The following is a 72089-nucleotide window of genomic DNA, read 5'->3' on the forward strand; positions in this document are numbered from 1 at the left end:
CATGTGGTGAAGGTGTCACCTCGTCAACACCTGAGGTACGCAACCCTAGTGGTCAAGATCCTTGCCCTACACCCGACATGGATAATAACAATAGGCCAGAATTATTTCCTTTTCGTTTCTTGCAACACATGCATGTAAACGTGTATATTGATAGGAAGATATTCTACCAGCAAAAGATTGTTTTCTTATTCGGAGCCGAGATGCTTGATGAAATCCTGAGATCTCCACACCCCATCATCTTGCCCCTCCTGGATTACTACCACTCTTTTGATGTAAGCATCTTTATTATGTTCTAGCTTTGCGATTCTATCCTTATCTTGTTTTAATCTACCCACCCAACCCTGTAAAAAGCCGCTATGAGCCGCTACTGTCATTAAGAAAAAAAAAGGAAAAAAGTTTGTAATTTCCTGAGTTACTACCATAGCAAGTGTTTCTTTCCCCACGTTCAGTGGAAAGAAAGGAGAAGATCTCACCACCGACTTTTTGGATGATTTCGACATTGCTTGTGTGGTCTCCAACAAAGATGACGACGCTTCACGACTTTGAATTTTTTCTCTACTAATGAAAGTAGAGGCCAAGTCCTGGTAAAATGCATTGCCCGAGGCTACCAAGAATGCATGGGATGTGTTACAGACTGCCTTTGTTAAGAGGTTTGGTGGAGGCACAGCCTCGGAGAAGCTATGGCAGCTACTAACGGAATTGAAGCAGGGGAGTCTGCTAGAGTATGCCACCTATGAGTCCAAGTTTGTGGACTTATGGGAGAGATGGGTTGCCTCACTGGAGGAAGGTGAAGGAGCACCAAATTTCCTAAAGAAGGACCGTTTCATTGCTGGTCTGTGGTCACCACTTAGAGAGAAGGTGAAGGGAAGGTTTCCTGCAACATATGAGTTGGCAGAAGAAGTAGCCCGCCTTAAAGATAAGAAGCTGCACATGCAAGCAAGAGTAAACGAGTTAGAGGAAACAAGCTCGGCCCGACCAACCCCATTGACTGCAACAGCCAGTCATAGAGCCCAACCACAAGAGGCATCATACGAGCAGCAAGACCTGCTAAATTGCATCACTATCCAACTAGAGAGTTTATCCGTGCATCTGGTGCAGCAAGGGCATGCACCTGTCAAAAATCCAGAACAAGGAAGGGGACAACGAAGGCAGAACCAAGAGTATCACTGCTACAATTGCGGGGAAGACGGCCATGGTATGTACTACTGTCCACATCCAAGGAGGCAGAATTTCAATAGAGGGGGGAGACAGAATCAGATCTCTCCACCAAGGGTAAGACCACCACCACCCAGGCAACCAGGGCCGATCCCACCGGTCCAGATCCTTCGACCACCTGTACAACAACAACCACCATCACAACCTCTTATTCCACCACTACCCCCACCAGCTCTGCTGTAAACCAAGCGGTGAGTGTTATAAGCTTAGAGGCTAAAGGGAAGGAAAAGGTAGAAGAATCAGTTCAAGAGAAGCACAAAAGGAAAGCAAAGGTAGAAGAAGTGGATGCTATGTGAGTGAAGTGTGCTAGGCACAAGGAAGCCTCTCAAAGAGAAGAGAAAATGAAAGGGAAGGCCGAGTCTAGCAAGCAAGCAGCTAAGCCGCCACGGAAGATAGACATCGTGGATTTCTCACTAGGTGAGTATGCAAAACCCTATGACTTAGTTCAAGATGTTTTGATGCAGGGCCCGAAGATAAGTTGGCCCCAATTACTCCACCTTGCACCAAGAATGAGGAGGCAATGGACAAAAATGGTGAGTACCAAGAAATCAAGACCAAGGATAGTTGGGGCTATCTCTGGAAGGGATCTCAATGACATCCTACCAACTATGGATGCCCACATCAAGGGGCAACGAATCTCAAATGTCTACATAGATGGTGGCACGCAAATATGCATCATGAGTGAAAAAATGACGCACCATCTAGGTCTAGAGGTGAGTAGGCCAGTGAGCCAAAATGGCAAACAATGTAAGAGTGAAATGCGTGGGCATTGTGAATGCGGTCAAAGTAAAATCATTCAATACAGAAGTGGAGGTAGACATCTTTGTCATGCCACACAAAGGGGAGGGCTACCCTATAATTCTTGGGAGACCCTGGCTCATGGAAGCTAAGCAAGACTGGAGCACCAAAATGATTCAGATGAAGGACGCTAAAGGGAAGTCCATATTCTACGATATGAGGACTAGGAAGCAACGCAACATGATCTTGGAGGCCTCAAAAGATGAGTCCACCAGCGACTATTCGTCTACCTCAGGAGAAGAGACAACCAACACTGACGGGAATGACAGTATCATTGAAGTGATGGGGGTCATTCTTAAAGACCCAAAAAGATTGACAAAATCTGAAACACCCCCGACAAACCAAGAGGAACTATCAGGTATGCAGTCCTTAGAGGATGTAGGTAAATTACAAAGGATGCTCTCAAATGAGTTAACCGATGAAGAAAGGAAGGAGTACGTCTCCATGCTGGGTAATTTCACTACAATATTCATTGATGGCTATGACAAGATCACAGGAATCGCAGTAGTACAACACCACATTAAACTCAAGGAAGAAAGTAAACCCGTGGTGCAAAGGCTCAGAAGACTTGGAGTAATCCAACAAGAGGTGCTACTTAAAGAAGTGAGAAGTTTGCTACAGGCAGGTTTCATCTACCCTGTCGAAGACTCAGAATGGGTCTCCCCAGTAGTAGTCACACCAAAGAAGAATGGCAAGTGGAGAGTCTGTGTGGACTAAAACCTCTCAATGCAGCCACGAAGAGGGATCACTTCCCCCTCCCATTCTAGGATGAAATTCTTAATGAAGTGGCGGGTCATGAACGATACACAGTGTGTGATGGCTACTCAGGATACTTCCATATTAGCATTGCGTAAGAAGACCAGAAGAAGACAACCTTCATGACACCTTGGGGATGCTTTGCTTACAGAGTGATGCCTTTTGGCCTCACTAACGCTCCGGCCACATTTCAACGCTATGTGACCTTTGTTTTCAAACCCTACTTTGGAACATCAACACGGGTTTTCATAGATGATTTTTGCATCTATAGTTCACGAGCCCTCCATTTAATCAAAGTCTATGATGGATTAACCAGGCTGCAAACCTTGGGTGGCCAGCTCAACGTGGATAAGTGTCACATTGGTGAAAGCAAAGTCACTCTCCTTGGCCATGTAATTTTAAAAGGGATTGAGGCTGACCCTAGCAAGATTCAAGCCCTGGGGTCTTTGTCGTCACCCACCACTGCTAAGCAGTTGGTTTCTTTTCTTCAGAAGGTAAGATACTTAAGCAGGTTCATTCACTTGCTATCTCAAGTGGTCCTCCCTCTACAACAAATCACCCAGAGGGATGTATTCTCATGGAGTGAAGAAAATGAGCAGCAATTTATCGAGGTGAAGCAAATCCTAGCTAAGCTTCCCACCATTTCACCCCCTAAGTGGGACGAGCCATTTTATGTGAACCCTAGTGTAGGAAGTGATACACTCGGAGCCGTGCTAATGCAAAAGGACCCCCAAAATTCTTTCATGCGTCCTATTTACTTCTCTAGTTGTGTCATGACCTCGTCAGAAAAGGGATTTACTGAAGTAGAACACATGGTTCTTGCACTAATGTTTGCTACCACAAAGTTCCGCTCCTATCTTTTGCCTAGACCCTTTGTAATCCTGACAATGGAGAAGGTTTTCCCATATGTAATGCGACACATGGATGTCTCATCTAGGATCTCTAAATGGCTAGTGAGATTACAAGAGTTTGACTACACCATGCAAGTAGAAAACTCCACCAGGGCTAGTTTAGCGGGAATTCTTACTCATCACCATTATGAGAAGAAGCTGAAGGTCAACACAGAAGCAAAAGAAGAAACACCAATGGTAGAAAGTCCTAAGCTAGAAAGAGCTCACTCTCTATTCTTTGACGGAGCATACAAAAGAACAGTGGACCAGTCTGCAAGCTGGCATAGTCATTTTCAATGAGCAACAAGAAAGAGTATTCTCCATCGGGCAGTTATTACACTCCCACTCCAACAACGAAGCAGAATATGCAGCCCTAATTCTTGGGTTGGAACAATTTATTTCACAAGAAATTCAGCGCCTAAATGTGTTTGGCGATGCTTTGCTTTTGATAAGGCAGATAAACGGCACTTGGGTTTGTAAAAATTAAGTTTTACTTGGTCAACTACGCCAAGTTAAGGATCTTCTAAGGAAGTTTGAAGCAGTGAAACTATTTCATGTCCCCAGGGAAGGAAATCAGGAGGTAGATGCTCTAGCCAAAGAAAGAATACAGGACGTTCCCGTAGGAGCAATCAAACTGAAACTACCCCTCTTTCAAGGTAGTGATGCTATGCTTGATATCATTAACTTTCTAGATACAAGAGAATGTTCGGAAGGGTACACCAAAGGCCAGAAGCAATGGATGGTAAGGAAGGCTACCAGATACCGCCTTGTAAATGACCACTTGTATTGTAAGGGCAAGGATCAGATTCTCAGGCGAGTACCAACCTCTAGTGAGATCACAGAGGTAATTTCAAGTTGCCATGATGGCATCTGTGGCGGTCATTTTGATCTAGATATCACCAGTAGGAAAATTCTACAAGCAGGATACTCTTGGCCTAGCTTGAACAGGGATGTACACCATTGGTGTAAAACATGCAAGGCTTGTCAAGTGGCCAGTGATCGCACATTAACCTATGAGCCACAAACTCCTATCATTTCATATGGTCCATTTGAGAAATGGGGAATAGATGCAATCCGTCCTTTGCCAAGGGCCCGATTAGGTAAACTGTACATTATAGTGGGTGTAGACTACATGACTCGATGGGCACAAGCAACAACCACCACACGTATTATAGCCCAAGAGGTAGCAAAGTTCATTTTTGAGCACATCTGCTGCCGTTTTGGCACTCCTCTAGAGATAATATCATATAGGGGACCAGGTTTCAGAGGCGATCTGATGGGAGAACTGATGAAGAAGTTAGGCATCACACGCCGACATTCCACACCGTACTATCCATAGTGTAATGGCCTAGTAGAAAAGGTAAACGGAATGATTTGCAAAATCATCACAAAACAGGTGAACAATCACACAGGAGACTGGGATAAACATCTCATGGCAGCTCTGTGGGCCTATAGAACAACCTTCTGAACATCACTAGGTTTCACCCCTTTCCATCTAGTTTATGGGAAGGAGGCAATTCTACCCATTGGGGTACAGATAGCCAGCTTACGAGTCTGGGCTAGCTAGATACAATGCCCAATTATAAATCTTCGAAACCACATCCTGGATCTGGAGAGGCTCCAACTAGATAGGGAAGAAGCAATCAACCACTATGCAGCGCAGACAGAATGACGCCGGCTCACCTTCAATCAAGGGCTTAAAGAAAAGGGCCTAGAGAAGGGTATGTTAGTGCTGAGATACGACAACAGATTTGACACTAGGAAGGACAAGAAATTTCAACCCAGATGGGAAGGACCATTCATTGTCAAAAGGCGCTATGACAACGACAGTTATAAGCTGATGGAAGCAAATGGGAGAATTCACAAGACTAGAGTCAATGGATGGAGGCTGAAAATGTATTTTCTTAGGTTTGATCCAGAGTTCATGCTAGACATTCCAGAAGATGGAGAACCCTCTAACTCCACAACTAAAGATGCAGAGGAACGGCTAGAAGCATGAATGCCTCTAGCCAGATGGGAGGGCTAATGACGGTCGATTTTTGAAACCGTGACCGTGAGAACCACACCCTAAGGAAGGGAAGGCTTGTTACCAAAAGAGAGAGAGAAAAAAAAGGCTCTTTACCATTCACCATACACCCCCCCCCCCCTCTAAGGATAACCGCTAGCGGGGCGTCGCCAGTTAGGTCACACACCCTCCATCACCAAAAGACGAATCACTCTCTCTCCTACTGCTTGTCTCCGCCAAATATTCTCTCTCTCTCTCTCTCTCTCTCTCTCCATCTCTCTCTCTCCCTCTCCATCTCTCTACTCGTCCACACCCCAGTCCCGACGGGCCGCCTATCCCCAATTTCCAACCCCCCCTCCCCCTCCCGGTCCACATTCCACTGGCCTTATATCCCCCCCCTTGTTTCTTCTTAACCATGGCGGACCACCTCATATTCCACCCCTCCCCTACCTTCACCTAGCTCTAAGTTCCTCTCTCTCTCTCCCCTTTAGGAGCAGCCCCGCGGGCCTTAGGGGAAGCCACACTCTCCCTCCCTCTATCTCTCTCTCACTCTCTCTCTCTCTCTCTCTCTCTCTCTCTATTCTCTACCCTCCTCCCTCCCTTATCCCCTCACCACCTCACCCCTTGCTCTCCCTCTCTCTTACTTCCATGGTGGGACCCCCCCTATTCTCTCTTAACTCACCCCCTCCCTCTCTTTCTCTCGTTGACTATTCCCTCCGTTCCCGACACACAGGCCCCCCGCTCTCTGTCGCGCGCTCTCTCCCCGGCCCTTGCGGGCGCTATGAACACCACCCAACCCCTCCCCTATCCTCTCATACCCTATCCACCCAACCCCCTCCCCCCTCTCCAACACTCACCCCCTCTCTCCCTCACGCTCTGTGCGCACATGCCGCAGGCACGCCCTCCCGCTCTCTGTCGCGCTCACCCATCCGTAGCCTGAAGGCGCACACACACTACACCTACACACACACCCACACACACACACTCGAACGCACGCACCCCTCTCTCTCACCCCATTCACCTCACCCCCCCTCTGCCTCTGCGTCGCCACAGCATCGCCGAAAATAATTTTAAAAAATATATATATATACTATAACCACCCCTCCCGTTCCCATGCACGCATACGCACACACACATATACATATACAAATATACACACACACACTCACGCTTATGCACTCATACATATACACAGATGCCTGCCCACATGCACCCATACATACACATGCACCGGAAAAATACAAAAGAAGAAGAAGAAACGAAACGCCATCGACATCGACAAAAGAAAGGAGGACGATCCGGATCATGTGACACCAACAACGAAAAGAACAAAGGCATCGAAGGCATGCCACGGCCGACCCTGAAAAGACGTACACACTACACCGACTCAACGGCAAGCTGCCATTCACCGGCATCACGCAACCACGACACCATTTTCAATAAACCATAGGTTATCATCATCATTTTCCAGTTTTCACCCAAGCCTTGTAAAATTCCCAATTTATAAATTCTCTCTCTCTAGTGATGGTCACAAAGACCCACCTAGAGGTTTTCATTTTTTATAACTCCCAAGACAATCAAGGGTCAACCACACTGGGCCCACCGCCTTGCTTTGTCTCCCCGATTAGCTTACTCTAATCAAACCGGGATTACCCTAATCCAAGCAGCCAACACCTATAAAAGGGCACTGAGAGGTCACTATCGAGGAGGGGGGGGGGGGGGGGGGGGGGGGGGGGGCAATTCATGAGAGGTCAGCACTTGGTAGAGTTTTAGTGGGAGGAATTGACACTATTGGCATCATGGGGAGGGGACTTGTGTGATGGTTTGTTTTGGGAATTGCACCATGTGAAGGGAGCTACGTCTACCTCTCGACTCCAATGGTCGATGCACACACACCTACACATTCTTGGTAGCAAGTTTCACATCATCGAGTCGTCTTTAGAGAACGCACCAAGTAGATTCACCATCTCTTCTCCCTACCTCTCTATCACCACGGTGTGCCACCTCGCCGGAAGGAAGGTCATTGTAAATACTGCAAGCAATAATTCTCCCTCACACCCCCGAGGGTTTTCATCATTTGTCAATCTCTCTCCTTTCTGTGTGTGTGTGTGTGTGTGTGTGTGTGTGTGTGTGTGTGTGTGTGTGTGTGTGTGTGTAAGTTTGCGGTGTTCACATCACCGTGGTCTGCGTCCTAGCCGCTCAAAGCTAGGTGGTGCCCCCTGTTAGCTTTACCGTGACTGGCTCGAGGCGTGCCATCGGCTCCCGGCGTTTTAGAGGCCGTCGGGGTTCGTGTCTTGCTTTGCTCCCATCACTGCTTTTGTTGATTCATCTGCTCTATTTCCAAGGCTATGTGCCGGTCACCCACTTGTACAATTGCTTCTTCAAATTTAGCCCAATTATCTGCATACTTATCGATAAAATTCTGTATCTGATCACGCAATTTTGGAGCTACTAACCGATCAAACTCCTTGATCATATGCTTAGTTGGAATACCCATAAGCTCCATTTCTGACCTATAGTATGCAAGATATCCATCACTATCATAGCCATCAAAAATACCTCTTTTAGAAGAGACTTTATCCAATGCTTCTTCCACTGCTTCATCTCGTTGGGCTAATCCTCCTAAAAACTCTTCTCGATCCAAACCAAATTGTTCATAAGTAACCTGCTATTGCTGCTGCTGCAAGAAAGCATCAAATAGCTGCATCATTTGCTGCATCATTTCTACTTGAGACGTTGCCGTCATCCTCTCTGCCAAAATTTCCCAACCCGGCTCGCTTCACATCGGGTTCACCAAAGATGTCGGGGAAAAATATGTTCACAAGTTGAGCTGGGTCAGCACCGGGGCTGCTCTTTGTGGAAAACGGTGAGAGAAAGATGCATATCTCAAGCGAATATAGCACAAAAGAACACCTTGCACCCCTTGAATTGAATTACTTAATGAACTAACATTTGAATACAAAAAAATTAACTTGATCGCTATAGGAAACAAGTGCTCTTGAACCCGTCGAGACTGTGAGCGAAAGTGCGAATGACAAATCTGTATGGCCTCAATGCCCTTCCCTTGCTCTTCTCGACCACCTTCACATGCACTCACTTTGCCGTCACTTGCTTCGGTCTTCTTTGAAATCAAGCAGACCTCTAAAAACTGCTAAAAAGCTGTGTCTCCAACGTCATGACTTCGCCAAGGTATTCCCTTCTTCTCTTTTCGTTTAGAAAGATATCTCATAGAAATTTTAACACTGCTGAATCTCGTAGTATCTCGTAGAAGACCTTATGATGCTTCTTGTACTGTTTGCTTGTCGGCGGCCTCCAAACAATATGCCAACATTGTCTACTTTAACTCTTCATCAACTTTGCAACACTGCACGTCGTCAACTCAATAAGTGTCATCTCCTTCTCATGGTACTCCTTCTCTCGGCACTCTTTAGCTCGAAAATCCTCCTCACTCCACAACCGGCTATCTGTGCTTTCTTCTCCCACTATCACAACAAGTTTTAGATCTTTTCGCACCTGTGAAAAAGAGTGAGAAAATTGAGATTCACACCCACTGTGTGGGAAAACAACATTTTCATACGCACAAGCGAGAAAAAATTGAGCGTGAAAATTTGATTTTCTATTGAAAAAAAAAAATGTATCACTCTTGGAACAGTCACGGTGCCGTGACTGTTCCAAACGCGAGTGAAAAAGTCAACTTTCACTATACAAAACTTCATTTTTTTAATGGGAATTCTATATATTTAATCGTGAAACTTTTATACATCATCCAAAATTCTTTGATGAAGTGTAAAAAGGAGTGAAAAAAGGGGCCTTTTTCCCACCTAGTGAAAAGTTCTAAAACTTGTAGTGTATAATTGCTCGCTACCTTGAATGCACTCTCTGTTAGCCACCTCAAAGCTCGTAGCCTTGCCTTGACCGCTTCTCTTTGCCAAAAAAACACCCCTTCAAAAGATCTCTAATCCCTTTATACCTGCGCTGACAAACCTTGTTGTCTCCCGGCTCTGCTTGGCCCGGCATGGAGCCTATCTTCCTCTGCATCAAAAGCTCGTAATCAACCTCCCGTCCATGCTTCAAGCTCATACACCACAAATCTCTGTATCCTGAGGACGACTCCCTACTTGGCGAATTCCTCAGCAGAGTACGCCGTCCTCCTCAACAATGCCCGACTTCCTCTGCTCATCGACGACTCTGCTTTAAACTCTTTCCATGCGTGCCCTCGTCCGCCAAAAGCGACCCCGATGGTAACGCGCTCGTCAACTCCCTAGTTGCGGCCCTCTGTACATCGCGTGCTATTTTTTTACTGCCCCCTTCTGGTCATGCTGCTCGGTCTTTTATTTCTTGCATAATTCCTATTAAAAATGTGCTTTCCCTTGGTGGCCATTCACACTAAGTGGCCCTTAGGTAGCGTTATCAAGCTCGACAATGCAATCGACAATACAATCCAAGTGATAGCAGAAGTAATAACATCTTGGACATTAGCTCCTAAATGCGATCTCCAATGTGCACCACACTTAACTTATCGTTCAGGAGTGCTTCAACCGCTCTTGCATCGGCACGAGTGATACCATTAGTCGAGGTCAATGCCCATAGCATAATCTTCACTCCAAAAACTTATGACATTGACGACTTCAGATTCCAAGTTATGATATAAAAAATCGTCCCGATGCCACATGACGACCATTGCAAGCCTTCCATTGTGCGAAAATGCTAGGCTCCCAACCATATTCCGAGCACTCATAAAAAACAATGAGTATGTGACTCCTGCATGAAATTCTCCCTTAAGATGTACGACAACACGACATCACTAAATCATCCTGATGGTACAATCAAGCAAAGAGCACACAAGATATAAGATTTGCTCTTTGGAAGACAGCATCAGAAAGCCTCGACATTAGGAACCCTTGAGTAATTACTCAAGACCCAACTCTTGCACAGCATATTGGTTTGAACTGCATTGATCTTCAAAAGATGGTAGAGCCAACCAAAGCTATGCATAGACACGATTGTTCAACCCATGCACACAGTCATCCCGGAGTATGCAATCTAGGAGGGGTGGAAGGGCACTAAGTAATTAAGGGCAATGTTTGAAGAGGGAGGAAAAAGTTTGATGTTAACGTGTGATTTTTTGCAAAGTTACCTAATAATTCCCTTATAATTGATCAACGGGGAAATATTCACTGATAATATCTCCCCGATGAGTGTAAATAGTGTATATACTATCAGAAAATCATCAAAAAATAGTATTTTTTGGTTAATTTTCATCATTTTTCTTGATATTGAGACTTAAAAATGGAGAAATCCAATAAAAAACAAAAAATTTGTGTTTTTCAACAAATTTTCTTAATTATCCGATTTTCACTTTGCTTTTTTAGCGCATTTTGTTATTTTCTTTGATTTTTTAATAAATATGTCAAAAATTAATAATAAATAGCAAAGGAGCTCAGATGGAAAAATTGAAGACACGATGGTGATAAAAAAAACAAGGTGGAAAAGCACAAAAAAATCAATCAAATCGGCAAATGGAAGCGAGAAGCCTAAATTAGGCGGCCAGACCTACTTTTGCAGAATTCTTGCAGAATGAGCTACAGGAATCCGTTTGGAATTTTTTTTGAGTCTAACATATATTTCATGGCCTAGTAGAACTAATGGGGGAATTTGGAAAAAATGATTCGGTAAGTCCGGGTATAGATACCCAAGGTAGGCTAAAATCACCTCATTTCCACTTGTTGCATTTGGAGAGAGAGCTTTCGACTCTCTTCGCGTGTATATTTCGGAGTCCACAGTCACCTGTTTTCAGCACCGTCTCACATGAGACATGAGGGGTAAGTTCTATACTTATCAATGATCCATTTTGTACGGCCGGTTACTAGTCTAAACCCCTAGAAAAAACCCTAGAATTCGAGCAGTGTACGAAGACCTACGACCAAAAAACGACCATAGCGGCCTGTCAGCTCAACCAAATCGGATGAGACTTGAAATGTAGCATGCCCCAACATAATAGAACACTTCTATAACAACAGTTGACCATTCCGCAAGGGTCGAGGGGGTCCCAAGTAGAAAAGCTAGGTTTTTGACAAATGTGAGAATTGCATTCTGACTCCACAGACACCTTGCATACGAGGTCTATACACAATGTATATGATTGGTTTCATAAAATCAAACAAGCCAAGCCCTCAAAAAGCAAAAAACGGCTCGAATGCTACAAAGCGTCAAATTCGACATACGGGGTCAAATTGACTCCAAATGGGCCAAAATTTGATGAGTTGCTTCACGACTATGTTGCGGACAAGTCCACAGCCTCAAAAGTAACTAACCAACTCTACAGGCCATGTAGTCACAAAAATCAAAGATTTCAGAGTCGACAAAGCACGAAGTGATGCCGACAAGGCCAAATTTTACCAAATTCAATTTAGGACTTGTTTTAGGTGTATAGAATGTGTTTAGGTCAAAATTTCCAAGTTTTGCGAGAAAATGTTGATTGCTGTAAATAATCGTGATTATTTACTTTTGCACTATTTGGCTTTAAAGTTGTATCATCACCTCACCTATCACTTGTACACACCTATTACATGCCAAATTTCAAGTATGAGCCAAAATGATCAAACGCAACTTGGAAAATCGCCAAAAAACACAAAGAAGTCCTTGCAAGCCAAATTTTGAGTTATGAGCCACATTTTTTAATCCAAATCATCTCATATCACATACACAGGGTCTACATCATGCCTAGAACCAAGTTGTAACAAAAAATGTTCATTTTGATGAAAAAGTTAATGATCATGATTATTTACTTTTTGGTCAAGATGGGAAAATTTTGCAACTTTGCCATCATAGACCCAAAGTACATGATGCCGTAAGCCCACTAGCAAAGTTTGAACAAATTTTAACACTAGAATTGTAATGAGCCACAAAAGTGGCTGAAGCCACAAAAATGGCTCACATCAGGTTTCTAGTAAATGAAACATAACTTTTATATATGACGTCAAAATTTCATGAAACTTCTTAATTATATGTGCAAGATATAAAAAAGGTTTCTAAATAGACAATTTACATGAAAAGTTCAAAAGTAAAAAAAATTACTTCTCTAAAATTAGTAAATTTTACGTAAAATTACACTTCAACACATAACTTGGAGAGGTAAAAAATATCGACAGTCGTTGTATAAGGGTTCAAAAAGCTTGGTAGTACATCTATCACATATATATTAAGGGATTTTTCAAAGAAGTTTGGGCCTGCTTAACAATGATTTGATTTACTTTAAAAATATATATATAAAAAATTTATCCATTCGCACAAATTAGTTGTAGAAGATGGCAATGGAAAAACACCCTCAAACCTTCATTTAGCTATGTACTATTTTTTATCAACTCATATTGAGCGTTGGTTATAATCCCCTGAAACCATTTTCTATTTAGATAACTAACATAGTGTTGAGAAATTTTTTACAAAAGTCTCAAAAAGCCACAAAAGTGGCTGATTTTTTACAGGACTAGTGTTAAAGCTCAAAATGTCAAAATTTCCTTACATCTATTGTTTCAGAGACCTAAAGTTTAAATCTGGCACCATTTTCACCCTGTGCATCCAAATGAGCCCATATTTCACTCAGAGTATCTATTTGGTATATACAATGTCAAATTTACAAAAAGTTAAAAAATTACTCAGCTGTAAATAATCGCGATTATTTACTTTTGTTGCAATTTTTTGTTTGGACTTCATTATTTTTCTCTTTACATGTTTTTATGCATCTATGTATGTTCAAAAATTGATTTGAAGCAAATTGGACTCAATTTGTCAGCATTTCAGACTGAAGGACATTTCAGAGAAAAATCTACCAAATTTGCTAACTTTGATACTCTATTCACTTAACAAGAGCCACGTAAGTTGTAGAGAAAGCCAAGAAAAAGATCTCGCAAAAGGAGAAACTGCAAGAGCTACCACCATACCAACTGGACCCCGGTTCAGTCAAAACTGCCAAAGCGACCTATCTTTCAAGAGAACAGTTGAAAGAGAACAACACCACAATGTTCACAGGTAGATTTAAAAGCGAAGATGGACATCAGGTAGAACTACAAATTCTACCAAAAGAAGTATATGATGTCGCCACAAAGCCCGAGACCAAAGAAGCCAACCGAAGGCTGGGACTTAGAGATTTTTACAAACAAGAGCCATGTGGAGTGGATTTCCAAAAAGCTTATGAGCTCTTGTCCACGATCAAAGAAGATGGAAGCACCCAAATCTCTGACCAACAAGGGAACAAAGTCAAAGTGGTGATTACAAAAGAGATAGTGGCAGAAGCTCTCAAACTGCCAACAGAAGGAATGACCATGAGGGCAAGAGATAGAAAGACGGCAGGAACCTCCACCAAGGAAACCACCGCCATGACATTTGCCGACCTCATCCAGAAACGGGTGGAAGAGCCTGCAAGATTGTATCATCAGCACTTCCACTTCCTCGCCAAGAGACCACCAAAGTATACGACACCGAATCATGCGGTTGCCACAACATTTACACAAGTTCTCAAATCAACAACCATGCAACCAATTGACCATGCACATTATGTGTTGTCCACACTGAAAGGGGCAAAGAAAGAGGGAAAAATAACATATCTAGGAGCACCAGAGGTTCTAACCAGAATTGCCTACCATTCTATCGGCATGGCCGACAACTTACCGCCCATCTATATGTTTCCAGGCTACGCAATCTGCAGGAATCCGTAGCACACCATCCGAAGATTTATTCTCCTCATGCCATGATGCTAGGGCGGTCATGGACTTACATTCGAAGAAATGCTTGATTCGAGAAAACAAAGGAAAATGTCACAAAACCTTTCGCAGAATTTTTGTTCCGTGGAGATCTACTCGATATCTCTCGGAATCACATTTCGGACACTTCTCCATGTCTATGTATTCCCCTTTGAAAAGAATGCAGTATAGGACAAGCGTGGATCGAATTGTAATCCATTCCCAAGTTTCGCAAAATCTTTCTTGCTTCCTCTCAAGAATCTGGCATCACATTATCAGCTGGTAGTATGTGCTCTTTGAGCAATCTACACAACATAAAAATACGGTACAATTGTGTAAAAATCTATCAGATCATTATACATTTAGAATTTTATTAAAGTAAACTAATTGTAATAGATCACGTGAAAAGCGTTGTGATGCTAGTGTCACTCCATCCAAACTTTGCCTCCATGTTGAGAAAAACCAGGAGCGCTTTCAATCTAGATACACGCGCTCCATTATACAATGACGTATCGGCTTCACTTTTCATATCATCATAGATAAGCTTTTTGAATCCATGATCGTCTCGATCATTTCATCAATATCGGGCTCAAACATTGCCTCGTTGGAAATGTGGTATGCATGATCATCCCTCGAGCTGTCAGAGGCTACATCTTGTGGCCTCACATATGCTGCTTGACCAAAGCGCATGCGAACACGTTTATTGGGTTGCAAGATTGCTGCCTGTTGGCCAGCGTCAGAGTCCGACGAGTTATAATTGGCAACAAATCGATCTATAATAGATGGATCGAACTCGCCAAATTCGCGAACGTGCTGCAAAGAAACGCGTCTTGTCCGTCGCACAGCATGCTTGCATTGATTACAAGGACATAAGATCCTCCTTGAGAGATAGGTGTTTCGGTTGGACGGCCCCACATCTCGTCACTACTCATAATGAGGGTAAAAATTTTATAACCTGGACAACAAATTTAATCTTCTATTGGCATTCTTCGTCTTTTATCTCTCTCTCTCTCTCTCTCTCTCTCTCTCTTTCTCTCTCTCTCTCTCTCTCTTTGTTCACACTGTAAACTACCTCACATTCTCTAGTCATGTCCAATCCCCACACACCTTGGTCTAGAGGTGCATGGAGATCAAAACCATTGGATTATAATCTAGTCTTTATTGGTCAATGCCTATATTTGTGGGTACAAGAAATCTACACACCCACGTCTACATGATAGTGCATGTAGTGAACAAAACCCCTTTGCCTCTTCTCTAGCTGTAGCATTTCACAGCATCTTAACATCTTTCCACAGTAGATCTTTTCACCGTTCGTCTAACTCTAATTTTTTTACCGTAATCTCGAAGGTAGACTCTAATATAAAAACTCAATCCAAAATATTTCTTAAATCTAATCTAATTGAACATGTGGTGATTTGCTCCATTGAAGGGTAAAAGACATACCAATGGGGCTACTAGCTGTGCAGATGTGAATGGGCCTCACATATACAAATACTTCAATGCAAGAGTTTAATACTCTCACCTCTCCACCCCGTCGATCCATGACACAGGTGATGGGACAAAATCCTCCTCGAAGCTCGCCCAGCCGCCACTCCCCAGGTGATGGGATAATCCCATCTTTTGCAAACTCTTGTTGTGTCACTATGCTGCCACCCCTTGTATGGATTGGTCGTCCTCTCCTCCCTGATACCCCTCCACTTCTCTCTTTCACGCCAGTCAGGTCTAGCATCTGTGCATCTGACCTCTGATGCTTCATGTAGTCGCACATGCGTCTCCTCATCCAAGCATCGTCTCTGGTATCAGGGAGGAGAGGACGACCGATCCAGACAGGTGGTGGCAGCAAAGTGACGCAGCAAGAGTTTGCATCAAGACGGGATTATCCCCGATGCAACGTTGCAATAAGATAATCCTTAGAGGCTTTATCCTGATTCCTCCAAGAGACCATGACAGACTACAGTGTGTCAGAAAACCTGTTCACACAATTGTTGTATGCAGCCCATCACTTGCTTCCCCTCAGGGGTCATAATGGTCTCATCGGACATACGATTGATGAGGTAGGCGTATCACTTTGGCATGTCCCTCCCGTGAACTATAGCAACCCTGTCCGATGAATGCTCATCATCCAGGCCTCTAGGTGACCCCGACGCAGTGTTCGGGTCACTCCTAAGCATCTCCGACGCAGTGGCCGGGACACCACTCTCAAACGCGTAGGCAGTATAATCCTTCGGTGTACTCAAAATAGACATAAATCTAATCTAATATAACTTAAATAAACCTAAATCTAATCTAACGTAAATCTAAATCTAACTTTATTTTAAACGATAAAAAGAGGAAAATGGTATAACCTTTCTATCACCGAAGTGTGGTAGATTGGTTATGCCATTTCTCTCTTCAATAACAGTTAAATAACGTAAATAAACTTAAACCTAATCTAATATAACGTAAATCTAAATCTAACGTAAATAAACCTAAATAAACTTAAATATAATTTAATATAACGTAAATTTAAATCTAACGTAAATAAACCTAAATCTAATCAAACGTAAATCTAACTAAAAATAAACCTAAATCTAATCTAATTTAACTTAAATAAACCTAAATCTAATCTAACGTAAATCTACATCTAACCTAATCTTTAACGTCTTTTGTGATAGTTTTCTACGACGTTAAAACTCTCTTTTTCTCGTGTGTGTGTGTGTGTGTGTGTGTGTGTGTGCGCGCCAATAAAAAGAGAAAACTGGTATAACCTTTCTATCACCCAAGTGTGGTAGAGTGGTTATGCCATTTCCCTCTTGAGTAACAGGTCTTGATTTCAACTCCTCATCGGCTAGATCTTTAAGGTCTCTTGAATTAGTTGCTTACGACGTTAAATTAAACTCTCTTCTTATGTGTGTGTGGGTGTGTGTGCACACCAATAAAAGGAGAAAAATGGTATAACTTTTCTATCACCCAAGTGTGATAGATTGGTTATGCCATTTCCCTCATGAATAACAGGTCTTGAGTTCAACTCCTCGTCGACTAGATCTTTCAAGTCTCTTGGGATAGTTTCCTACGATGTTAAGACTCTCTTCTTCTTCTTCTTCTCTCTCTCTCTCTCTCTCTCTCTCTCTGTGTGTGTCTCTCTCTTTGTTTTATATCTTTCTCTTTCTCTCTCTCTCTCTCTCTCTCTCTCTCTCTCTCTCTCTCAATGTGTGTGTGCATTCTTTGTTTATGCATGTGTGTGTGCGTTTTTTGTTTATGCATGTGCTCTCTCTCTCTCTCTCTCTCTCAATAAAAAACACAATGTGTGCGTGTGTGAGTGTGTGTGTGTGTGTGTGTGTGTGTGTGTGAGAGAGAGAGAGAGAGAGAGAGAGAGAGAGAGAGAAAGAGAAAGAGGGAAAGGGAACATGAGAGTGAGGAGAGGGAAGGAGCATACCTGGCTCTCCTTCCTCTCCTCGTGTGTGTGTGTGTGTGTGTGTGTGTGTGTGTGTGTGTGTGTGTGTGTGAAGAAGAAAGAGAGAGAGAGAGAGGAAGAGCGCGCATTACCTTTGCTTGCTTGAGCGCGCGTCAAAAACTCAAATCTGAGTTTTCGGACGCTCTCGGTTATTTTTTTAACCCCTGACGGCGTTGCTATAGGCGTCGCTAAGTTACTTATAACTTAGCGACCCTCATAGTGACGTCGTGGTTTTTCACGTTTGAGCGTCGCACAGCGAGCGTCGTTAATATTAAGTACCTCTTGTAGTGGTGATTTGAACCCGCAACCAACGGTCGGGATCGCATGCCAATCGAGCTGACCACGAAGAACATCGTCTTGTGTTGTCCATAATATGACGCCTGCTTTCCTTAAGTTTTGGGGTGGGCTGCTCACACTATTGTAACCCATCCCATAAATGGCCCCTTCACCCTATACGTGTTAGATAGTGTTGAGGGTAATGGAAGTGCCAACTCAGGCCAAGAGCACTCCATGGCACTAAGTGACACACAACTTTTACGGGGGGGTTGAGCGCGGGGGGGGGGGGGGGGGGGGGGGGGGGGGGGGGGTTAAGAGGATCGACGGCCCGGAAGTGGGTGTAGGAAGGTCGAGACGGATTAAACCCGAACGTGCGAGAATCGAGGCAAAATGACGGCACGTCAACATAAAAAAATGGGCTCGTCATCGACTCGATTTGAACCCATGGCCTCGCTTCCTAGATTGAGACGCATGGGCTAACCATCTCATCTGTGCACACATAATGTTACCTTGGGCCGTTTGTATGGATTTTACTATTAAAACATAGGGGTTGCCAGGATTTAATTTGTGGTCGGGTTTAGTTTTTAAATTATATCTACAACTGTAACCTCCCTGATTTCTATGTGAGAACTTCTCTTTTTTTTTTCTTTTTTTTGACCTGCCCAAAGGGCAAAGGCTACAGAGATGCCTTCTCTTTTTGTTGACTAAAATTGAAAAAAAGTTGAGTTGTATTTTCAAGCATTTTTCCATAGGCAAAAAATGCTTGTTGGCTGCAATAAGATAGTGGGCACTCATTTAAACGAAGAGAGTGTAAATTTAATGATGGACATGTCTTTAGACAAGCTAGAGATGATACTAGATAATCACCCAGAGAAATGAGATGCTCTAAAAGCTTTGATTGAAAAATTGATCATGAATAAATTAAGATATTGAAACTTGTTTTTGAAAAAAAAGAAAAGCTCCTTTCGAGATGGTGAGTTTCTTGGAAGGCTTCTAGTCATCATGAATAGAGGTTGCAGATTGACTCTTTGCAAATTTTTTGCTGGTTCTCTCAGAGTCTATCTTTGGAGCCCAAGACAGAAGTCATTGCTACGATTGCTCTCTCTCTCTCTCTCATTGGGCACCATGGGTACCAAATATTGTCAGACTGCGAAGCTGAGTGTCATTCTGAACCACGTTCTTTTCTGCACCATGGAATTCATCACCAGGCTCTGCATCCTCGCCCATGGGATTCGTCATCAAGGAAAATTGCCGCAGGGATTCCTTGGAACATGGAAGAAGAGGCGCGAGATAGGGCTGTTTCCGAGGCAAGGGTAGGGGGTCGCACATGAGGAGGAGTTCAGGAGTAGATGGGGGAGACCTACGAGGTGCCAAGTTGTCACAAGAGAGGAAACGAGCACGAGACAAAGCCGAGAGGGGCAGTAGATGAAGCGCGGCTCATGGTGAATGTCGTCTCTCTCTCTCTCTCTCTCTCTCTCTCTCTCTCTCTCTCTCTCTCTCTCTCTCTCTCTCTCTCTCTCTCTCTCTCTCTCTCTCCGCCCCCCCGGCCGAGAAGCAGAATCGCCTCTCTCTGGCTTATTTCTTTCTTATTGCTGCAGTTGCACCTCACGCACATAGTCTGAGAGAGGGAGTATGGGCTTGCAAAGGGATATTGTTGTCTATGTCTATTTGTTTTGCTATCATGCGGGCCTACTGTTACTCACAGGCGCAGCGGCAGATACGACACGAGAGGAGGGTGGCAGGACCTGCGTGAGAGATGAGGGGTGAGAGGGGACATTGTTTTTTTTTTTGTGTGGGTTCGCCAATCTGAGGAGCAGCCATTTGCACTAGCTTGGCTCACAGAGAATACCCCATTGGGGTCGACCTCAACCGTTGCTCAAGTGACTGGATATATCGTTTGGAATTGCAGTAGATTCCATGTAATGTAATGAAAGAGGACCGAGTAGCATTCTGTGTGCTGTAGACCTGTTCAATGCAGGGTGTGTGCAACCTGAAGTGTGCGCCATAGCCAGGGCGGAAACCGGGCTGGTCCTCGAGAAATGAAATGAAATGAAATGTTATATTAATGTCTTCAAAAGGCCATAGTGACCTATGAGACCAGAAAGTTACAAGGTGGTGAATGTGATACAAAGTCAGAGTAACAAAATAACCTAATCAACAGTACAAACCAAAGATATATATATTATGGGATTCTAGATACGTCGATGCGAGCTAAGCCGAAAAACTAAGCAAAAATGGGCGGCTAGTTGGGATAGCTGAATCACAAAAGATCAGCATCGGTCGTTGGCGAATCTCATCAATTTCCTCCATGGTTAGTAGTCTGACCGGGCATCGTGCATGCCTAGCCAGCATGCTCTGAATCTTTTGACGTAGCCTCCGTCGATGCTGTGTAGTCCTGCACAGTCGTGGGCGCCTGGATTTCCCCAGTTCAATCGCTCGGTCAATCAATGTGCCTCTGGTGTGAGACGGGGGGAGCTCTGCTGTGGGAGTGGCTCTTGCGGCTGTCCTGTGTCTGCTCTGAAGAAGTCTGTAATCCGTTTTTGAGACCGGGTAGCCTCGCCATTCATCAGGCTCTCTCGATGTCTGCGCAGCTCGAGCAAGAACGAACCCAGGCATCTTTGATCTTCGTATTCCATTACTCTTGAGAGTGGTCCAAAACCCTCTTTGAACAAGCAATGGAAGCGGCCTCGTATCTCGTAGTAGACGGGGCAGCGGCATGTATAATGCAGCTCTGTCTCAGGTTCCATGTCGCACAAGGGGCATGTCTTGGCCTTTGTTGGTACTCCACTATATCTCCCGGTTTCAATCCGCAGCTGGTGAGACGATGTGCGTAACTGGCCAATAGGACACCGTATCCCATGAGACAAGTGGGTATCCATGTATCTGGGTCTCATCACAAAACCATCTTCCGTAAGCTGGAGAAGGTGGTCTCTGTAGAAAGCCATCTTCGTGCCCAGTTCTTGTGCTGGTTGTATCCATGTCCTCCTGGTGTCTAGCTGGGTCAGGTCTTGGCGGATGAGCTTGGTGATCTCCGACTGTGTAAGAATGAGAGATGGTGCATCCAATGAGTACTGGAATGGTGGCAGCTTGTCTATGCTGAACCCATGCGCTTGAAACCATGATGTCATCTCCCCATACCAGCATGTTGTATCTCCTTGTATGGCTAGCTGTTGGGAGAACTCAAGTGCTATGTGAGCATATCTATCTCTGGGAAGTTCCCATGTGTGGTTTATGAAGGAGACTGATCTGGTGAGCGCCTCTACCACTAGTGGGGGGGCCGCCAGCTCCGCTCGGATAATGGGCCGTGGTACCGATGCCTTGGCTCTAATGAGCCGCGAGATCATAGAGACGAGAGGCTTCTCCATGTTCCCCCATCCGTCTGTGCGACCCGGCCTCCCGTGGTGATCCAATGAAGGTCCCCATATCTCAACCCCATAGAGCAATGCTGAGGCCACCAAGGTGTCAAAGAGCCAGAGCTTCGTCCAGGGTTCCTGAAACTGAACCTGCGAACACATCCTCTCCAATCTACCCAATGCTGCGTGGGCTCTAGTCAGTCTGGTCTCTGCTGCTCTTCTGAGTGAGAATGTGGGTCCAATAAAAACCACTCCAAGGTAAGTGCAAGTGACTGTGTACTCCACAGTCTCCTGGTCGTATGTGAATGTAGGTGCTGATCTCCTGATCCACTGTGGGGTGGTATTAAACACCATAACCTTGGTTTTACCACGGTTGACAGACAAACCACTTTCGTGGGCAAACGTATGCAAAGCATCCAATTGGCGTTGCATTCCCTCTGGGGATTCGGAGATCAACACAATATTGTCCGCATATAACAAAAGTGGAATCCATGTCCCTGCCAACTGTGCACCTTTATCCCCATCCGTGTCAATGTAGTCAGAAACCTCATCCACATACATACCGAAAAGAGTAGGAGAGAGCGGGCAACCCTGCTTCACCCCAATAGTGGAGTGAACCGGTATTGAGAGTCCCTCCGGGGTGCGTACATGCCCTACTACTGATCTGTATAATGCCATGATCTCCCAAATGAGCTCTGTGGGTACTCCCATTTCTTGTAATCTGCACGTCAGTCTAGCTCTGGGTACCGTGTCAAAAGCTTTGCGGAAGTCCACAAAGCTACAATAGATCCGTTTCCCATGAGATCTGCCTTCCTCGATGATGGCCCTGAGTGTTAGGATATGGTCAAGAGTAGAGAAGCCTCTCCTGAATCTTGCCTGCCCAGTTGCACGCATTGTTCCCTCTCTGCCCATCTACTCAGCTGTTGCTCAAGAATGGATGCATACAACCGTGCCAGTGTGTGCCCGATCATAATAGTGCGATAATTCCCAGGCTCCATGGGGTCTCCTTATTTGAAGATAGGTACGATCGTAGATAGGCTCCAAGTGTCCGGTATGCCCTCACACATGGCACGGATAAACATAACTGCTAGAGAGAGAGAGAGAGAGAGAGAGAGAGGGAGGGTTGTCTGTGCGCTCACCTGGTGTGTGTGTGTGTGTGTGAGAGAACTTTGCCAAGAAGTACCGGCTGCCGTACACGCTGCTGAGCGACGCTCTGCTGCAAGGTTGGATTCTTTAATGGAGGTTCTATCTAGGGGTTCTGTGGGTCCTGACATGCAAGAAGCAATGGCAATACCAGTGCAGTCAAAGAAAGAGAAGCTGAACCATTAATTACAGAGTTGTTGACCCTGTCTGCATCACAGGAAAATATGGAAATGTTCAGCAAGAAGCAACAGATGTAGCCACACATAAGCAGGATAACCGGAAGTCTGAATTTGAATTTGAAAAGTCTAAGGAGCTCAAATGGATAATATCACTCGGATAGCTTGGCAGTCCCACCCTCGCCTGTGCGCAGGCAAGGTGGAAACACATGAACTGAGAGCGTCCTCTGTTTGTCATGTGCATGCAAAATCCCTCAGGGGTGACGAGCAGATTAGAGAGAAGGAGGACCTGAGAAGAGCCGACAAGCGGCATAAGAGATACAGAGCGAGCGTTGATGAGCAAGCAGTGTTGGTTATTGAGCTGCAGAAGCAACCACTCGCACTGGCTTGGCTCACAGCGAATACCCCATTGGGGTCGACCTCAACCGTTGCTCAAGTGATTTATCATTGGATAAATCGCTTGGAATCAAAGAACCTGAAGTGTGTGCGCACGTTGCAGTGCCTGACAGAAAACGGCAGGCGGAGACAGGAACAGTGGTAGTGTGTGTGTGAGAAGAATGAGGATAGAGAGGGGAAGGTGGAGACATAGGGGGAGTATATGTGGTTGTATGTTGCTCGAGATGGACAAGGGGAGCGAGTAACTTGACGAGGCCAAGGTAGGCATCGAGGGCAATGGACACGGAAAGGGTTCTTGTGAAGTACGATGCTGCTGACAGGCCCCAAGGTGGGTGTGAAGCAAGGCATAGCATGATAGGAAGGAGACGACGACTGGTGCACAAGAGTGCTACTCGGAGGAGCATGCAAAGGGAGATGGAGATGAGTGTGCACGACAATATTGCTATTGGGAGATAAATGTGGAGAGGAATCTGAAGATTCCTCCTAATGAAAGCAAAAGCGAGTGATGGGCTTCAGACAGTCTCTCTCTCTCTCTCTCTCTCTCTCTCTCTCTCTCTCTCTCTCGTAGGTGAATTGGGCAGTTCGTGGATGTATGATGCTAGGCAGGTAGTGATTGAGTGAAGGCAGGCATGCAAGGAGCAGGGACAACGAGGCCAGTGGGAGCACCCTGCAGTTGAAGGGGGATGGGGTTCTGTGAGGGCTTGTCTGCATCTTGCATCAGAAAAAACAAGGCATGCGATGAGGTCTTCTTTCCATTGCGTGCGGTCAAAGCAAAGGAGGGTGCAACCATGATGCGGTGTTGTTTTGTGTGTAACTGTGACGAGGGGGTTGGGAGCACCCTGCAGGTGAAGGGGATGTACTGCAGGCGGAGCCTTGAGGAGGTGGTGTGAGTGTGAGGTGGTGTGAGTGTGACGAGGGCTGTTGGAACATCTGCAGACTTAAGCGTTGAGGCTTGCCAAAGGGATGGAATATGATCACAAGCTCCCTTCAAAGCAATGTAGGACATATCTTCATGTTGATGTTAGCTGTGCCACTATTCTCTACTCTACTAATCAAACTCTCTAAACTCTGATGCTAACCATGTCTATCCACTTCTCCTCTCTATTCACTCCTACCTCCCTTTGTCTCCTCCAGTGGAGACAACGCATTTGTATTGACGTCCACCTTCAACGCGGCACGGTCACACACACCACTACCTCCCCACCGAAGCCTGCGTGTATGCTCGTTATGCTTTCGGCTCTCATGCCCAATGCTATCACCTCTTTGCCTTCTCTTTTCCAGCACTTTCCTGTGTGAATTTGAGTGCACACTCTCTACAAATGCAGGACTTGCAGCTGGCCTAATTTCATCGCAAAGCCTTCCCGACTTGTACCGCACTCCATATGAATTCACGCATTGCATAGCATCTTTGGCCCCATCGGTCCCGCCCTCCATTGTGGCGTCTTCTGTGTAGCACAATGAAGACGCTTCCTTACTGGGGTAGCATCCTCCACCTTGGTTTTCTTAGGCTTGGGGTTGAAGTGTTTGGTAGGAGGACTCTTTGCCTTACTGAAGGAGGAGTTTTTCACTTTCATGGCAGAATTCTTCATTCTCTGATTGCTATGTATGCGAACAAAGTCTTCATCTTCGACATCGCCGTCATCATCGAAGTCGTAGTATGTGTTGTACATATTGGACTCAGATGTATTCCAGAATAAAACAGCAGTGCGGCAGCGTTTGCTACGCCCACGACCAGGAACAGGGGACATGTCAGGGCTGAAGCTGAAGGATGCGCAATGCTTTCCTCTTGAGAAAGTGTTGCTTTCTAGCACACAAACAGGGCTTGTGGTTCGAAAAGACTTGTCACTGCTCCAGCGGCGGTGTTCGCCCTTGTCATCACCACCTAAGCTGCCATGAGTGCCCCAGCCAAGGCAGGCAGGAGCATCACAGAGGAGGACTCCTCTATAAAAAGAATTCAAGCTCTGCCACATCATCACACTGGACAAAAACCAATAGGAGGCAGCCAAGTTAGTATTGCCCAAATATTGCAAACTGAATTTCCAAGGACAATCAAACCATAAGCTTAAAAATCATTGCCAGAATTTCCATTAAGTTTTTATTAAGAAAACCTTCTTTTCAGCTTTTGTAATTAGTGCAAATTAAATGGTGATTGTCAGAAAAACTTTGTTAGAGAAGGGAGTATACAGGCACACAGAGTGAGTCAGAGTCGAAACCGCACGGTTGCGGCAGCTTTCTATCAACGGCAGATAAGAGAAGTGGCTCAATCTTAAGCTCACAGGAGGTGGCATTTCTAAGGCAGGGCTCAATGGAGCCACCTATGTCCTCATTTGAAAAATCCAAGAGGTCGTTGATCGCCAAGAAATCGGAGTGCTCGATATCTGCTGCTATTTGCGCCGCATTGGACTTGCTGGTGGGCTTAGCAAGTGGGGGCGCATAACCACCATGAGCGGGTGGCAGAGGACAATGTCCATTTCCAGGCCAAACCAGGAAGAGGAAGGATGAGAGAGGGGGCTATGGAAGAGATGGTGTGATTGATAGCCTTCGTGTGTGTGTGTGTGTGTGTGTGTGAGAGAGAGAGAGAGAGAGAGAGAGAGAGAGAGAGAGAGAGAGAGAGAGAGAGAGAGAGAGAGAGAGAGAGAGAGAGAAAAGCTATTGGCACACGAATTCAGCACAAAGAATGGCTTCTATTGACTCCTATCAATGGGGAAGTTGCTTATTGATGAATTGGATGGAGAGAGAGAGAGAGAGAGAGAGAGAGAGAGAGAGAGAGAGAGAGAGAGAGAGAGAGAGAGAGAGAGAGAGAGAGAGAGAGAGAGAGAGAGAGAGAGAGAGAGAGAGAGAGAGAGACATGTTTGTGTGACGTGGGGTGTGTGTGAGAGAGAGAGAGAGAGAAATGAAATGAAATGAAATGTTATATTAACGTCTTCAAAAGGCCATAATGACCTATGAGACCCGAAAGTTACAAAGTGGTGGATCTGATACAAAGTCAGAGAAACAAAATAACCTAACAACAGTACAAAACAAAGATATATACTATGGGGTCCTAAGTTGATCCATGTGAACCAAGCAAAAGACTAAGCAAAAAATGGGCGGCTTGTTGGGATAGCTGAATCACAAGAGATCTAGCATCGGTCGTTGGCGAATCACATCAACTTCCTCCATGGTTAGTAGTCTGACTGGGCATCGTGCATGCCTGGCCAGCGTGCTCCGAATTTTCTGTCGTAGTCTCCGTCGATGCTGTGTAGTTCTTCGCAGTCGCGGGCGCCTGGATTTCCCCAGTTCAATCACTCGGTCAATCAGTGTGCCTCTGGTGTGAGACGAGGGGGAGCTCTGCTGTGGGAGTGGCTCTTGCGGCTGTCCCGTGTCTGCTCTCAAGAAGTGTGTGATCCGTCTTTGAGACTGGTTAGCCTCGCCATTCATCAGGCTATCTCTGTGTCTGCGCAGCTCGAGCAAGAACAAACCCAGACATCTCTGGTCTTCGTATCCCATGACTCTTGAGAGTGGTCCAAAAGCTTCTCTGAACAAGCAATGGAAGCGGCCTCGTATCTCGTAGTAGACGGGGCAGCGACATGTATAGTGTAGCTCTGTCTCAGGTTCCATGTTACACAAGGGGCATGTCTTGTCCTTTGCTGGTACTCCACTGTATCTCCCAGTCTCAATCCGCAACTGGTGAGAAGATGTGCGTAACTGGCCAATAGCACATCGTATCCCATGAGACAAGTGGGTATCCATGTATCTGGGTCTCGCCACAAAACCATCTTCCGTAAGGTGGAGAAGGTGGTCTTTGTAAAAAGCCATCTTCGTGCCCAATTCCTGTGCTGGTTGTATCCATGTCCTTCTGGTGTCTAGCTGGGTCAGGTCTTGGCATATGAGCTTGGTGATCTCTGACTGTGTAAGGGTGAGAGATGGTGCATCCAATGAGTAATGGAATGGTGGCAGCCGGTCTATGCTGAACCCATGTGCCTGAAACCATGATGTCATCTCCCCATACCAGCATGTTGTATCTCCTTGTATGGCTAACTGTCGAGAGGATTCAAGTGCTATGCGAGCATATCTGTCTCTAGGAAGTGCCCATGTGCGGTTTATGAAGGAGACTGATCTGGTGAGCGCCTCCACCACAAGTGGGGGGGCCGCTAGCTCTGCTTGGATAATGGCCCGTGGTACTGATGCCTTGGCTCTAATGAGCCGCGAGATCATAGAGACGAGAGGCTTCTCCATGTTCCCCCATCCGTCTGAGCGACCCGTCCTCCCGTGGTGATCCAGTGAAGGTCCCCATATCTCGGTTCCATAGAGCAATGCTGAAGCCACCAAGGTGTCAAAGAGCCAGAGCTTCGTCCGGGGCTCCTGAAACTGAACCTGCGAACACATCCTCTCCAATCTACCCAATGCTGCGTGGGCTCTAGTAAGTCTGGTTTCTGCTGCTCTGTGAGTGTAGGTGCTGACCTCCTGATCCACTGTGGGGTGGTATTAAACACCATAACCTTGGTTTTACCCAGGTTGACAGACAAACCACTTTCGCGGGCAAACGTATGCAGAGCATCCAATTGACGTTGCATTCCCTCTGGGGATTCGGAGATCAACACTATGTCATCAGCATATAACAAAAGTGGAATCCATGTCCCTGCCAACTGAGCATCTTTATCCCCATCACTGTCAATGTAGTCAGAAATCTCATCCACATACATACCGAAAAGAGTGGGAGAGAGCGGGCAGCCCTGCTTCACCCCAATAGTGGAGTGAACCGGTGTAGAAAGTCCCTCCGGGGTGCGTACATGCCCTACTACTGATCTGTACAATGCCATGATCCCCCAAATGAGTTCTGTGGGTAGTCCCATTTCCTGTAATCTGCGCATCAGTCTAGCTCTGGGTACCGTGTCGAAAGCTTTGCGGAAGTCCACAAAGCTACAATAGATCCGTCTCCCATGAGATCTGCCTTCCTCGATGATGGCCCAGAGTGTTAGGATATGGTCAAGAGTAGAGAAGCCTCTCCTGAATCCTGCCTGCCCAGTTGCACGTATTCCTTCCCTCTCTGCCCATCTACTCAGCTGTTGCTCAAGAATGGATGCATACAACCGTGCCAGTGTGTGCCCAATCATAATAGTGCGATAATTCCCAGGCTCCATGGGGTCTCCTGATTTGAAGATAGGTACGATTGTAGATAGGTTCCAAGTGTCTGGTAGGCCCTCACACATGGCACTGTTAAACATAACTTCTACTACCTTTGAGCTCCTTAATGGGACCAGATACTGTCCAAACATGTGCTCTTTGCAAAGTGATTTTTGGGTCTTTGGCATGCATGAAATGCTCAGCTACTAGGCCCTTATGATCATATGCTCTCCCAGTCTTCATCCTGTCAATGGCTTTCTTCACCATCTCAGCAGTGAAAAAGACACATGTATGTGGGCATGGGTCGGGGGGGTTGGGGAGGGGCGGCTGTCCAGGTACTGTGTACAAAGATGATGCGTACTGACCCCAGGTCTCTGTGGAGGAAATAGCAGGGGGGGGGGGGGACTGCTCATGAAAGAGCCGCCACGCCTCACGCGAGTCTTGACTCAAGAATAGCTGATATAGATCCTGCTCGAGTCTAGCCAAAAAAGCCGTCTTCTTCCGCCGCACCAGGCGTCGGAAGTCCATCTGTGACTGTCTGTGTGAGTGACGTCCCCCAACAGCACCTCCCTCTGAAGTCTGGCTCTAGTCTGGCGGCACTCCTCATCGTACCAGCTGTTCTGAGGAACGCTCCCAAATCGGCGGCTCTGCTCAGGCTGGGTGTGTGGGTATGCTTCACCTGTTGCCTCATGTAATGTCTGTGTCAGTATATTAGTTAGCTCCTCCAGAGGTCGCCCCGGGTCCTCAGTGCATAGGCGTCTGTAGATTCCGTCCATGTATACAGAGTCCGTCTCCCTTGTGAATGTGTAGCGAGTAGGGGCTGCTACTCGTGGCCTGTGTGCTACACTGAAATGGAAGGAGATGGTCATTGACACTAGAGCATGATCCACCGCCACCCCGACCGGTCTGGGCCCAACAGTGAGATCCTCGATACTAGAGATGAGATTCGGTTGTGCCATGACATAGTCCACCGTGTTGGCTCCATGTCTGTGTGGGAAGCATGTAAAGCCTCCCGTAGCAGCACGAAATCTCTGTAGGCCGTTCAAGATGGCCAATCCATGTGCAGTGCCCATGTCTATCAGGTGTCGCCCATACTTAGTATATTCCATATCGTGTGATAGTCTGGAAAGGCCTGTCTCTGCCACCTCTATCTCGCTTAGCATCTCCTCTGAAGTATCATAAAACACTGCCTGGTGATGTGCAGTCCTAGCATTGAAGTCCCCGAGGATGATAATGTCACCGTCCCTAGAGAGCTCCCATATGTCATCATCCAAAATAGAGAAAGGGGACTGTCCTCTGGGTGGTGCATAAACTGATGTACTCGGGAGAAAGTAACAAATAGCTAGATAGAGGTATCTGCCTGTCTCTGCTTTCAGTCTCACCCACATGTACCTAGCCTGCTCGTCCCTGCGGGCTATATGTATCAGTGGTTGCAGATCCTCTCTAAATAACACTGCCACTCCTCCCGAGCCCCGCCCTCTGTGCTCTGAGCGTGTCTCCTGTTTGTAGGCTGTCTCCCACCTATATCCACTGATGTGAGGCATGGATTGCCCAGCGGCCTGGTGTGTCTCAGAGTAAAAGATGATGTCTCTTCCAGTAAAGCTATCCTCAAAAGCACCCACATCAAGACACATAGATCCATTGCAGTTCCAGGCAGCTACTTTGAGTGTGGTCCCATAAGTCTCGCACCGTCATGTGGAGCGTCGCTCCATTATTACCACTTTTCTGTCTCGGTAAAAAGCGATCTTGCCTTTTCCCCTTGCCGCTCTAATCTCTGGCATTACCTCCTGCATATGAGCGATCTGCGAGAGGGTGAGATCGTCCCCAAGAAAGATGCCAGTCTCTTTAAGAGTTGGTCTTTTCTTCAAGAATGACTTCTTTGCTTCCATGGAGGGAAAACGGAGGATGAGTGCTCTTTCTATTGAGGTTTCTCCACTGCCTCCATTTTTCTTTATGTTGCCCACTCTCCATGCCCTTGTGTGTGTCGGCTCATGAATCCCCATCAAGGCTGTGAGTTCTTATACTTCTTCGTCCACATTGCCTTTGTCTTTAAAACCGCAAATTCTTACATGTAAGGCGCGCACCCTTCTCCTCTGCTCCTCCTCTAGTGTCTCGTTAATGATGTTGTTGGGTGTGGACGTGGGCGTTATCTCCTTGTCTTTTCCTTTCTTGGCCACCTTGATCCATTTCTCGGCTTCGTCCGCCTTCTGTTGGGTTTTGGTAAGAACATCCACCCAAGAAGTCGTCATTTCTTTGTGTTGTTCTTCTCCCTCTTTGATGGCCCGTACTTGTTCCTTGATCGTGTTGATTTCTTTAATTACAAAGGGTTGCAGTTCGCCCTCTTCCAGTGTGTTTCTTGATCGGGCTTCGGCGAGTTCTTTCTTGAGTGACGTGATCTCTTCCTCTTGGGTCGTCACTCGGTCTTCCAACGTGCTTATCTTGCTCTCTTGGATCAGCACACGTCCTTCGAGAATGTTTATTGTGCCCCAGAGATTGCAGTACATCTTGGTGATGATCTCCATCATTTCCTCTTTGCATTTTCGAATGGCATCCTCTAGGGGGTCGGCTTTTTCGTTCGTCTTCCTCATGTTTGATCGCTGTCCGCAAGGGGGAGAGAGAGAGAGAGAGTAGACACGGTGCAACATGGATATATTTAAATTAAGATTGTATATTTAAATATAAATATCTCAAGCTTAGAAAGTAGTTAATGGATTAACTAAGTACTTCAAAAATCACGAAAAGAGACATGCTCTGTCATAAACATGGATATAAGTATGAACTTGGTGATTGTCCTGTCTAGTTTAATAATAATGCTTCTTATTTACATAGAAGTTTAAATATAGTGTTTGTATCTTAGATAATTTGAAGAAATTATGACGACATGGTTTTTTATTATTAAATACACTTTTTCTTTCTATTAAATCTACTTGAAAGCGCAGGCCTTGTGATTTTATCACTTGTTTATATACCATACACGCGAGTGAATTTTATATTAAAGGAAAGCAAAAAGATACAACAAAACCTGCCAGGATTACTGCTGGCTCTGAGACATACCCTCTAATCATCCAGTACATAATTACAAAGGCTTTCATTGAAGCTTATCAATTTCAGTTTGGAGACATATGAAAAAACAGTGCTGAGAATAAGCGAGACCCATCCTCTTGTGCGCGGGGGGTTCGTTGCTTTCGCAGTGGCTCCACCTTTTTCATTTTGGGTTACCAAAAGTGTGGGCAAGTCTTTTTCACTAAACAGACGGATTCTCTTCTCCTAAAGATGCTAATTGAAGTGCTAAATTTGCTGGAATTAAAAAGTTTTTCCTTTTTTCTTTTCCTTCCAGCACCGCTAATCTTATCTGGATTGCCCATTGGCATGCTAGCCAAACCTTTCCTGCCGACTGTTGGGATTCCCTGTTTGTTGAATACTCAATGCACTTCCAAATGTACTACTTTTGAAGCTGCCCTCTTTAAATTTGCATGCTTGGTTTATTCTCTATAAATACTAATTGGCTACCTTCATGATCAGATAACTCTCTTTGCATTTGTAGTGTACTCTCTTGCTTCTTCCCTTTTGGTTTCGAGGGTTTAAATGTCACCTTGTTTTAGCCTTCAGAAGTTTACAGAGCTCATGGGAGGAGGCAATCCGTTTGAGCAATTCTGTAGAGTCGAGGATTGGGTGCGGGAAAATGCTGGCAGCATCATAAGCCCTTCAGCACCAGCAGCATCCAACAACCGAGGATTGGGTGCAGGAAAATGCTGGCAGCATCATAAGCCCTTCAGCACCAGCAGCATCCAACAACCGAGCAAACAATCTTCCGGTCTCCCATGATGCAATGGAGCAGCAGACTCAAAGGAATGACCATATGGACCGGATGCAGTATGTTCAAGTGAACCCAAATATAACTGAAGATCCCTCACCCTCCAGTCCAGCATCTCTTCAAGGCAGAGATAATGCTGTTTCTGACCCTGCTAACGAAGTGTTCACAGCCAACCTCCAACATGACAAGACATCGAACTTGGCAAGACAGTCTGAACAGAGTAATCCCACTCTTGCCTCCATGTTTCGTTCCTCCAGTCACTATCATCACTATCACTCTCTCCCTTTCCACCACAGTAATTTACCGAATGACCGACCGGTTGCATTCCAGCTAATGGACATGATTTCTGACCAGCAGGACCTTAGCTTTGTTGAAAAACTGCAAGTCTTAGAGGCTGAGATTCTAAAGCTATGCAATACACTAGCTCCAGCTTCTGCAAAAGGCAAGGATAATGTCATTGCAAGCATTGATTTTGATGCTATGAACTCTCAAGCAGCTAGTGTCATTGGTTTCTATGGGGATAAGGTCATCCTTACAAGGATATTCAAAGAGAAAAATCTAGCACCATCATCTTTAATACTTAAAATGCAGTCAAACTGCTGGCCTGTATGCATGTCTTGATGCAGATAGTAAGCTCTGCCTATTCTATTGGGATGGAAGAGACCAATTTGTAGAGGCCAGCAGAAAAGATGTGTCCTGCAACTTCGTGAGATACTTGATGGAGCTCTGTGAAACGGTCTTTGTGTGTGGATGGAAAGGCCATGGAGGAGGTCTCAATGAATGGAGTAAACATCCTCTCTATTCAATAACATCGGACACAGCGACTTCAAGTTTCCATGCGTAATGAGGAAAATGACTTGAAGCTGCACAAAGGCTTCAATATTAAGCTTGATGCAAACCTATCTCATAACCATCAATTGGTGGGGATTCCTCAAGGTCTGCACAGGTGTCTGTTCTTGACTGCTGCTCTCAATGTGCCAAAGCTAGTCTCAAGAAGAAACTCCAAAACAGACACACCTGCCAATCTTCACGCTTGGATTTCCTCTCAAGCTATTAACTTCTCCCTCGATTGTCATCAGCTTGACGACAAAGATTTCTTGCTACTCCTGAAAGTTCTTGACAAGCAAGAATATCTCCAGAACTACAGCCAAACAGAAAAATTGTGGAAGAGCAAGCTATCTGAAGTTGACAAGAAGCTACAGCAGTTGGATAGCATCATGAAGGACAAGAAAATGAAATTGCTCTCAGAATTCCACAGTGCTATGGAACGCATGCTACTTACGAAGTATCCGTGGGAAGAAAGTCTATTTTCAAATGCTGATAGAAGCCAAACAACGTCTCAGCCAATACTAGAGGGGACAAGTGGTGATGCGTCATCACAGCCAAGCCGCGATTCTCATCTTAAGCATGAGGCCAAGCTATGTTGTTTGTGGAGTGACCAAAATGATCCAGAACAGAGGTTTTTATATCCTGGTTCCCTAGTGGAGATGGCTCATGTGGAAAAGGATGGTGGAATAGAATCAGGTCTGGTCTTCTCTATTGAAGTGCTTCATACTCAGCATAAAACAGTAGGTGGGCCTCTTTACACAGATAAGTCTTTTACACCAACCGGCAAGGATACCTCCGAGTCTCACAAAATGGGTGGTGGCCCTATTTGCTTTGGGCAGCATTTTGTGTTGACTGTCAAGGATTCGGAGTCTCATGCAGGTTCCATGCAACAATGCATAGCTTACTTTTCCCATCTAGATGGGGTGGCCTTGTCTAATCATGAGCCAGTGATCTTGAATGGAGATACAAAGCTCATATTGAACCTATCAATAACAAATGAAAGTGAGCTTGTTGTAGTCAGGCATGCTGGTGGTGGTGATACAGGTCTCCTAACATGGCTGACAGCATTTTGCAATGAATCTATGTCCCTGTACCGGAATGCAGCTGCAATAAGTCATGTTATAAGCAATACTGACAGCAAGGCACTGAATGATAAAGTACTTGAAAAATGCTTGAAGGAGCCCCTGAGAAAATGGCCTGAGATGAAGTGTTTACCCTCAGAAGCAGGTTCAATCATGTTGGAATTTTTGTCAGAAAAACAAGATGAAAAGATTTCTATTTAAAACCGCATAGCTAAAATTTGTACATGTATTTACAATGATGCACGCCAGAAATCTTTATTGGCTGCCGACACTTTTGTCAGAAATGAAATTTTCCCTGCTCTTCGTGAGCAGCTGAAGAAGCAACTACATCAACAAAGGGAAACCATGAGAAAAGCCCATGACACAGAAGCAAAGTCTCTATTATCAAACATGAAAGCCCAATTGTTTATTCCAATTGAGGATTCCTCCAAGAATTCTGAGCAAAAGAGAAAACTTTGCCTATTGAGATTACAGCAGCAGTCTAACCGTCCAACGACATCCTTTCAATATGTGCTCCATTATGTTTTTGATTGTGCAGACAGACTGACAATTTCTTATCAATGCGAGGAGCTAGAGATAGAGACTCTTACTTGGCATGCCATTGAAATGGTACCTGAAAAAGGTGACCTGGACGAGCTCATGAGCGACCCATTCTCTGGCAAGGTTGTGGTCCCTGTTTGTGGCAGACCAACAGAGTTGATCACTTTGAACCCTGAATTAGATAGGTTGTCAGCTGTGGTGATGGTCAAAGCAGGCCACGTTCTAGTTTTTGTTGAGCCTGTGGATAAATCTCGCTTGGACCTTTACTGTTACCCTCGGCTGCTAGGGTCTCATATAGGTGCAAATCCAAGTAAGAGTTTCAAAAGGGGTTTTGATCTCTGGGCATTTGATGAGGTATCAAGGTTCTTGGTATTATATGATAGGAAGTTTGGCTCTCTAAGGGCTTACAGATTCGACGAGGCTTATCAGCATATGGAATGGGCAGGTAGCGACATCCAACTCTCTAAATATTCTGGCAGCACTAACATTGTGTGGATGGAGCTAGTGCCAGGTAAGCGGGAAATCTTACTAGTTGATAATGAAAACAGACTGCGTGTCTATGAACTTTCTTCTTCTATGATGAGGGCCAGGCATATTACTCTACCAGGTCCAATCAGGAAAGCCTGCGTAACTCCTGATGCTTCTTGCTTGATAGTATTCTACACGGGCACAAATGCACAGAGCAGAAATATGGATGGAAATGAGGACGCATCCAATGCTCATGTTCACCCTGATTTCTCCCAGCTCTCAGCCTATGCTTACCTGCTAGATGATACACTAACACTTTTGAAATGCCTGCCAATAGATGCTTTTAGTGGACAAGATATAGAAGAGTTGCATGCTGTGTGCAAATACTTCGGAACTCAGATGCAGCTTGTTCTCCTTTCCCCAAGGAGCCATGGGAATGCTCTGACATAGAGGTTTCTTCTGCTCATCAGAGCTTCCAGCTCCAAAAGGTTGGTAATCAGCCGAGTGCATCTCAGAAAACTGACAATAATGAGCAGAAACCTCAATCCTGTAGTCCAGCTCTTGATTACCTCTTCCACGTGTTTGACAAATATGCAGTCAGTCCTCCACTTCTCTCCACAGAGAGGGATCTTGGTTTCTGTGTCTTAATGGACCCCCCTTCCCTAAGCTGGGACGATCACAGAGCCAAGAAGAACTGTGAAGACCTTATTGCGCTCTCTCTCCGAAAGCTTAAAAAGAAGGGCAAAGTGTTTAATTTGCTGAAAATGCAAGTGTCAATTGCAACAATTCAGAATAGCTTCTATCTTGAGCAGTTTCTGGCAGTAGGGAATCCCAGAGAAAGAGGTTTGGGCGGATGGATGCAAAAGCTTCTATGTCTGGTGCCACTACAGATTGCACGAGCAGAAAACAACACATTAAAGCCAATGGTGAATGGCCTTCAGATTCCATCAAATGCAACCTTCTCAGATGCTGTCTCATTGGCATCCCTGTTGCGCTTCGGACCCTATGATATTATTTTGGCTGGATGGAAGAGAGCGGTCAAAGTAATTTCCTCAATGGTTAAACAGAGCAGTGGCAAGTCATACCTTCTTAACCATCTTTCCGGTAGCCTGTTGGATGTAGCTGGAGACAGATGCACAGATGGTGTGTGGATGACTGTGAGATGTGAATCTGATTGTCTTTATGTGCTTCTTGACTTTGAGGGGCTGGGGAGTTTTGAGCGAAGCGAGCAAGAAGACATGTTCCTGTCAATTCTCAATGCTGCAATTAGTAACATCACCATATTCAACAAAAAGGTAAATTGATGACCTTTCTCTCCACATTGCAATTAAGAGAAAATGCTATGGTTTGCAGAGATGTTGGTGACATGACGTTTGTGCCAATAATACTGTCTGAAGGGTTCAAGCCTAAACTAAATTTTTCTGGGTAATGACTTGCAAACAGGATTTTCACATGGACAAAGAAACTGAAGCTACCTTCCAGTGGTTTCAAGATGGTGTCAGCCTCGTAAAGGCTGATGAGAAGCTATTCAAAGGCCTCTTTTACCTGGCCATAAAAGATGTGGATGCTGCTGATGTGGAAGATCTGAAATCGGAGTTCTTTGCCAAAATCGGCTATATCTGTAACAAGTCCAAAGAAAATTTCTTGGTGACCATGTATAATGGGCAGGCCTGTGTTGCAGCATTGCCTCCATTTCAGCGACCCGATTTTCAGGAAAGTATTAGTGAAATTGGGTTCACTATACAGGAGATTAATGCGACCTACAACAGTGGGCGGTGTTTCATCGAAGACTTCAAGCTGGTGCTAGCGCAGATCAGTGCTAGAGATTGGTCTTCAGAGGATTCAAAGCAAGTGGCAATGAGACTGTCTGTGCTTCGAAATCATTTAGAGTCAGCTATTAGATTGGGTGAGTGCTCTGATGGTCAATGTCTTCTGGACTTTAACAAGATGAGAATATAACAGATGGGCCAATTTTTGTGGCCGGGCAAGTTGCTAGCGTAGTTCAAGATGCAGGATTAGAGCTGGCAGGAATACAGAATGATAGCAGTAGTGCAGAAGTTATCCTGCCCTTAAAACAAAAGTTTGAGGCCATTGCTTAGCATCATGATGGAAATGACCAGAACTGGCATGGTTTGTACCAGACCTTTCTCAACTCCTTGATGGAACGACGACAATCTCGTGTCCTTAAATGGCTAGAGGTATACACTCTGGAATTTAAAGAAGATAGTGATATGCAGAAGCTGGTGCTTGAAGCATCAACCAAGCTAACCGACATGAAACATAGAGTACAACTGTGTACTTGTAAATGCAAAAAATGCTTCCTCTTATGCCTCCTTCCAAAAGGACACTATTCTGACCACTCTTGTCTAGGAAGTCATTCTTGTATGCAGGAATGTTCATACTGCTTTGAAGAAGCAGGATTTTCTAGGCATATGGTTTTGGAATGCAATGACCTGGCAGGCCACAATGGGCCCCATGACTGTAAGAAGAAAGCTCATACTTGCGAGAAACCCTGCGTCTTCTCAGATCGTGCCTCCAACTGCAATCAGACGTGCTCTTTGCGGGTAAACCACCTTGGGGAACATCGCTGCAACTCTGTCCAACATATGTGCAAGGAGAAATGTGCCCTTCATGGCTGTCACAATGCTTGCATTGTGCCTTTTGAGTTGGGTCAACATGACCGCCATGGATTCATGAGAAGATCTGCCCCATACAATGTTCGATGCCAGGTTGCACGCGCACATGTGTGACACAAGATCACTTCCACGATCTGGAAGCAGGTGCACAACACTTTTGTGCCCATGAGCATTATTGCCCTTTGAAGTGTGAAGCACCTGGAGTGTGTTACGTTCACACTGAGCTTCTAAGGCAGACTAGATCCTTTCATGGCAAAAGAAGTGATTTTGAGTATGATTATGTGTCAGAGCAATCTGAGGACCGCAAAGGATGCTGCTTGATGGTTCCTCCTTTCATGTGCAGTCACAAAGGATCCCACACGCATTCCACTAATATAAATGTGCTGCATTACTGTGATGTGAGATGTCCAGCATGTGATTATTATTGCCAACTTCCATTTGGCCATGCAGGCTTGCACAAAACTGTGCATGGAAATATGAGGAAAATGAGGTTTGTGGCTGAAGTGGAGGACATTGATGTGCAGGATAGAAAATATGTCCGAGGACAATCGGGAGAGGCAGAAATGTGTATGATGCACTGTAAGGCTCGGGGAAGAGGGCACGCGCATTTGGCACCTTGCCCTGAGAAAGCAGGAAGTGGATGTTGCACAGGAAAGCTTTATGATGGGGCTAGGCACTTGGTACACACCAAATGTGAAGGCCTGGATGTGGAAAAACAGCTGGATGAAATGACTCATCAAACCTATTGGGAGTACATAAGATTTGTGGACCCATGTGAGGAAGCTGAAAAGGAATCCTTTGCTTTATGCAATCACCTTTGTCGTTCTGATGAGCACAACACAGAGAATTCCAACTCAGGTAAATCTTATTACACAGAGAAGCTTTGGCATGCACCTGTGCCTCAAGCAGGAGGATATTTTGGAATGGTTGCAGGTAAAATGATGGCCATCTTCAGTTACATATCCTCCAGCCCCACCGCATAACGTTATCTTTGTGATGGACAAATCTGGCTCCATGGCATTAGACGACATTACACCGACAATGGCACCAGAGTGGGCATAAGAACAGGTTGGGGTGCATCTATGAGGCTTTTCTGCGATTCATTAAGACACGAATGCAATCAACTGTGGCAAGTGGTCTACAGATAGAGGACTCTATATCAGTTGTTTTATTTGACGATACTGGTTATGTGTCTGCTAAGTTGGCACGGATTTCTAAGGACATAATCAATCAGATTCTGCATCACAGTGCCAATGGAGGAACTACATACTCTTCTGGTTTGCAGATGGCTGAACAAATTCTTTCCGAGTCTAGCTGCCAACCTGATATGGATAAGAAAAGCCCAATGATTATCTTTCTGAGTGATGGGGGGAATTACGGTGGTACAGACCCTGTTTATATGGTGCAAAAGTTGAAACAGCAAGAGCCTCGCCTGGTTTTGCACACCATAATGTTTGGCAAGGACCCCAATGCCAGTATTTTGCAAGATATGGCCAGGGTTGGTGATGGTACATATCAGCTTAGCTTGGATGAAGTTCAGCTGGCTAGAAGCCTCCAGCCCAAACTAGCTGCTCTTTGTAGCACCTCCTGATAACATGTGTGCGAGCTTTCAGTATGAATACTCGATGACTGGTTTTACTTGTGGCAAAGCAGGTAAGTTTTGGCTTCTTTTTGCAACTTTTTGTTTGCAAGTACTTATGGGTCCGGGATTTTTTTGTAAACCATCACCTCGCAGCACAAGCCTCTAGGTCCTAACCTTTGTAAGCTCTGCCTAGTAAACTGTTGGAACATCCTTTATCTACGCTCTAATTAGACGTATTGTTTGATCTCAGCTACGAGGCATTGTTTCTTGACTTGTTACACACACTCAGATATATGTATGGGTGGAAACTTTTTGTAAGGCCTAAAATTGTCTTCCATCTACTCTCATGTATCTATTGATTACAACAATGCGGACCGTATGATGCTTTCTCATTAATAGTAATGTGTATCATCTCTCTCTCTCTCTCTCGTATCTCGTCTCAATCCCGAATCAGCTTCAGATTTATTTCCTTCCTCAGTGTTCTAGTGTTTAGTTCGTTTAGTTTCGTACTCAGACATGATATCAGATTCACCAGTTGTAACTTTTTGGTCTCATAGGTCATTTTGGCCTTTTGAAGACGTTAATATAACATTTCATTTCATATATCTCTCTCTCTCTCTCTCTCTCTCTCTCTCTCTCTCTCTTTTCGATAATAGCTGAGTGTTTTTCATAATTCTAGCCAGATACTCTTGTTGTTCACGGTGAGTATAAAATGCAGAGTGTATGCTGGTGCTGCAGTTTGTAGTAGGCATGCATCTAGGGGGTTCTAGCAAAAATATATTAGCTGACCTTAGCTCCTTATCTCAAAGTACAGATAGGAGAAAAAATGCATAGACTCACCACATAGCACCACAAGCCAGCCATAAATCAGAGGGCAGGGATGAGGGCCTGACATGGTGGAAGGTAGATGTGCAAAATTGGCTGAGTCGACTTGTGCTTTCCCTGCTCTTGCACTAGGTACATGAGGCTCAATCAGCTGGCCAACAACTGTTGCGCAGGGCAGTGGACTGAGGTGGCAGCTACTTTTTGGGGCCGTGTGCAAGCTGCTTAACCATCAGTAGATTAATCGGTGATTTTCATGTGCCTAAAAGCTCCTTGGCTTCAGCCAAAAAACAGCCTTCAGCTTCTCCTCCCGATCCAGTGGCCCCGCGCCGCATATGCTAATGGTATCTATCCAATTCAATTGCTCTTATGCAAGAGAAGGACGCAGAGACGGACAACACGACATTTCATGACATGCCAGACAACATCCAGATTCCAGAGCACTCAACGAACAGACCTGTGCGTCTGATGGTAAATTTAAACCTAGGCAGTTGTGCATTTGATCACGCAGTGTTGGTCTTTGACGAACATCAAAGAAGAAAACACTCAGTTGCAGGACACCCATGTCCGTACCGCTGTTCTAGATCACCGCAATAATGAAGCTCTCCAGACTGCGAGCAAACGCATATATCTATTAACATCTACTTCTACAAACATGATATCTACTAATCTACTAACATTAATTCCCCCACTTGCCTTGCAAGCCAAACCAAAATTCCCAAAACCAAAAGCTTTGGAGCCACATATTCAATAGTCTATTCTCGAGAATCCAACCACCACAACTAAAAAGAAACGCAATCAAAAGACATGGACTGAAGAGGATATGGCTAAAGCCCTCAAGGCACAAGAGGACGGTCTATCATTGGAGAAATGTGCGATGCAATTTGGCATGAGCAAAACAGCAATTGCAAATTGGGAAGAGGGAAAGACTCTTAAAAAGAAAAAGGGGCCAATGACAGTACTAACTGAAGAGGAGGAGGCTTTATTACAATGGATCTTTTTGAAATGTGATTTTGGGCATGGCGTATGGGTACTAGATGTGAAGCTAAAAGTTGCTGAAATCTGCCAGATCAGACACACACTCTTTTCAAATGGCATTCCCGGCAAAAGTTGGTGGGATGCATTTCGTAAAAGACACCCAAAATTGGTATTCAGAGTTTCAGAGAGTTTGGATCAATCTAGGGCAACCCGATTCAGGCCGGAGATAGTGAGATCTTTGCATGATAACCTCGACAAGTTATATCAAGCACACAAATATCCTTCCTCCAACATTTGGAATGCTGATGAGACGGGCTTTCAAGGTTCAAGAGACAAAGGTATGAAGGTGTTGGCAAGAAAAGGAGCGAAGGCAATTTATGACATCACATGCGACTCTCGTGAGTGGATGACGGTTTTGTGTTGCGTTAATGCCGCGGGACATACAATTCCTTCATCCTACATATTTAAAGGCAATAGAATCACTAGCAACTACATTCAAAACTGTGAAGAAGGTGCAGCCATGGCTGTGCAGAGAAAGGCATGGATGACGGGCGAACTCTTTCATGCTTGGTTGACCACTTTGACAAAGCAATAACTGCACACTATGGAAAGGAGACTCGGCATCTTCTCATTCTAGACGGTCATGGCAGCCACGTCTCTCTAGATGTGGTGGCAAAGGCAGATGCATCAGGTATTGATATCATTACCCTGCCAGCTCACACATCACACAAACTTCAACCACTAGATGTATTAGTGTTTAAACCTTTGAAAGCTCAATTTAGAAAAGAAAGAGACATCTGGCACTTAAGGACTTCTTCAAGGCAAGCTAGCAAGATCGAGCAGCTACTATTGTTGCCAAAGCCATACACTCATCTTTCACAAAAACAATATCAAAGCTGGATTTAAGGCCACGGGGATTTGGCTTCTTGATCCTTGTGCTGTGAAATTCGAAAATATGTCGTGTAATCACATGAACATAGTGGAAGAGGAAGAAACCACTGCTACAAAGGAGATTGATTCTCAGGTCCCAGCCACACCATTTGCAGTAATTGAAGAAGATGAAGCTATTTTGGCGCTTAGATCTATGGCGACTCCAGTAGATCAAGACTTCTTCACAACATGTGGAGGAGTAGAAATGCACGGAATCAACTACTCTCAACTTCGAGAAGAGGAAGATTTCTCAGATTATTGTCACATTCAAAGGGAGCATACAGTGAGAGCTTCCAACAATAAGGTATTTCAAGTCATACTTCAATAAAGACTAACATAAATAATGTTATTATTTGTACTAAACTATCAGCTATGTAGAACATGGAAAATCAGCATGTAGTAACCGTTGCACAGAGTAAGTCATCACCTCAAATTCTGGTTGAAAACATTGACGGGCATAATTCTCCTTCACCTATCTCTAATGAAGTGGACCCTGAGAAGATTCAACTTTCCAACGAGCAAGAATCATGATAAAGCATCACACACGGCTGGTCCTAGTCAAATCTTCAAGGAAGCATAAAGCATATAAGTGGCTACAAGAATACATTTGCCATCGAGGTGGAAGCATAGATCGCAGAGGTGCGGATAAGCGGCGACAATGAAAGTCCAAGAGGTGCGAGTGACTATTTAGGGTGGTGGTTCAACACTGTGATGGTGGTGATAGGGTGACTATTGCAATCCATGGTGATCACACCGGGCACATACCTAGCTTACATGTTGATCTTTACCACTTGCCAGTGCATTCAACTGTAATTGCATGTTGTATGGATGATTTGTTTGGTGTTGAGATGTGCCGCCATGTCGCCAAAATGTCGATCTCCAAGGAAAGGTTTCACATGGCAAATGCATCTGAGTTGGATCGTGCGATTTTTTATGATACCAAAAGAGGTGCAAATGCTATTTCATCAAATGCACAATCGTGGTACTTAACTTGCCATTGGAATTTCTGAAAAGCCTTTTCTCTGCTGAGTTTTTTATAGCATTTGATCCAACATTTCTTTTGACTGTACGTAACTTTGTAGGTAGTGAAGGGGGTGCAATGCTTGCAGAGGCTCTACGTTTGCAAGAATTGAAGAAGGTAATCCTACATTCTCAACTTCTTAAGCTGAATGGGTGAGCATGTATCCTTAAGTATACTTCTTGTATGGACAGGTAATCTTTGTGTAGTCTTACAGTCCCCAAAACCTTGATGAGAACAAGCGGCCATTCATCCTCCTCATTCAAGATGAGTGGATGCTACAAGTCGCTTTTTGTTTCTCTCGTCAGAACTCATGGGCCGTGGATAGCACTTTCAAGACAAACATTTATGGTCTACCGCTTTATGGTGCAGTCTTCCCAAACCAAAACGGCACAGGGATTCCAATATGGCTGATGTTATGCAGCAATGATGTGGGTACCATCCAGGAAAAGGTGGCCCTAGAGCTCACGTAAACTAGGCCGCTTTTGGGCAAAAAATCCACCTTGAAGTGAACTAGGACCATGCAAGCAAACATGCCACAACAAAGTGAACTAGGACCTCCGCATTCAGTCAACCAAATGAAACCACAAGTTAGCCCATTCATGCATACATTGCATGCATAACAACAACGAGGATTGAGCTCAGTGATAGCCTCCATTGAACCCAACATGTTTAGATGAATGTAGCCAAAAAAAACAGTCTGTAAGAAACCAACAATTTTACATAAAATGATTTCAATCAAGACGCCGAGAATTAGCTTAAAATTTCTCCAAAAGCCATCGGTAAACTAGGACAACTACCAACAAACAATGCACTGTCTTGTAAACTAGGACCAATAAAGCAAACATGCCTCAACCACAAGTAATTAATCATAAGCAAGGATTGTCTTCGTTGACAATGCATTGCCTTATAAACTACGACCAAGAAAGCAAACATGTCTCAACACAAGTAATCATAAGCAAACATGCCTCAACACAAGTGATCATAGTCTTTGTTGTGCCTAAATCATCCATTCAAACGAGAGCTAGTGCAATGTAAATCTAAACTGTCCTCAGTAAACTAGGCCGCTTTTGGGCAAAAAATTCACCTTGAAGTGAACTTGGACCATGCAAGCAAACATGCCACAACAAATGTAGTAATAAGCCATGCTGCAATAATATGTAAACTTGGTAGAGTTGCCATGAATTTTTCAGTAAACTAGAACAACTTCTAGCAAACAATGCACCTTAAGATAAGCTGGGACTAGGCAAGCAAACATGCCTCAACTCATCAATGGTAAATGGTTTACAAGGATAATCCTCCAAGGTCATTATGCCTAAATCAGCCATTGAACGGGAGAAATCTCAATGTGGACCTAAACCCATCTCAATAAACTAGGACCGTATTCGTGCAAACAATCCACCTTCAAGTAACTAGGACTGACAAAGCAAACATGTCACAACAAATGTAATAATAAAGCATGATGCAATAATATGTAAACTCGATGTAGTGGCCATGGTACTTACATTCTTTTCATAGCCTTCATCGATTTGCTGTTGGATGTGATCCATGCGCTCTTTTGATGATGCGAGGTAGGTTGCCATGCGCTCTTTGACAATCTTCTCATAAACTCTACCTTTGAGACTCTTCTAAACTCAGGCCTGAGCTTATCCCACTTCTCAGTTGCTCGAAGACGATGAATGTGATCTGTTTTTTCAGATTTAATGTAAACTTTCTATCTCTATTCTCGAAGCGCATCTTCGCTTTCTTGCGTCACTGTGCACTGTCTGTTGCATTTGGCGGTTTTGCTCTTGAGCCCAATTCAGCATTGGAATGCCTACCTCCGTTTAACAGCAAGCTAACTCATATAACATTTTTCGGAGCTTTTATTGTAAAAACATTTATTATTTTGATGAATTGGGAATGTTGTAACTCTTACTTCCAGATAAACATTGTAATTGATGAGCCAGGGCTACAAGCTTCCAGATTGTATCAACCTATCTTTAGTTAGAGCTCCAAGATTATTAGTTTTGACCATAGACATCTTGGCTAAGGTATATAAGGCAATTTTTGTAAGTATTTTAGAAGTTTTTTGGATAATAGAACACAATGTGAGCTAACAGCCCTCACCTCTCTCCTTCTCGCAGTTCCTACTCCCTTCTCGGTTGTCACATTGCAGTGCCGTTTGTTGCGTTGCAACCGCAGGTAAAAGCTTTACGCATTGATGTAAGCATTTCATGGTAATCCGTAGCTTTTGGCATCGCCTACCCACGGTTTAATTTCATCATAAATAGGAATTTAAGCTTAAAAACCATAAAATAAGTGTAGGTAGGATATTGGGGCATCATTGCTAAGCATTTAGATGCATTCTGGGTCGAAAACGACTAGGTCAAAAACTCACTGTGTTGTTAGTAATCGCGATTTTTTCACTTGACCTAAAGTGAGAATTGAAACCATAAGCATGTGTACTTAAGTCTTATGAACATGTTTTAGAAGTTTCGTAACGTTTGGATGTCGTTTGATGCTGTAACAGTTATGATTTGTTTGTCGATTAACGATTAGCAACCCCATTGCAATAGAACCTAGGAGTAGGGTAAGTAGAATCCGAGGTGGGATCTCAGGACATTGCTCTTCCAAAAGAATCAATTGTGAGTTGTTTATGTGAAGCTGCAGAATTTCTGGCCTACGGCTTGAAATAACACCAAAAGACTGTCAACCACTGAATCCGGCTCGAGATTATGCTTTAAAGGTTGTATGAACCAGTGGGTAAGCTTAAGGACGTGATTGAGGTAAATTTTCAAGAGTTTATAAAAACTCAGATTATTTACTTTTTCTTGATATTTTAGGCTAAATTAAGTTTTGAATTGACTCAGAGGCTTAAAATAGATTATAAGAAGACTGTCCACTAGAAAAGTTGAAAAAAGTGCTCATTTTAGGCACAATCACGATTATTTACTTTCAGCTCAAAAGTGACCAAGGTTGATACCAAAGACTCTATGCATGTGTACAAACATACTTTGTAAAGGCCCATATAATTTGGATCACTAAACTAACCAAAACCTTGATAAAAATTGAAATCTATACTGATTGACGAGAACTTGAGTGTAAATTGGAAAATTTTTGTTCAAACTCAGTGAAACTTGACTCATAGGCTTATATTGAAGTGTTAAACAGGTGCGCATGCATCGATTGATAAAAAAGATGTAAAAATTTATCAGAAGTAAATAATCGCATCATTTACTTTTGTCTCATTCCTCAACCTTTTTGACCAACCCAGCATACCACTATTTTTAGCATGTTATCGTTGAAGTGAAAATTGTGGCCAAATTTGTAAAGTCACTCTGCAGACACAAAATTGTTGACCATTTGAACATAGATTATCCAAACTTGATGAAACTTGGCTAGGGAGCTTAAGTTGAGCTGCTTAACCATTCTGTGCCAATATTGTGGTAAAAAATTGCATAAAAATACTAGCTGTAAATAATCACGATATTTTACATCTATTACAAAATTGGACATTTTTGCACATTTGAGTATCCCCCAAGGTTAAGCATATCAAGTAGACCACACAAATCAAATTTGGTGAAATTTGGATCACAGAAGTGAGACTTAAGCCAGATTCTTGAAAACTGAGTCTACGGACACGAAACAATTGATAACTTGGACAAATTTTGATCAAACTCAGTGAACCTTGTTGAGAGACCTTAACAAGTTGAATACTTGGCAAAACAAGCCAAAAATTGTAGAAAATTGAAAAAAGTAAATAATCACGATTATTTACTTTTGATACACAGAGATAGAATTTTGGACTTTTGAGATTGTATAGTGTTAGAACAACATAATACAAGGCCATCGGTCAATTTTGGGTTCGATCCGATCCAAATTAGTACATGTTTACTCAGTTTCCAGGTTGTAGATAGTCTTTTGGCTTTTTGAAAAAGTAGAATCTGAAAGTCTCAATTGCTGACTCACTTAACTCAAATTGAAGTGATACACATAGACTAGTCACAATAGTTAGCAAAAATTGTACAGTCTTTGTGAAAGAATAGCTAACTTGATTAAAATTGATACATGAATCAGGTTGCAGAGGAGGAATTGAAATCTTGACAAAAGTTGCAATCAAGTCAAGTGGAAGAAACTGATAACAAGTCAATCCGATGGTAAGTACTCTATCCAGGTCTTCACAAGTCTATATGAACCTTAGATCTAGTCGTATACCAGCAAACCGAGGAATATTTGGAGAGACCACTAGTAGGGTATCCACCAAAGAGAGTGTAAATCAAGGCGATCACTTGGACACTATCTTTGAAGAAGTCTCAGACACTTTTTCAGAATCAACATCTGAAATGTCTTCCTATTCGACTCATTCAGGAACTGAAACGATAGTGCCTTATAAGCACATACTCACCTTTTATAAAACTAATGGCCACAGAGCTCAGGTTTACTTGGATCCTAATAAAGAGTATGCCATTTGCATTGATGACCATGAAATAGAGTTTGAAGAGAAAATCATGGCAAACAAACAAGGAAAAATGCATATGGATAAAAACGGAACTCAGTATTTATAAGTTGAAAACCCTGATGTGATAGACAAATGGGGTTTAGAAGTAAATACCATAATTCCAGATATGGCAACAAAAGAAGGACCGCTGACTTTAGAATTCAAGAGATACGATCAAGTTGATTTGAAGCCTTTGAAACGACTTAGCATGGATAATCCTAGGATCGGAGTCTATTGTTGGGAGGATAGAAACGTCAAAGATCTTCTATGGACTTCTCATGCCAAATTGGGACAGTTAATAAACATGAAGATCATCTATATCTTCAAAATCAAGGACAAGGGTTCAACATATCTACCAACCTACCTATTTAGGGATTGTTATAACAATAAATTTGTTATAATGCGTTCTGAGGAGGTGGAACAAACCAAATACCAAGGGTACTCCATAAGAGATTGGATATTGGGCCAAGGACAGGAAACTATTCCAAGAGAGGAACTCCACGAGAGATCTTTTGGGAGCAAGGTTGAAAAACCCAAACCTACCTCATCGCAAAGAAAACCGCGTGACACTAAAGCTAGTCCATGGCTACATGAGTCACTATTTCCAATAGATTGGTTTGAAGGACTCGGGACAGTACCAACTGCCAGGAGACCTGGAGTTGAACCAAATAGACGTGTTAGACCAGCTAATTTTAAAAAATGGGTCAGAAAACACAGTGGATCTGGGGATCCATATAACCACTTAGCAAGATTTAAGCAAGTGCTAAGAGCAGAAGGCATATTTGATTTTCATACTCAATTTGAGGGATTTGGAATGACATTAGAAGGAAAAGCACTGACATGGTTCCAAAACATTCCACCAAGGTCAATCATGGACTTAAATACATGAGCTCAAGGATTTGTAGCTGCATGTTCCAAAATGGGGATCAAACATAATACGGTAGCTCAAATCTATAGCTTCAAACAGAAACAAGGTGAGTCTGTTAGGGATTGTGCAACTAGAATGAAGCAATATATTGCAAGATGCTCCGAACTAGAAATACCTGCAGAAGAAAAATTAGTATCATTGTTTCTAGAGGGATTTTAAACAAAGAACTTCATGCTATATTGCATAGAAAGAAACATATGACCCTAGAAGAGTGTTTGTCAGACGCTATTGAATTAGGAGACAATTGTGATATTTTCAATGAACAAGATGTCCCTAAGGATAATCAAAGTGAGGAAATAGCATCCACCAAACCAGCACAAGTGGGAACGGCTGCTGTAGTATCGCTTACAGTCATAGAAGACATGCTCAAAAGAATGAATGAAATGATGAATAACATGCAAAAAGCACCTATGAGGGGACCATGACAAGGGACACCTCCACAGGGACAACCAATTAGGCCGCAAAAATGGTGTGCAATCAAGGGTAAATGTACCAACCATGAGACCAATGAGTGTTATTACCAACCAAAGTATGATGGGAACATTCTATATGTACCTATAAGGCCACAAGGACAACCCATGTACAGATATAAACCTAATATGGCCCCAGCTCAAAGAACACCGATGGGTATGGAAAGACCTCAAACCGCATTGGGTCAAAAACCTCCATATCTTGGACATAATGCAGTGCCTGTAAAGTACATGCATTTAGAGGGAGTCATAGATAAACAAGCACTAGTGCCTGTTACGCCCTATGTTGAGCCTATTTCATGTACAGTAATGGTAGAAGGAGAGTGTATAATTCATATCCACCACCAATGGAAGAACCTGCGACTTATACTACACCAGAGCTTGCGTCGATGTACTATGTAGCTAATCAACCGATGGTAAGACCCATAATTAAGCCAAGGACTGAAAACTGTCATAACTGTGGTGCAGATGACCAGTGGAAAAATGAATGCATAGAGCTTGTTGACAAGAACATTAAGCGAGTTGAAGCTTTTTGTGTACAATGTTGCAAAAAGGGAGGACACTTCCTTGAAGATTGTCCAAAAAATCCTTTAAATAAGGGTAAAGCAGTACTGAACGTAGTCCAAGTAATCAGTAGAGCCCAGGCTAAGAAAAAGAAACATAACTCCTCTGATGATTCGGAGAATACAAAAATTTCCTCTCAAAAGACCAAGAGAAGAAGAAGCCAAAGGTATGAGATGAGAAAAAAAAAAAAAAGGGCTAAAATCAAGGATAAAGCCAAGAAACTATTCCAAGAAAAAATGAAAGAAACTGGAAGTGAAATCAAGAAAATCACAGTGAAATCTGGAGGGTCAATTTTGGTAGACAAAATTTTTGAGCCAATCAATGCAGCCTTGGAAGCTTACCAAGCAGGACTTAAAGCAGGTCAAAACATAGAAAACAAATGGAAAAACTATCCTTCTCCAGATATGGAAGCAGCTAAGCTTGAAGCTTATCAGAATCTGGTAAGAATTACTCAAGAGATGTTGGAAAAACAAAAACCCAAGCTCGAGAGTATAGCAAAACTTGAGGAGCTTGTGGTAGGAACCAGTAAAGAGAAATCCAAAGTGGTGGTAGAACCCCACCATGAAACTAAAGAGCCAAAACTCATAGTGCCTGACATTGAAGATGCTCTAGATGGAATTTCGTCCGTAAAAGAAGACTGGCCAGGACACTTATGGGAAAAAGCTAGAGAGATTAATGATGGGAGCCTGGCTTTGAAGTCAGTTCCTATAGAGGAAGTTTGGTTAGACAATCTACCTCCTGATATGGAAATGGATGTACAATCCTTATATGGGGATTGCGGCTCTGAAGCTTCAGGAATGTCTAAACCAATGACTCTGAAAACACTACCCTCTTTTTTGGGAGATCACGAAGACGAATCCATAGTGTGTAAAACCACTCAGATAAAAAGAGCGGAACAGACCCTAGAGGTAGACAACATCCATTCAATCATGTCTACACCCATTCAATGCACTCTTAGGAGAACTGTTAAAAATCAGACCAATCTATGGAATGATCTACAGAAAACTCTAGAGAAGGTGGGGATAATAGGGCTAATCGTGAAAAATTGAAAAAATTTGAAACACGAATTGGAAAACAAAGAGATTAGATTTGTCCAATGAACAAAATCGAAGAATACTACAAAGCGGAATAAGTAAACACAACCCTTACAGTGAGATATAATGATATAGAAACCATGGCAATACTGGGATAGTGGAGCAGGCATAGCCATAGCCATGAAAGCAATATGGGAATCATGGGGAAAACCAACCATTAGACAACTCGAATGAAATTGCAATTGGCTTATGGACACATCGAAAGACCCTTAGGACTGCTTGGAAAAGTGATAGTTAATTTCTGTGGAATTGATTATCAACATACTTTTGCAGTAGTGGACTTTGGAAAAAAACTCAATTATGAAATCATCTTGGGAAGACCTTTCATGCAACAAGTACAACTCATTTAGGATTGGGGAAACAATTATTTGTACTTGAAGCAAGTGGGATCAATAACAAGAGTTAATCTAAAAGATCACACTTATAGAGATGTTATGAAAAAGCCCATACAAGAATTTGACTCAGTCTCTTCGGCTGAAACTAAGATTCCATCTTGGTTGAACAAAGACACACCTATTTGGATGTGCGGAGCCTCAGAAGATGGGAGCTTAAAACGAGAGGAATGTATCTTAGAAAGGGATTACGTAGATGAAGCTTATGTACCGGAACCCTTTTCGGAGCATTTGTTTGAGCCATTTGAGTGGACTCAAATTTTAGCAACAATGGATGTATGTGTAAATATGTCTATGCCTACTCAATTTTGCAATGAGGACGGCTATGACATAATTCTCATACAAATGATCTCAACAGTTCACATTGAAGAAAAAATTCAAGAATCCAAGGACTTAATGAGAGCTCAACAAGTCTTTTCAGACCTCTACTATGATACAATAGACGAGTTAGAAGAACATTCAGCTACCTCAGATGATTCGGGGTCGAAAAAAGACCATGTGAGAGCTAAACTACTCATGAAAGGAGGGAAGGGAAAGTTTTTTGACTTTCCAAATTAGAAACCGAGAAGACAGAAATGATATAGAAGAAAAAGAGACACAAGGAACTTGAGATCTAAACGTATGCCATCAGTCTCTAGTAAACACAGTTTCTGATGCAAATAGATGCATATGATTGTGTCAAAGAAAAAATCACTGGTAGATATACTTTAAACGAAAAGCTGAAAACGCAAAAAGGATAGATCTGGCAGAACTAGGAGAAGAGCCTAGGCCTGCCTACATTGCAAACAACCTGATGAAAGAAGAAAAAGAGCTTTTGTTAAGCTGACTAAAGGAATACCGAGATATCTTTGCTTGGTCTTATAAGGATCTCAAGGGTGTTGATTCAAAAATCGGTCAACATACTATACCTATGAGGGATGGTGCGAAACCAAGCAGACAGAGGCCATATACTTATAATGAAACATTTTCCAGAAAGATCAAAGAAGAGATAGAAAAGCTAAAGGAAGCTGAATTCATTTATGAAATTGAACACACAGATTGGGTGTCTTCAATTGTGGTAGTACCCAAGAAAAATGGAAAATTAAGAGTATGTATCAATCTCAAGAAAGTGAATGCAGCTACCATTAGAGACAACTTTCCTCTTCCAATCACTGAGCATGTTTTAGAACGAGTTGAAGGAAAAGAAACTTACAGCTTTTTAGATGGATTTTTGGGATACAATCAACTTTTGGTTGACCCCAAAGATCAACATAAAACTGCCTTTGCAACTGAATAGGGTATTTTTGCCTATCGGGTTATGTCTTTTGGGTTAACTAATGCTCCTACTACCTTTCAAAGATTAATGAGCCATGCTTTTAAAGAATACCTTCGGAATTTCTTGGAAGTATATATGGATGATCTATGTATACATTCATCATCCGAGCTGATCATTTTGAACAACTCAAAAAGGTCTTCGAAAAATGTAGAATTTATAGGATTTACTTTAATTCTAAAAAGTGCACATTTATGGGCAGACAAGAAAAAATTCTTGGACATATAGTGTCTAAAAATGGCATAGCTACTAATATGAATAAAATTCATGTTATTATTGAATTGCCTAGACCGACAACAGTCAAAGGGGTTCAAACTTTCATGGGATTGTGGATATTACACACGATTCATTTACATGTACGCTATAATTGCAAAACCCATGTACATCTTGCTTACACTCTTTGAACGGACTCATGAGTATGTAGAATCCTTCATGAAGCTTAAGCAAGCTCTCACTTCAGCCCCAATATTCAAGGCACCAGATTGGAATAAGATATTCCACATACATGTATATGCTTCGAATTTTACCATTGGGTGTATACTTGCTCAACCAGGAGACGGAAAAATTGATTTTCCTATTTGTTATGCTAGTAGACATCCGAATATGGCAAAGAAAAACTATACAACCACCGAAAGGGAAGGATTAGAAATGATCTATGCCATAAAAAAGTGTAGACATTACCTATTAGCTAACAAATTTGTGTTCTTTATGGACCACCAAGCCTTATTGTACTTGGTCAACAAGCCATGCAACACATGAACAATAGTGAGATGGTTCATCATTCTTTTGGAATTTGATTTCACTGTAGTTGTGAAAAAGGGCACCACTCATCAAAGAGCAGATCATTTGTCAAGGATTATTTCAGGCGAATCACCAAAGGGAGTAGATGATGATCTACCAGATGCATATCTATTCTCCGTGGAAATGATTCTTGATGGTCAAAAAATATGGTATCATTGATGACCATAGCTCAAGTGGATTCACAAATACAACTTCCTATTACAATCGGATTAATTGACAATCATCCATGTATCAATTACTACCTGGAAGGTTATACAAAATAAATCGGGAGGGAATATTGCGTTTGTGTATTAATCCTGAAGAGAAAACCCAATACCTAAGTCAATCACATATTGCCATAATGGGACTTCACTTTGTGGAAGACCAAACTATGCAACGGATCTTGAGACTTGGAGTATTTTGGCCAACCATGAGGAGTGATGTTCACTCATTCGTAAAAAAATGTACTCAATACCAGAAAAAAGCACCCATACCTCATGTGACATTGTTCCAAATATCACTCGTTCCTAAGTGGAGTAACTATCTAGTTGCTTACTTATCAAGCCGAACATTTTCCGAGGATATGAGTAAATGCCGCCAAAGAGAAATTGAAACAAAAGCAAGAGACTATGCTCTTATTGAAAACCAATTATATCGAAGAGGAAAGGATCAATCTCTGCGTCTTTGTGCAAATGAAGAGGAATATAGGCCATTATAGAACAAGCACATGCTGGATTAGCTGGAGGTCACTTTTCTAGTGACACCACCGCAAGAGAAATCTTAATGGCAGGCATACACTAGCCAACACTTTTTGCAAATGCCAAGGAATATGTTCGAAGGTGTGATGTATGTCAACGAGAAAAAATGCCAACCTGTGTAGATAGCATGCCTTTAAGACCAATGATGGGGACTAGAGCTTTTGCAAAATGGAGTATAGACTTTGTTGGGCCAATACAACCACCTGCTTATAGAACCCAAGCTCAATATATCATTGTAGCTACAGACTATTTGACCAAGTGGACAGAGGCTAAAGCAACGCAAAAGAATGATGCCAGAACCACCACCACATTCTTGTATGAGAATGTGTTCACAAGATATGGACTGCCAATAGAAACTGTCAGTGATAGGGGAACTCATTTCCTTAATGAGGTAATTGAGTATCTGCTTACCAAATTTATGGTCATCCATAAAAGATCGGCTCCCTATCACCCACAAGCAAATGGACAAGCTGAGCATACAAATAAAATTCTTAGCTCGGTATTGACTAAAGTGGTTAGTTCAGGAGGGACTATGAGAAATGAATCTCCATGCCGCTCTATGGGCTTATAGAGTCTCATTCAAGACAACATTAAATGCTACACCCTTTAACCTTGTTTATGGTTTTGATGCCATATTGCCGATAGAATTTCTATTGCCAACACTAAGGGTAGCTAAGGATCTTGAATGTACTAGAAATGAATTGTTAGAGAGGCTCGAGGATTTGAAAAGTTGGATGAGCAAAGGCTAATAGCTGTAGCTCACATCTATGCACAAAAGCAAAAACAAAAACAGTTTTTTGATTCCCAAATAGTTACAAAAATCTTCAAAAAAGGGGACTTAGTTTTATTCTATTCCCTTAAGCAACACATTCCCAAGTTTAAGAAAAAGGAGAATGGACCTTTTATGATTGAAGACGTATCTCCAAGTGGAGCAGTTCAGTTTTCCACCCTAGATGGTGAACCAATGGCTAATTGGATTAGTGGATGCCGTTTAAAGAAGTACAATTTGCCACTAGCCAATGAACTGCTAGAAAAGATGCATGCACCAAAGCAAAGAAAGATGAAACGGTAGCAGGGCAGCAGGTCATTGATGAAGCCCAAGAGGAAGCTCTACTTAGAGTACTCAAAAGGAAAACTGCTCTCAAAAATCAACAAATACCTGTTGCCATCAACACTATGGAACTAAATGAACGATTATGGGAATTACAGAAGGATTCAGTGTCAACGGATGATGAATGGTTAGATGGAATGGACCTTCACATCAGAGTACAACTGGAAAACCATATCACAAATGCATTTGTCGATACAGGAGTTTGAGTAATTCGAGTCAGTTATTCCACGTACGAGAAAGCAACGAATCAGTCTTTGACATTAGGAATATCGGCTATCAAAGGATGCAACAAGAACCCAACACCGGCACTGGGAGTAGTCAACTTAAATGTGGTAGTATATGGATGTTCATGCCCTCATCACTTCGTATGCTTACAAGATGAACACATGAATGAAACAATGATTCTTGGAATCTCATGGATGCGGACGTACAAGGCAATCCCAGATTCGGATACCAATCAACTCAAGCTATCACCTAAAGACGGACAACTCATTGTTCCAATTTGCAGCCAAGCAAAGAAGAATGGAAAAGAGATTACCAGTAGAACAAACCACGAAGCAATCAATCTTCTTCATCCTCTAGACAAGAAAATGCTACTAATAGCATGGGTATATATGGGTACTAAAAGTATAACTCAAGGACAAGCAGTTTCAAATTTGGGTGTCCAAAACATTATCTATTGTACCAAAGAAGGTTCCAAGGTTCAAAACACAAAGAAGCGCATCTTCGAGCACGGAACCTAAAACAAGATGGATTTGGAGAAAAAAGGAGCACTTACCTTCTCCGCAAACTGTAAAATCGATAAAGCAGTGGACTCAACCACAACATTTCATCGAAGAAAAAGCAAGATACCAATGGCGAGTTAAAGCTCAACAACCATCATCATTGATACTGACAGCTCAAGAAATTAGTGTGCCAAAGAATCCTGACGGTACAATAAAGCAAAGAGCACACAAGCTACAATATTTTCTCTTTGGGAAACAACAAAAGAAAACTTCGACCTCAGAAACCCTTGAGTTAATTACTCAAGATCCAACTCTTGCATAACAAAATGGTTTGAATTGCATTGATCTTCAAAGCATGTTAGAGCCAACCAAGGGTATGCATAGACACGGTTGTTCGACCCATACACACAGTCGTCTCGGAGTACGCCATCTAGGAGGGGTGGAAGGGAACTAAGTAATTAAGGGCAATGTTTGAAGAGGGAGGAAAAAGTTGGATGTTAACGTGTGATTTTTTGCAAAATTACCTAATAATGCCCTTACAAAATCATCAACAGGGGAAATTTAACTGATAACATCTCCCCGATGAATGTAAATAGTGTATATACTATCAAAAAATCATCAAAAAATGGTCTTTTTTGTTATTTTCATCATTTTTTCTTGATTGGGACTCAAAAATGAAGAAATCTACCAAAAAACAATAAAGCAAACAGATAAAAAATTAATAATAAATAGCAAATGAGCTCAGATGGAGAAACTGAAGATACAATGATGATCAGAAGGACAAGACGGACATGCACAAAAAGTTTCAATCGAATCGACAGACAGAAGCGGGAAGCCTAAATTAGACCGGCAAGGCCTACTTTCGCAAATTCTTGTAGAATGAGCTAACGAAATCCGATTGAAGAAATTTCTAAGTCTAACATAGATTTCATGGCCGAGTAGGACTAATAGAGAAATTTGGGGAATAATAGTTTGGGAAGTCCGAGTATAGATATCCAAGGTAGCCCAAAATCACCTCAATTCCATTAGTCACTCTTGGAGGAGAGAGGTTTCTGCTTTCTTTGCGCGCGATTTTCGGAGTCTACAATTGTCCATTTATAGTACCGTCTCACACGAGACATGCGGGATAAGTTCTAAACTTATCAATGGAAAATATATATGGCTGGGTAGCAAGTCTAGGCTCAAGAAAAAACCCTAGAAACCCAGCAGTAGTGCATGAAGTTCTATGACACAAAATTGATTATAGCGGCCTATCAGCTCAACCAAATTAGACGAGACTTGAACTATAGTGAAAGGACGGTGGTAATGCGTGTGCTAGTCTCCACCCAACCGTGCTATCTTATAGCCTCCCCCTAGCGTACACACTGTCCGACCGTGCCGGTGGCCTTGCCCATAGGACCCATGTCCTTACATTACCCCCCCCTTGGAGAATCGTTTTCGTCCTCGAAAACGAATGTAGGAAAATGTTTCTTAAGTGCGGAGACATTCTCCCATGTAGAACCTTCTTCAGGTCTATCTAGCCATTTTACCAACACCTGTCGTCTGACGCGATGTCTGGTGCGAATCTCATGAGAATCCAAAATCTTTTTGGGCTCATGAGGAATGCTTGGCGGTGCGATAAGGTCAACCAACACACCTGTGTCAATGACATTATCATTCTGTCCTAGATGTTTTCGTAAACGGCTAACATGAAAAATAGGATGAACTCGTGACTGCTCTAGAAGAGCTAACTTATAGGCCACTTGACCTATACATTTGAGAATGGTAAATGGTCCACAATAGCGTGGTGAAAGTTTAGCAACTTTTTTCGTCTTCAGACTTTTTGAATGCTCCGGAACTTTGAGGAAAACCTTGTCTCCTTCTTCGAAAGTAGCAAGACACTGATGCTCATATGTGTACTTCTTATATTGATCTTGAGCTTGCTTAACATTCTGTCGAGCAACTCGAAGCATGTCAAAATGGTCTTGAAGCAAATCCTTTGCTTGTTGTATCTTCTCCTTAGCCAACCCCACCGTAACAGATGATCTAGGTTGAAATCCATACAAAAGCATAAATGGACTAAACCCTGAAGTCACATGCTTTGAATTATTGACTACATGCTTTGAATTATTATAAGAAAATTCCAATATAGGTAAGTAGTCTTCCCAATTGGTTTGCTTCTTGCTAACGTACGCTCATAGCATATCCTCTAGCACTTGATTAACTCTTTCTGTTTGACCATCCGTTTCTAGATGATCAACCGTACTTAGATTAAGTTTAGTTTCCAACTTTTGGAACACAGCTCTCCAGAAGTGATTATCAAACTTTCGATCTCTGTCACTAATGATACTAGCTGGAAGACCGTAGAGTTTATATATGTGCTCTACAAATAGTCGTGCTAATTTCGATGTCTTAACCATAGTCTTAGTGGGAAATGAACCAACGCATCTTTGTGAGACAGTCTACAATTACCCAAATGGCATCATGGCCACAATTTATAGTAGGTAGTCCTCCTACAAAATCCATAAAGATACTCTGCCACTTACCTTGTGGAATCTCTAAAGAATGTAAAAGGCCACCTACCTTGAGGCGCTCTGCCTTATTAACTTGGCACTGTTGGCAATTGAGTACGTACTCTTGAACATCATGATGTAAGCCAGGCCAATAAAATTTTCGTCGAACTAAGGCATACGTCTTACGGATACCTGGATGACCAGTACTTGGACTATCGTGACACTCAAATAAGATTTGGCGCGTAGTGTCTGAGTCCTTTGGTACACATACTCTACCTTTGTGGAGTAAGTAGCCATCATCAATGGAAAAATTCTTCCATCGCTTAAGCTCTTCCTGAGTAGGTGTGGAGCTCTGTGTGTTGGAGTTTCTATCTGCACGTGCAGAGACATGTTGATCTGGTTGTCCAGAGACATGTGAGTGTGAGGGATCCCTTTTTAAAACTGCACTCCACACTTTAGCATATGATTGATCTTCTGCACACTTGCCACGTAATGACTCCAAAAATCCACTCTTTAGTCCAGAGAAAGCAAGTGAATTAATCTGAGGCATGCGACTTAGTACATCCGCTACTACATTATATTGCCCCTTGCGATATCGTAGCTTACAATCATAATCTTGAAGGATTTCTTCCCATCTAGCTTTACGGCCGTTTGCGTTTGTTTGAGTAGTAAACCATTTGATATTGTCATGGTCAACGACTACTTCAAACTCAACACCATATAAATACTGTTACCACTTTTGTAAAGCGTGAATTATGGCATAGAGCTCTCTCTCATAGACAGAATAATTCTGTTGAGCTCTATCTAACTTTTTACTTTCAAAGGCTATAGGTCTTCCCTCCTGGAGACATACCGCACCAATGGCTTTATCATTAGCATCAGTCTCTACCACAAACGCCTTAAGTGGGTCGACGATTTCTAGGATGGGAGCAGTGGCTATAGCTACCTTGAGCTGTTCGAAACTGCATTTTTGGGCTTCTTCCCAAGAAAAGGTATTCCCTTTTGCTTTAAGTTGATCTGTCATAGGAACAATGATTTTGGCATAGTCACGAATATATTGTCGATAAAATCCAGCCATGCCTAAAAATATTTGAAGCTCCTCAACCGCGTTGGGATGTGGCCATCGAAGAATAGCAGCGACCTTGTTAGTGTCCATCTTGATGCCAGAATAAGAGATCACATGACCGAGGTTATGTATCTCTGTTTTAAAGAAATCGCACTTGCTTTGCTTAGCATACAGCGTGTGAGCTCGTAGCTGTTCAAACACTAATTGTACGTGTTCTATGTGTTTATCTTTAGTCTTACTGTAAATGAGAATGTCATCAAGGAAAACCACAACAAATATTCCAAGATAGGGACGTAAGACACTATCCATGAGTGTCATAAATGTAGCTGGAGCATTGGTTAGACCAAAAGGCATAACCAAAAATTCAAAATGCTCGAACCGTGTTCTAAAGGCAGTTTTGAAGATATCTTGAAGTAGGATACGTACCTGGTGGTATTCTGAACGAAGATCTATCTTTGTATAGTATCTTGCCCCATGGAGTTGATCAAACAACTCATCCACTCGAGGCAGAGGATACTTGTTCTTGATGGTTATCGCATTTAATCTGCGATAATCTACGCACATGCGCATAATACCATCTTTCTTTTTTACCAATAGAATTGGTGATGCCCAAGGCAAAGTGCTAGGTATAATGAAACCATGAGCGAGGTAGTCAGCCACCAACTGACTCTCAACCTCCTTGGCTTCTTTAGCACTCATACGATAAGGTGGTTTACTCACCGGTTTAGTGCCTGGAAAGAAATCTATGCCATGCTGCACATCACATGTAGAGGGTAAACCCGGTGATAAATCCCTTGAGAACACATCACTATAATCAGTGAGTAAGTGAGTCAGCGTTTTCCGTGCAAAAGGAGAAATAAACTAGAGTTATGCTGGGATGGAGAATCTTGTAATTCCTGTAATGTTTGTTTTACAACAGTTGCATGTTGCTCTATAGAATTAAAATTGAGAGCACTTTGCTGGTTAGATTTGTTAACACTTTGTTTATCATTAGAATTCATTGCACTTTGCATACCATTACTAGAATTCATTGCACTTTGCATAGCATTACTAGAATTCACCGCACTTTGCTTTTGAGAATTCACAAGACTTGGAGACAAGCGGTAACACAAAAAGACTTTATCTATTAAATTTGTTTTTTGCAAAATAGAAAGCTCGGTTGTACATATAAGAGGTGCAGATGGTATATTTTTTTCACCAAGCAAAAGCATATATTTACCATTGGCCATAAAGGATAAGGAGTTGTGCTCATAACTAGTGTGCAATGTGTTTCCTAAACCATGAAGCCACTCCCGTCCTAAAACTACATCAACATGGTCCATGCTCATAACTTGAAAGTCAAGGGTATCTTGAATAATAAAATCAACTCCTTGAACTACCGTGTCCCATACTTCTTTATCATTCCCAGACATCTGCTCCACCACATACTTGTGAGAGTAGAGAGTCTGTGTAAGCTTCAATTTCTTGACTAGCTTATAGTTCAAGAAGTTATGAGTTGCACCATCACCCATTAAAATACGAACACGTTGTCCGTTAATAGTGCCATGCATGCGAATCAAATCATGGGGCCAAAGGTGGGCTGCCACATTGAAGCAGGCACACAACACTTGTGCTTTTCTTCCATATGAAGAACCTCTACAACACAATATTTAGAAGATGAATCTAATGTGAGACGTTGCACCGTGTGCATGGCCTTTTCTTTGCCTTGTAAAAGAGGACAATATTTCTTGTTATGTTGGTCCAAAAAACATCTAAAACACAAATTGTGTTTCTTTGCACACTCAAAATCAGCAATGCTAAGAGACCCACGCGGAGTATCTCGTGATTGTTTAGGCTTCTAAGCCTCTTGTGGGCGTGGAGAGGTAGATTGTCTCTTATTCCTCTTGGAACGTATAGGAGATCTACCTCGCCATTGGCTCTTAGCCACATTTCTCTTAGCAAAAGTATTCTTAGAGTAGGGAACATTTCCTTTCCTCTCTTGGTCATCATCATATCTTTGTGCATGACTAATGGCTTCTTCCCAAGTTTTTGGATATTGGGTCTTGACATGAAGACGATAGTCTTTGTCAAGACCCCTATTAAAACCCCGTATCTTTTGGAATTCATCTAGACCTTCTAGTTTTAATATGATTTTTTGATACTTTGAAAGGTATTGTGTGTGAGAGAGACCAAACATGCCGCATGCATCCCATGCTAACCAATTCTTATCTTCTTCATTGGAGTCCAAAAACTCTTTGGAGAAAGAAGCTTGAAACGTAGCCCAAGACAAAGGATGAGCATCTATTGGAAATGTCATCCACCACTTATAGGCCTTGCCTTTAAGAGATAGACTTGTTTCCACAGCCTTCTTTATATCCGGGGTGTGTCTCAATCTATGAATATCACTCCATTTGTCTAAGAACGTATTGACCGCATCCTTGTTGCGATCACACTCTTCCGAGTGAAACTCAGGAGTGGTGATATTCTTAAGTAATGCATTGCTACCTTCTTCATCTTCTGCAGCACTTGTCTCTTGAACTCCTTGAGTCGTGCGAGCTTGGTTCCCTTGAATCGTGCCACTTGTGGCTCCTTGAGTCGTTTGTGAATTCATAAATTTCACAAGTAACTTCATAAGATTGGTAACATTTGCATTGAGTGCAGAGAGGTTGCTTTCAAGTATGCTTTGGTGATGTTCCAAAGTCTTAAAAGAAGCCATATCTACAAGCCTATGATCTCCTAGATCATCATCATCATGCATATTAGTGTCAGCAGCACCCGTGGCGCCCTGATTTTGATCTACGTGCTCAAAATCAAACGTGTGTGTAGGTGAGATATCCTCACTGGCCATGGTAAACACACACTAATGCACAGAGAGAAAAAAAAATGACAACTTGTACCTTGAGAAATTGAAGTCTTTGTGTTTTGTATGCTCCGCGATTTGCGTTGCATGCGAACCTCGCCTTGTGAGAATTTGAACGCTTCACTTGTCGTTCGTTGTAAGAACACCTTTGATGATTCTTCACAAAAACTCGTCGTTTTTGTGAAGGCTTTTCTTCACTTTGAAGCTACCTCCTTGTGGAAGAAAGAATTTTTGGAGAAAAACTTGCCTTCCTCCAAGAAGTGAAAAGGAAGGGTGAAACTACTTCCTTGAAGTTTGAAGCTTTCCCTTTCCTTCTAGTTTTCATTTCAATACAAGTAGACTATCTTTCCCAGTTATACACAACAAGAGCCAATAGCTTGATGGTAAAGTGTTGGCCTCTTACCCTCATGGGGTGGGTTCAACCCTCCTTCATGCAAGGGTTAAGCGGACCTTCCTATGCATGCAGCCAACGATGCCAACGAAAGCCTTTGGAGCCTCATTGCCTTCAAGTTGCCGGTCAAGTTTGCCTTGGTCGCTCGCCTTAGTGGAGAGCGGTTGTCGCTGTTTGCCCACGCATTGCTCACGTAGAAAACTGTGTCTGTATTCATTTTGCTGCGCAACGGAAACGTCCCCCTAGCGTACACATTGTCCGGCCGTACCGGTGGCCTTGCCCATAGGACCCATGTGCTTACATTTAGCATGTCCCTATATAATAGAACACTTTCATATCACCTGATGACCATTTGGTAGGGGTCGAGCGGGGGGTCCCAAATAAATAATCTAGGTTTTTGCCATATTTCAAAATTGGATTCTGACTCCACATGCAGCTTATAGACTGGGTCTATACACAATGTACCTAGATGGTTTCATGAAAATAGTCAAGGCAAGCTCTCAAACAACAAAAAACAGCTTGAAGGCTACAAAGTGTCATTTGACAAATAAAGTCAAACTGACTCCAAATGGGCCAAAACTGGATGGGTAGCATCAAGACTATGTAGCGGACAAAATGATCAAGAAAAACTCTGAAATTATCAAAAAACGCACCAAATTCTTTTCAATCCAATTTTTGAGTTATCTAGCACATTTTTTGATCCAAATCATCCCATATCTCACATATAGATTCTACATCATGCCGAGAACCAAGTTGCAACAAAAAATGTATAATTTGATGAAAAAGTAAATAATTGCGATTATTTACTTTCTTGCCAAAATGGGTGCAATTTGCAACTTTGACCTTATGAGACCAAAAAACATGATGTCCCAATTCCACTAATCAAGTTTGGATCTCAAAAACTCAAAATCTCTTTATATCTACTATTTCAGAGTCTGAAAGCCTAAATCTAGCACCATTTCCACCCAGCGCACTCAAATGAGTCCACACTTCACTTAGAGTGCCTAAATGCCATATGTTTCAAGCCTATGATGTCAAAAGTGCAAAAAGTTGAAAAAAATTCCCAACTGTAAATAATCATCGTGATTATTTACTTTTGTTGTAATTTTTGCATGAACTATATGATTTTGATCTCTACATGTTTTTATGCATCTATGCATGCTCCAAAATTGATTTGAAGCAAAATGGACATCATTTGTCAGCAATTCAGACTCAAGGCATTTTAGAGCGGAATTTGCAAATTTTTCTAACTTTGACACTGTATTCACTTAACATGAGCAATGCAAGCGGCTGAGAAGGCAAAGAAAAGGGTGTCCCAAAAAGAAAAGCTACAAGACTTGCCACTATACCAATTAGATCCAAGCTCAGTGAAGACATCAAAGGCAACTTACTTGTCTAAAGAACAATTGGAAGAAAATAACACAACGATTTTCACTGGCAGATTCAAGAGCGAAGAAGGATACCAAGTAAATTTGCAATGCTACCGAAGGAGGTTTATGATGTAGCGGAAGACAACAGAAGGCTGGGGCTTAGAGATTTCTACAACCAGGAACCATGCAGAGTAGATTTTCAAAAAGCATATGAGTTACTATCCACGATCAAAGAAGATGGGTCGGCCCAAATCACGGATCAACAATGGAAAAATTTTGAAGTGGTAATCACTAAAGAAATAGTGGCTGAGGCACTGAAGTTGCCAACAGAAGGTATGACTATGCGGGCAAGAGATAGAAAGAAAGCAGGTACTTTTACCAAAGATACTACTTCTTCCATATTTTCTGATCTCATCCAAAGGCAAGTGGAGGAACCAGCTCGCCTCTACCATCAGCATTTCCACTTCCTCTCAAAGAGACCACCATGGTACACCACTCCAAACCGGGTCCAAACCATGCAGTTGCGACTACTTTCACTCGAGTATTGAAGTCGACAACTAGGCAAGCAATAGATTATGCGCAATATGTGCTTACAACACTGAAGGACACAAAGAAAGAAGAAAAGATCACATATTTGGGCGCTCCAGGAGTGCTAACAAGAATATCATATCATGCTATTGGAATGGCCGAAAATTTACCGCCAGCCCCAGATCAGAACACCTGGATTGTGTTAGATGAACCTTCTCCAAGGACCACTTGATGAACAAAGAGAGTGTACAGGTCAGATGAGGAATTTACATTAAGTTCCCATGAAGCCCATGGCAGTGAAAATATCTGACAACAAAGAAAGAAGGGCAAGGATTGAAGCGATGAAAAAGAAAGTAGTAGCAGCTCATCAAGAGGAACCATAGCAAAAGAAGGCTAGATTTGAAAGAGAAAAGCAGACATACGAAAGGAGCCGCCAAGCTGTAGGAGAAGACCCAGAAAGATGGAGTCCAAGAGATATAAAGGGACCAAGAACCAAGAACCTTGCAAGGAAAGGACCAGAGGATCCCAAAGATTTCCATGGGTAGATGTACGCGGAAGCTGAAGCTTTAAAGCTGATGAAGCTCAAGAAGCTCAAAGAAAGCAACGGAAGAAGCGGCCGAGCAACAGAGACAAGCGAAAGCTACTAAACAAAGTGAGTCACATCATGACCACAAGGAGATGTCTCCACGACCCTCGTCACCAACCACGGAACAAAATTATCAGCCCATGCCGAGTCCAATGAAGATGACGTAGCAGAAGAAAAAGAGCTTGAGCAACAGGAAGAAGAAAGTTTTGAACAACCCAAGGAAGCTGAAATAGCTAAAGCAGGACCTTCCTCTACAACAGAGCAAGCAGATGAAGATGAGGCATCCACAAAGCCTCAAGGAGAAGAAGTAGAACCACCTGCACATCCACAAGCCAAAGCCGTTGCATCAACAAAAGAGCCACAAACTGAAACATCCCAAACTTCTAAACAACCACAGGTCAAGCGTGAAGATTAATAAACAAATGATGAAGTCATTATGCAAGTGAATGAATATGCAAAAAGTAAATGCAGCTGATGACAGATAAGATGCGAACAGCAGCACTTGGCCACAGTGCTAAGGCTAAAGAGATAGAACTAGTCATTGATGCTCTACAAGGAGAGCTAGATGAAGATGTTGAATGGAAAGCAGCAATGGATTGGGAGTTGAGAGTTCTCCACTCAGTAAATGTAACTTAGCTCACTTCCAACCAAATCAATGCTCAATGGTATCAACAATCGCTACCCTACCCATTGATAAAAGTGGAGCTACTACAGGTTAAAGAAAGACTTTAAAAAGATATGTAGGCAGAAGGCTCAGATGATATCCACCCAAAATGGAGAAAAAACTGGTTGAACAAGAACTCGAGATACCTCATTCTGTTCACAAGAGCACGTGAAGCTCTACAAAAGGACCCTACATTCTATCTTGTACCAAACGAAGAATACTCCAGTCCATGAAGCTCTGTCACGAGACAACACAGTTGAGGAGGGGGGGGGATGTTAGCAGCAAGCTAACTCGGATAACATTTTTCGGAGTTTTTATTGTAAAAACACTCATTATTTTGATGAATCGAGAATGTTGTAACTCCTACCTTCCAGATAAATAGTGTAATTGATGAGCCGGGGCTACAAGCTTCCAAATTGTATCAACCTATCTTTAGTTAGAGCTCCCAGATTATTAGTTTTGACCATAGAAACCTTGGCTAAGGTATAAAAGCCAATTTTTGTAAGTATTTTAGAAGGTTTTTGGATAATAGTACACAATGTGAGCTAACGACGCTCACTTCTCTTCTTCTTGCGCTTCCTACTCCCTTCCCGGTTGTCACATTGCAGTGCCATCTGTTGCGTTGCAACCGCAGGTAAGAGCTCTACGCATTGACATAAGAATTTCATGGTAATCCGTAGCTTTTGGCGTCGCCGACCCGTGGCCTAATTTCATCATAAGTAGGAATTCAAGCTTAAAAATCATAAAATAAGTATAGACAGGGTATTGGGGCATCATTGCTAAGCATTTAGATGTATTCTGGTTCGAAAACAACTAGGTCAAAAACTTACTGCTATTAATAATTGCAATTTTTGCACTTGACCTAAAGTGAGAATTGAGACCATAAGCATGTGCTTAGGTCTTATAAACATGTCTTGGAATTTTTGTAATGTTTGGATGTCGTTTGATGATGTACCGTTTATGATTTGTTTACCGATTAGTGACTAGCTTTTGGTGATTTCTGTCATTTGAGTGTAGCTTGAGTTAGATGCGAGTTTTCTGTTGTTTTCCAAGAGATTGACAACCTCTTGTAGCCTCTATGCACTAGTTGAGTCAGCTTTTTCCCATGGATTGACAATTATATTTGTGGTTCTCGCTATGTCTGCAATAAGATAGGAGTGAGGTTAGACACCCGTCCCACACCTCCCTTGCAAAGGGGAATAGCCACATCAAGCCCATGCTCTGTCTTTAGATGCTTCTCCATCTGCAATTGAACCAACTCAAAGAGGAACTACTGAGGGCACTCATTGCTTGCCCGACATTGCCGTGCAAGCCTTCCATCAGGCAAGAAGACCTCAACATATGGCAAGGATTCGTCAGCCATGGCTGACGATGCACCAATGCCTCTACTTACTTCTCCCCTCAAAGAATCCATATTGTTTTGCGCTCCATCGCCTATCGTCTCGACACACGGTTGATAACGAGTCTTGCCTTCACCAACTTTTGCTTTACCAAGATTCTTTTGGTTTGCCTTAGTCCTTCCAACCTTCTTCTCATCCACCAGATTTTCATTCTGATCAGGCCCTTCAAACATGCCTTCCAACTTCTTTCTTGGGCGCGGACTCACTGATTTTGGTGTCTCCACTTGGGCCATCTTGCCTGAGCATGGAGAAGGCTGATTCTCCATTTGCTTTAACTCCTTCTCCCTTAGCCAAGGGCTACAAAGAGAAATTTTTACAGGAGAAGATTCCCCCGTTCCCTTGTCGAGATGAGACCCATGCTTCTTTCCAACCAGCTTCTTTGCATGCACCTCTTGATGTGGTCTTCTTGGCACCATAGTCTTTCCTACGGTGATCACCATACAATGAATGTTTTATTGTAAGAAACACTAGCAACCATTCATCATAGCATGGCAACATGCAAGCACCATAACGGGCATTGTCACCATACACACCATACATAGACAAGTAGGAAAAATCATTCGGACAAAAATATACAGGAAGAAGAAGGGAAAGGGACACATCTCTTTCTCTCTCTCTCTCTTTCACACACACACACACACACACACACACACACACACACACACACACACACACACACACACACACACACACACACACACACACACACACACAACCACACACACACACACACACAACACACACACACTTGGTCAATGCATCTGACTATGATGGCTAGTTCTAGTCACACTAACTCAATAGTATTACTACCCAGACTATGTATACAGCTCATGATGTACCCAACTTACTTCTGGCAGTGGAGTAACCCTTTTGCTGCTTAATTACAAGTAGCCTACTCTTAGCATAAGGATCTCCACCATAAGATTAATTACTAAACTAAGATTTGAACACCTTGGTGTTGGCTCACTATGTTGACTTGGTGAGCATGGTCGTATGAATGCCTCTTAAGCACCTCCTAGAATAAACCAATGCAAGGTTTTTATTCAGTATTTGTTGACACACTTGTAAACTACCTCATAAGGTGATCCTTGATTCTGACTATTGCCTACACCGCTGTCTTGGTTAGCATGGTTCAGTATGGATCAATCTTTTGAATATGAGCTCAGTGGGAGCAATCCCTAAAAAATCTTTAAACCCATAAGTATGCACCACAAAAAGGCTTGGTGGGAGCAGTCCCGTAAGATTTTAACCTATTGAAATCAAGTGATGGGTCACCTTCCCATTTTTTCCTCTTGTCGCCACCGATCCCCCTCTGATGATGATCAGCGGCCCGGCGCTGCCTGTTGCTCTGCCTATTTCATAAAATATCCTCCTCCTTAGTGCTTGCACACGATCCCGATGACGATTACGTACCATGAATGGCTTGCAGGGAGTGTCCTTACCTGGCTCTCTGTGACGACTACTGTCATGCCTCACTAACCCCTATATTAAGGTGAGGGGTTCTTCCCTTCACTTAGACTTGGGTTTGTCTTACTATTACCGAGGGGTGCTTTGCTCTGCAGTCTGCCACCATTATGTTGATGATTAGGATGGCTTCCACTTCAAAGGTTTTTTCATTGTTCTTAAAGTGTACCTTGCTTGTTTACCTCACTAGATTTTTACCACTAATCAAGGTTTGATAGAACCTCGTTCTTATGATGTATAAACGATGGTTGAATTCCTTGCTGTATTGGGTAATTATAACATGTTTTTTACATTAGAAATTTTGGCAAAACTGTACATTTGGGATTTTCTATAGCTAAAGCATATGTTTGATAACCTCGGCACTGTTAATTACACATCAACAGATGGTTTCTTTTTGCTTCTTGCATGGTACTGTTTACATACTTACTCAATCTAGTTTTTTGTTGCTTGACAAAAAAAGCGGCATCAATTCTATGGTTACTGATCTGGTTGTTACCTAAATTTGGTATATTATGGTAATATGGAGAAACTGATCTGATTGTGCTGATCACTGGTTGATACTCTGAAGTATTATGTGATGGTTCATATTCTGGTGGGTTATGAGGAGATGCATGGAAACTTATCATGGAAAATCGGAGAACATTTTTTATATATTCCAGAGAGCTCTGCTCACCTAGTCTCTATGGTTTAGCAGGATTAAAACATGGTTTGGCTGTTTCTTATTTTGGCTTCACACACAATCTAGTTTTTTTTATAAAAAGCATTGGCTTAAATTCTGATATGGCCTTGTAAAGTATTGATCTGGCCTTTTCTTGCTCTACTACCTATGTATGTATGGTATGGGGGAGGCTACCTGCATTGACAAAACACTAACCTTCAGCTTGATACTTGGATTATTAGCTTAAAACTGGTTCTTTTTTTACTACATCTGGTTGGCCAACACTGGCTCTGGCTCTGGCTAATACTTCTCTGAGCTGTTGCTTTTCAAGATGCTCTCACTTTTTTGTGCTGACCTTGCTGGACTTTGTCTTGCTTGCCTAGAGGTGAAAATCTAAAACATGCCACTGATTACTGGATTCATACCTTTAGTCTAGTCCAGGTTTGAAAAATATGAAAATACAATAATCTCTATACTAAGGAGGGGGTGCTGGTTTGCTTTGATTTACCTACACCTTGACTGCTGATTATTGGTTGGCTTTTTTTTGGTATCTCTATACTAAGGTGGGGTTACTAGTTTGCTTTGACTTATCTACTCCTTGATTGCTGCTTACTAGTTGGCCTTTTTGGGTCTTGGATATCTAGCTTAAATTCAAAACTTTTTACAGCTAGCTCATCTTTTTGGTGGCACTTTACTACCTAGTTTTGGTACACTAAGTAGTTGAAATTTTTGAAATTTTTGAGAAAATATCTTTTATAAATCTAGGCTCATCTCCTCACTTGGTTTAGCGGAAATAAAATATTGAATTTTGGCCTCAACACTAAATAGGCTCGAATTCTTCAAACTGGACAAATGTACTTCAGGCCTGCTCACACTGAGCTTGAAAAAAACTATCATACAATGTTTAGATAAAAGAATACTTTGGATGATATGGTGCAGACAACTTCCTTTCACAAGTAAAAAGTTGTTTTAAAGAAGAACTATTTATGCAGCTCATGCTGTACCCAACTTACTTCTGACAGTGGACTAACCCTTCTGGCAGTGGACTAACCCTTTTGCTGCTTAATTACAAGTAGCCTACTCTTAGCATAAGTCTCTTCATCGTAAGATTAATTACTAAACTAAGGTTTGAACTCCTTGGTGTTGGGTCACTATGCTGACTTGGTGAGCATGGTCGTATGAATGCCTCTTATAAGCGCCTCCTGGCATAAACCAATGCAATGTTTTTATTCAATATTTATTGCCACACTTGTAAACTACCTCATAAGGTAATCCTTGATTCTGACTATTACCTACACTGCTGTCTTGGTTAGCATGGTTCAATATGGACCAATCTTTTGAATATGAGCTCAGTGGGAGCAATCCCTAAAAAATCTTTAAACCCATAAGTATTCACCACAAAAAGGCTTGGGTGGGAGCAATCCCGTAAGATTTTAACCTATTGGAATCAAGTGATGGGCCACCTTCCCATTTTTTCCTCCTGTGCGGCCACCGATCCCCCTTTGATGATGATTGGCGGCCCGACGATGCCTGCTGCTCTACCCTTTTCAGAAAATATCCTCCTCCTTAGTGGTTGCACATGATCCTGATGAAGATTATGCGGCATGAATGGCTTGCAGAGATTGGCCTTACCTGCCTCACTATGACGACTACTGTCATGCCTCTCTGACCGCTTTATTAAGGTGAGGGGTTCTTCCCTTCACTTAGACTTGGGTTTTTCTTACTATTACCAGGGGTGCTTTGCTCTACAATCTGCCACCACTGTGTTGATGATTAGGATGGCTTCCACTTTAAAGTTTTTTTTATTTTTCTTAAAGTGTACCTTGCTTGTTTACCTCACTCGATTTTTACCACTAATTAAGGTTTGATAGAACCTTGTACTTATGATGTATAAATGATGGTTGAATTCCTTGCTCTATTGGGTAATTATAACAGGTTTTTTACATTAGAAATATTGGCAAAACTGTACATTTGGGATTTTCTTAAGCTAAAGCATATGTTTGATAACCTTGGCATTGTTAATTACACATCAACAGATGGTTTCTTTTTGCTTCTTGCATGGTACTATTTACTTACTTAGTCACTCTAGTTTTTTGTTACTTGAAAAAAAAAGTGGCATCAATTCTATGGTTACTGATCTGGTTATCTAAATGTGGTGTATTATGGTAATAGGGGGAAACTAAATTGACTGTGCTGATCACTGGTTGATACTCTGAAGTATTATGTGATGGTTCATATTCTGGTGGGTTATGAGGAGATTCATGGAAACTTATCATGGATAATCTGAGAACATTTCTTATATATTCGAGGGAGCTCTGCTCACCTGGTCTTTATGTTTTAGCAGGATTAAAACATGGTTTGGCTGTTTCCTGGTTTGGCTTCATACATAATCTGGTTTTCTTTAAGAAAAGCATTGGCTTAAATTCTGATCTGGCCTTGTGAAGTATTGATATGGCCTTTTCTTGCTCTACTACCTGTGTATGTATGATATGGGGGAGTCTACTTGCATTGACAAAACACTAACCTTCAGCTTGATACTTATATTATTAGCTTAAAACTGGTCCTGTTTTTGCTACATCTGGTTGGCCAGCTCTGGCTCTGGCTCTGGCTGACACTTCTCTAGCTCTGATTAATACTTCTTTGAGCTGTTTCTTTGCAAGATCCTCTCACTTTTTTGTGCTGACCTTGCTGGACTTTGTCTTGCTTGCCTTGAGGTGAAAAATCTAAAACATGCCACTGATTATTGGATTAATACCTTTAATCTGGTGCAGGTTTGAAAATCTGAAAATACAATAATCTCTATAATAAGGAGGGGTTGCTGGTTTGCTTTGATTTACCTACACCTTGACTGCTATTTATTGGTTGGTTTTTATTGAGTATCTCTATACTAAGGTGGGGTTACTAGTTTGCTTTGATTTACGTACTCCTTGGCTACTGATTGGTGGTTGGCCTTTTCGGGTCTTGGATATCTAGCTTAAATCCAAACCTTTTTACAGCTAGCTCATCTTTTTGGTGGCACTTTACTACCTAGTTT

The 72089-nt window shown here is 42.7% G+C and overlaps 3 protein-coding genes and 2 pseudogenes across 4 annotated transcripts; 4 read left to right on the forward strand and 1 right to left on the reverse strand.

Annotated features, from left to right (window-relative positions):
* Positions 1–24280: 24280 nt before the first annotated feature.
* Positions 24281–32108, reverse strand: LOC147423202 (GATA transcription factor 9-like; annotated as a pseudogene).
* A 6-nt stretch (positions 32109–32114) lies between these two features.
* On the forward strand, positions 32115–32720 carry LOC147423203 (uncharacterized). Its single transcript, XM_086501058.1, has one exon. The coding sequence runs from the start codon at positions 32115–32117 to the stop codon at positions 32718–32720; it is 606 nt and encodes a 201-aa protein (XP_086357184.1).
* Positions 32721–32935: 215 nt separating this feature from the next.
* LOC147423204 (uncharacterized) lies at positions 32936–34210 on the forward strand. The gene has a single exon (XM_086501057.1). The coding sequence runs from the start codon at positions 32936–32938 to the stop codon at positions 34208–34210; it is 1275 nt and encodes a 424-aa protein (XP_086357183.1).
* A 144-nt stretch (positions 34211–34354) lies between these two features.
* LOC147423205 (uncharacterized) lies at positions 34355–39838 on the forward strand (annotated as a pseudogene). The gene is made up of 3 exons (XR_015186540.1): positions 34355–36312; positions 36461–38586; positions 38624–39838. The product of XR_015186540.1 is annotated as an uncharacterized LOC147423205 (transcript).
* Positions 39839–40880: 1042 nt separating this feature from the next.
* On the forward strand, positions 40881–41630 carry LOC147423206 (uncharacterized). Its single transcript, XM_086501457.1, has one exon. It carries the CDS (start codon positions 40881–40883, stop codon positions 41628–41630), a length of 750 nt encoding a protein of 249 aa, XP_086357583.1.
* Positions 41631–72089: the final 30459 nt, after the last annotated feature.

The sequence above is a fragment of the Adiantum capillus-veneris genome, chromosome 26, assembly GCF_014529385.1.
Source record: "Adiantum capillus-veneris isolate H3 chromosome 26, ASM1452938v2, whole genome shotgun sequence".
Taxonomy (NCBI): Eukaryota; Viridiplantae; Streptophyta; class Polypodiopsida; order Polypodiales; family Pteridaceae; genus Adiantum; species Adiantum capillus-veneris.

What these genes read in the sequence shown, in the direction of transcription:
- LOC147423203 (XM_086501058.1), top strand. Translation starts at nt 32,115, where the DNA reads ATGGAGCAGCAGACTCAAAGGAATGACCATATGGACCGGATGCAGTAT.
- LOC147423204 (XM_086501057.1), top strand. Translation starts at nt 32,936, where the DNA reads ATGCGTAATGAGGAAAATGACTTGAAGCTGCACAAAGGCTTCAATATT.
- LOC147423206 (XM_086501457.1), top strand. Translation starts at nt 40,881, where the DNA reads ATGGCTAAAGCCCTCAAGGCACAAGAGGACGGTCTATCATTGGAGAAA.